Genomic DNA, 69,069 nt, shown 5'->3' with positions numbered 1-69,069 from the left:
CTTTTCTAAAATTCCTTGAGGGGGAGAAGCCAAGAGGTGGAGGTCATTACCTGTCTGATTCAGAAGTGAGACGTCATCATGCACGTGTAAAACCCCATGTATTCTCTGTCTCCCTCTCTGCCCGTGGATGACAGTACGAGGAGCTGCAGGTGACAGCAGGCAGACATGGGGATGACCTGCGCAACACCAAGCAAGAGATTGCTGAGATCAACCGCATGATCCAGAGGCTCCGATCTGAGATCGACCACGTCAAGAAGCAGGTGCAGTGCAGAGGCAGAGGCAGGGCTGGTTTTCCATGCATCCCAGCCTCCTGGGCTCTGCACTGTGAAGGAAGAGCCAGGGAGGAGGCTCTGCGGACGACCAGACCCAAGTCATTTGGTTGCTTTCTCCTTGCAGTGCGCCAGCCTGCAGGCCGCCATCGCGGATGCGGAGCAGCGTGGGGAGATGGCCCTCAAGGATGCCAAGAGCAAACTGGAAGGGCTGGAGGACGCCCTGCAGAAGGCCAAGCAGGACATGGCCAGGCTGCTGAAGGAGTACCAGGAGCTCATGAACGTCAAGCTGGCCCTGGACGTGGAGATCGCCACCTACAGGAAGCTGCTGGAGGGCGAGGAGTGCAGGTGGGTGATGCACCCCTCAGAGCACATGTGGGGGTCCTGGCCCTGAGCAGGGGGTGGTGGAGCAGCAGAGATGGGGACCGTCAGGAGACTCTTGGAATGTGGTGGGGCCCTTCATGCACCTCCAGGAGGAGCCTGCCCTAGGATCAGGTATGGGCTCTGGAGGCTCATCCTGTGCTCCTCTCCTCCTAGGCTGAGTGGCGAGGGCGTTGGACCAGTTAACATCTGTAAGTACTTTTCTTGTCTGCCTCCCAGTCCTTGACCTTGTGACCTGGTTCATGTGACAAGTGAGCTCATGGTGTCTGTGTCCTTGTCCCCTCCCTACAGCTGTGGTGCAGTCCACTGTCTCCAGCGGCTATGGCAGCGCTGGTGGTGCCGGCAGTGGCTTCGGTCTGGGTGGAGGCAGCAGCTACTCCTACAGCAGTGGTCACGGTGTTGGAGGTGGCTTCAGTTCTGGCAGTGGCAGAGGCATTGGGGGTGGCCTCAGCTCCTCTGGCGGCAGCAGCTCCACCATCAAATACTCTTCCACTACCTCCAGCAGGAGCTACAAGCACTGAAGTCTGCACCAGCTCTTGCCCCCACCTTCCTCCGCTCTCTGGTGCACAGCCTTCTACTCTTGTGTTTATCCTCCCCCGCCTTCACCTTTGCTCTCTTTTGGGCCACGGGTCCCACAGCTCCTCTGTCCACCTGCTCCTCTGACTTCCTGGGGCTCATCTCAGAATGTGAACAACCCTTGTCACAGAGACATGCCGACATTCTTGTAACGTTCCTATCTGTGTGAGTTGCCATTATTTGCGGCGACTACGCCATATGCCCCATTTAAGAACTGAAAATCAGTCTATTGCAAACCAGGAGTCCTCCCTCTGATTTCTAAGTGCCCTGCGTTCTGGGTTTCCTCATCTTCCCAATACGATGTCTTGCTTTTCCCCTGGCAATGACTTGAACGCTATGTGACACAACCCCTCTGATGTTCTGAGTCTGTATCCCCTCCCTATTTTCTCTGATCTCTTTTGCTTTATTTGTTCTGTTAAATAAAGTACATTTAAAATATATTGTAAGTGTTTTGTTAGATTTTCCTGCTCCATTTCAACTCTGAAACTTTCTACAAGCTGTTCATCATCTTTGCGGGACCCTCCCTTGCCCAATGACAGTGCACCATGCTCCATTCCTCCCCTATCAGTCAACTTAATATAATGTAGGACTCTTCTAGGTGGAAGATTGCTGAAGCTCTTCAGTCTTCCACACATCGGGATTACCCCACTCCACCATCAAAAGGAGTCTTTTAAAAAGCTGGGTCCTGGAAGTGGATCAGCACTATCTGATAACTGAGGTTCACTTGTGTTTTCTTTTGACCCCATCATTTGGTACCTTGGTCCCATCTCTTATCTCTGAGACTCCCTTAGAGACTCCACCCCCACTCCCCCACCCCTGGAAAACACTACACTGATCCTACAAAAAAGAAACAGTTGGCAAAAGGGTCCAATGCTCACCTCATCACTATGATTATTAATATAACTGCTGCCGAGATTGCTTTGATATAAAAATCCTGGGATGTATCAATCAAACCATATAGTACAGAGAGGGGCATCCTTGACCTCAGGCTGTGGATTTGTAGCCACAGAGTGCTACAGAGTGTTGGGTGGATTTGACATAACTCAGACGTACTTGAGTTCAATGAAGACTCCTCTTGGAAGAGTCTGATTAAACACATAGATTTTTAGGTATACATCTAAAAATGATGTATACCTTATGCCCCAATAACCCTGGGGGAGAAAAGAAAATGCTGTGAAAAATAGTCAAGAAAACAGATCATTAAAACTCAAAATAGTGCTGATTAAAGATTTTGTTTTGAAGCACTGTTGGCAGAGATAAGATTAAAAGATGTTCCATGTTGTTGAATGACTCAGATTAGTGAGCACTTCGTTCTTAGGATCTTTTCCTTTTGGCAATAGGATGTTTAAAAAATATATTAATTACACACATCCATGCAAATTTTGACAAGCAAAACTAAATGTGGGTGATTCATTCAAATCTGCCTAGATGTCAATGTCAGGTTTATAATTTTACCCTTAGGCAGAGAGAGATTCTCCAGATTTTAGGCCATGTTTACGCAAGCTTATTCAAGAGTCTGGCTAATCGAACATTCCACAGAAGGTCTTATCTATAAGAAAAAGAATACACAGCAAAGGAAACTTCCACTAGAACAACAGTATCCATCTCAACTACAATGGTGATTTGTTAATTTCAAGCCACAGCGGAGTCCAGTCAGATTGGGTCTAACATGTTCCCATGTCACAGGTAGGCACGTGTCTTACTGCTGGACAGGTCATAGGCAGAAGCTTGGGAGCTGGGGAGACTTTGGGGATTAGTGGCTCCCCTCCACGTCAACCATTTCAGTCTAGGGTTTGAGGTCAAGACGTGTGGAAGTAGACCTTGAAACTGCCACACTGGACAAAGCCCAGAAGCTGATAGAGAGACTCAGTTCTCGTGGAGAGCTCCAGGACAGCAGGCTACCTGCAGGCCTCCCTTCCACAAAGGCCACGTGAGCACCCAGTTGCAAAGAGGCCAACTAGAGGCCAGCTGATTACTGCTTAGAGCAGGCATTACTATCCCTGTCATCTATGAATAGGGTCATCCAGACAAAATAGAAGATGCCCAGCTAAATTTGAACTTCAGAAAAACAGAAAAATATTTTAGCATGTTGCAAATATGGCATGGAACACACTTACACTAAAAAATTATTTGTTGTTTACCTATAGCACACATCCTGTATTTTTATGCTAGATCTGGTAGTCCTACCTATGTGGTAGATCTGTCCTCATACTGAATCTAATGAGGGCATGGGTGGCTGAACTGTGGCTCTGGATTTCAGCTGAAGAACAGACAATAGGAGAGGACCAATTATAAGACCCTTTCTTCTGAACCTTCCCCTCAGGGCATCTCAGGTCTCCGCTCCACGCACCTGTCCCAATGTACACCAACTCCAGCAGCCTGGGCTCCTTAAGGGCTCTTGGTTTCTGTGGTCCTCTTTGTTACTCTCCCATGTATTCCTGCATTTGCTCAGGACTGATCCTCCAGGAAGGAGAAGTCGTACCAGCTGGTGGCCCATAGGTTGTTTCAAAGGACATCATATTTATTATGTTTGTTATTTATTAAAAGATGCTAACACAGAAAAAAAGGATGAAAGCAAATAGGTCAAAAGATCAAATGATTGATTCTGAGGAGTGAGAACTTGGGGAACTGCTATTTTTCTTTTTGTACTTTTCTGTTATATAAGAATAAAAGTCCTACTGTCTGACGCCACTGAAATACCACCTTTATTACACTCTGAATTCACACATTTTCTATTTAGTCACATTGATCTCTGGGTCTGATTACACCATTTTAGAGCTTTATATTACAGCTTTGTACATATGTTGGTTTCTGATTCAGCAAGTCCTACTCATTGTTTGTTTTCAATGTTTTCTGGTTATTCTCTTGTTTTTTGCATCATTGTCTCTTATTGTCTCAAGGTAGCACATGAAAATGAACTTCTGTACCTTGATACCCATTTTAAAGATGAGAAAGCCAAGCCTCAGAAAAATTAAGTAGGCAGAGCAGGGTCCAAGGGCTGATGGTCCTCATTTCGTAATCTGTGTTCCTCCCCTGCTCTGGAGACATGTGGTCTCACGTGGGACTCAGACTCCCTTGGGTCCCCTTTGGCCTTTAGTCATAGGGAGGGACTGGCCTGCACCTTCTCCTTGGCTCCAGCCCCTTGCATTTCTTGCCCTCTGGTGGAGGCACCGCTACCCTGGGCTGCCAAAACCAGAAGCAGGAGCTCTCTCTTCACCTCAGTGGAGCAATGCTGGCCCATGACCTCAGCTAGTGACATACGCACCTAGGGAAAACACCAAGCAGTGCCTCCCCCCTAGCCTGGGGAATCCAGCCCACTAGGAGGATGATGAATGACTACTTTTTCCCAGGCTGGCTCTGTGGCCACTCTCCCCTCCCTCAACTGTGGACTCTGGCCAAGCTTCATTTTTGTCCTTCCTCTTCCCAAGAGTTCTTACCAAGTGCCTCTGAAAACTTCTTTACTCCACTTTGACTTCTTTCTATTCCTGGGCCATGAGGGAGTAAGGAGCAGATGGTGGCCATTGTTAGAGTCTTACCTTTACCTCTGAAAATATCTTCACGATTCACTCCTATGTGGCCTCTGTCATTTAGCAATCACTTGGCAATGTGGTTAAAGGCCACCTGTGGCATGGCAAGGTTCTGGACACTGCAGAATAATTTAAAAGTAGGTAGGTACATTGTTAAGTGCAGCTGACTTATGAATCTACTGTGAAAAATCCTTCTCTCCTGGCAAAGCCAGAACCGTACCCATAACACACACATACACACCAAGAGGCAAGGCAGTGAATGCAAAGTGTGAAGGCCCATGAGCAATGGCAGGCCAACTTCAGGGATACTCAGTAGGTACCAATTCCTTCAAGGGCAAAATTTTAAAAATGTAGGGAAACCCTGCTTTGGTACTAAATCTATAAAATATCATTATGCCCAAATAGCATTATCAGAGCTGATCTTACGGAAACATTCAGTTCTCAAAACAAACAAGAAACCCTACTTCCATTTATTACCCAATTATGTCTCATAAATTATTCCAGAAAGAATCTACATACATCCCTAGAACTTCCCTACAGAGAGTACTTTTCTGTTTGGCATTAGAAGGTAGAAGTCTTCTGATACTTAACTGGATCCCTCTTGGTGAAGTTTAAATGTACTCCCTAGGAGTATCAGTAATAACAATGACAAAGAAACAGACTGGTCTCTGATCACAATTCCTTTCTCCTTTCCCCTGACTGCCTATTTCCCAATTCATTCTTCATTTGCATGAGTCTCTGGGCTCACTCCAGGTTGGCCAACTCTTGCTTAATAAACTAGTGCTCAGGGGTGAATGAAAGGCACTTGCAAGTATTTCCTTTAAAAGGAATTTGTCTCTCTCATTGACCTCATGGAGCACATCCAGAATACGCACAGGTTAGGAATCACACAGAGGGAAGTGGGGCATCTGCCTATGAGGTCATGTACCATTTATCCCTTTCCTGGGAAGTGGTGGGGAGTGGTGTCCTGGCTGCTCAGATGGAACCTGCATCATGGACACACTGCTCGTCTGCTCCTTGGACACCATTTCTTCCTTCAGATTCCAGTAGAACATCTATCTGATTTTACCCCCTGCAAGACGCATGTTGATCAATTGTGCTTGGATTGCATACCAAAAGAGCTGACTAATGAGAGAGCCCTGCGCCATAGTCTTCTTCAAAGAAACTAATTCCCTTGTAATAATGAGTCATGGGACCTAATGTTCCTTTCCTCTACATCCAGGCTTTTGAATATTTAACCCTCTTAAAGAGGAGCAGGAAGAAGTTCTTGTTCTACAGTTATAGTCAGTCAATCAGTCCCAGTTCAATGGCTCCGTTTACCAACATCATTATCAATGTCATTGTTGCCATCTTGTTATTACTAATTGGTGCCTATGGGTCAGCTGAGCATTGTACTGCCCAAAGTGAGGCAGGAAGTCCTAGACTGGCATGGGTGCCCCATGGGTCTGGCCTTCCTAGTGATCATGGAAAACACAGCCCCACAGCCAGATGGCCTTGTCTTTGGAAACACCCAGGTAAACAGTGTATCACCTAGATGTCTCACGTAGGAGTGCAGCTTTACATAGACAAGGTAGATATATGTCCAGCAGATGAATGCAATCCCATTCCAAGAGTCTGTGGGTGGAGTCACTCTGTGATTTATCCCTGAGAAATGTTTAAGCCAAGCCAGCCTGCTCAACCTCCCCTTCTATGCTTCAGGGCTGCTTCCTGACATCTTTTTTGAGTGCCCAAAATGAGGGATCTGGAGCCAAAGTGAGAGCAAGCCTCATCTGAAGTCATCAAGGCCCATCCAGAGACGGCTCTCACCACACATTGAATTTCACCTTTTCTAATTCCACCATATACCATATTATTATGACTATTGCTTCAGACATGTCAGGTTTTCTTCCTCACAGCTCGGCAAACCCGTAAGAGGTGAGAATTGTGGAGAATGATAACTTTCCATCCTGGCACATCCTGGCATATGGGCATGGGAAGAAAGCATTGTGCTAGGGGACAGGAGATAATGATCCTAGTTCCAGTTTTACTCTCAACTTCTTGTAGGACTCTGGACCTCAGTCGCCTCACCCATAAAATATAGGATCTCTATAATGTGCACTGCATGAATTTTGTTAAACCTGAGGTGAATAGCAAAGTCCTGGGCACTGCCCATGCCCTCACAACTGGTCATTGCCTGGTCATCAAGGAAGGCATCTTCACGGATGTCTCAGCACTCCCAGTGCACTCTGGGTCTACCACTAAGGTGACAGCCTACTAGTATGACCCACTTTCTTGTTACAATGCGAGATACTTTTTTCCCTCCATTGTGATGTGCCCAGCACATCATACTTTCATACTTTCGTTTCCCCAAAATGTATTTCTTGAAAGAATAAATGAAGGAATGAATGCAAAGGACAGCTTATTTGAAGGCTCAAGTCAGAAGTGTTTCTTAGATGTAACTGGACTGAGAGAAGGAAGCAAGGATGCAAGAAGGAGTAGTGAGGTTTCAGGATGTTCAAGTTCATGAAAAGAGAGGCAGTGCCAGGCCTGGCATGGAGGTGAGGTGCTTGCTGCCGGCTCTTACTTCCCAGCAGGTGACACATCCCCCAACCCTCAGCAGCAACCACCAGACCAGTCACAAGCCAATGAGGTGGTGTCAACAGCGTCCCTCAGTGTGCCAGTATCATCCAGCCTACCCAGTCTGTGCCCACAGGCTGTGGCTCTGTGCCAGGGCTCAGCATGCTGGGTTTCTAGGTCTTGCACTCCTTGGTTTGGAGAGGGCCTCTGGGTCCCCTCCTCTGAGGAAGAACTGGAGCAGCATCTCTTTCCCCCCAACCCCCCCACTTTCCTCTCTCACCAGTTTCCATGTCTGGAAGTTCCACTTCAGAAGAACTAGAGACTTAGTAGATGAAGCATCCCCGTCCTGGGAACAAACAAGGCCATGAAAGTGGTCGAGATGAATGGCCGAGGCACACCTGGAAGACCATCTGGTCTAAAACCCTCCAGTGGCTTTCTGCAGGGATGAACTGGGAGGAACCTTGAGAAGCTGACATCTTGTCCACTGTGCCCCACTGGAAGTTGCCAACTGTATGTCACCAGCAGCAGGGAGTTTTCTCTTTGGGTTCTATAAGGTCAGGGAGGTTCAGGGCAAACGTGGAGAGCAGAGAGACTTAGGAACCAGGCCCAGCAAGCACATGACTGGGTGGCTGACCCTGGTTTCCTCATCTGCATAGCTCCTCCAGGCTTTGAAAGATGAATTCTGCTCCTTTGCTTCACTTGTCCTTCCTGATGCACCCAGTCAGCACCACATACATGTGTAGATTGCTGTTTTTTGAATGCTCTTAGTGCCTGTGTTAAACTGTACATCGGTTGGCTGTATCAAGTACTTGATCATGGAGCAAGGGGACAGCTCCAGCTTGCTTCTCTTAAGTGCAAGTTTGAATGATAAGAACACACCAAAAGGGTCTCGAGGGCCGTCTGCAGTCTGCAAAAGAATCTGCTCCTACCCATCCATTTCGGTCCATGTGAAAGGCCTGATCTGTGATCAGTGGAAGGAGCAGATGAGTGACACTGGCTACATGTAGATGACTGTCCCAAGTTCTGAACCTCAAGAGATTACTGAGATCAGGTGGCCCATCAGTGCCCTTTGGAGATGGATAATTATCAGTTAATGCAGGAGCAAGGGGGTTGTGAGGAGGGTCTGAGCCCCTTAGAGGCAGGCTGGGTCATTCCGCACCTACTAGACAATGCCAATATTGAGGAAGTTCAGCCGCCTGGGCATGGACAGTGAAGGTAGGAAAGTGTTTCTGGCCGGGTTGTCTCAGGGTCCACTGCAACAGTCACCGTCTCCACACCCAGCCCAAGGAACGTGCCAATGGGAGACCCCGTTTGCAACTGTACCCAAAAAGGCCTCCGCTCCCCCTCCTCTTCCAGTGTGAGCTCTAGGCAGGAAGGGGCTTTTTTCTGCTTTGTTCGTAGCTATTATCTCCTATGCCTAGAACAGTGAGTCCCCGGCATGTGACAAATGCTAATATATGCTTACTCACTAAAGCCAGGACTCCCTCAGAGGAGGAGAGGTCCAGAAGCAATCTAGCATATTGGGCAATGGAGGGACAGTGGCGGGGCCTGGGTCCTCAGGCCATCCTGCTGTGGAGAGATGAGCTCCTGTCCCATGGCATTCGGCCTAGGCTCTTCCTCTGGCCTTGGGTGGAAGCCAAGGCTCCATAGTGCATCCCCAACTCTTAATCCTGAGAAGGGGTATCTCTCCATCTTCTCTCCACCTCCCCAGCCTGATTGCCGCCTGGCACAGTCTCCTTGGAATCAACCACCTGCCAAAGGCCTTCATGTCCCTCTGAGGCAGATGGGAACACACTGAGCAGGAGGGACAGGCCTCAGGGAATTGGAGAGCTTGGCTCTCCCAGCCTTGGACACCAGGGTGCATACCCTGCCCTTGAACCCATCACTCTCCCAAACCTCAAGAAAACTCCACCCAGACATACCTAATAACACAGAGTTGGAGAGACTCCAGAAACAATATGTATAATCAGAAAAATGAGAAATTATACTCCATTTATGAATGATTTATCAAAATGTATAAATGCACTCTACTGTCATGTACAACTAATTAGAAAAAATTTAAAATTTTTAGCAAAAAAGGAATATTTGGAGAACAGAAAGGAATGTGATCACAAGAACTGCTGCACAGTTCTATTTAGAGAGCTCACGAGGAAAGCTAGGGAGAGAAGCTACCCCAGTCTCAGTGGTAGACTAACCCAGGCAGCAGGAAACCATGCTGAAGAACTAGCCACATACAGGGACCCTGAAGGATAAACTTGGGTCCAGTTTATCTGAGAGGTTTTCTTTGGACAAGGGCAGTTTTGAGCAGAATTACATAAGAAGTTTAAAACAACACCAAAACCCTTCCTATCTGGAAACAAAAAGCAATAACAGTTGAGTTTTGAGCTTTCAAAGAAGCAACGACGCAGGATGTCAAATGGGCTGACTGTCCTAGGCATTTATCATCTACTAGATTAAGGTCACAGTGCAGGGGAAAGGTCATAGAAGAGGGAAGGGGTAAGAGTGGCGAAAGACTCACCTCTCTCAAGGTAACTCACCAATGGCAGCTAGTAAGACGATGTTGTTAGAAAACCACCATCCTGGGGGGACCATTAGAGAGAGGAGGAGAAAGAGCAGCCCAGACCAGAGGCCAGAGCTGCGAGGAACAGGAGTGGAAATGAGATGGCTGTATGCGGAAGTGGGGGTCCCAGGAGGGGGCATGGAAAAGGAAGGAATGGGCAGGAAAGAAGGCAGCCTGAAGTCAGCTTCCCCCTGGCGGCACCCAGGGAGAAAGTGGGACCTCCATTCCTTCCCTTGGGCACCTCACAGAGCCACTTCCGCTCTGAAGCTCTGCAGGGGTTTACTCAGCTCAGCTCAGGAAACAAACAAGTGTTCCTTCTGGGAGACAGATTGTCATGTAATGAGGAGTACAGAAAACAAAGATATTTATTCTTCCCACTGGAGAAGACAGGCATGCACCACCCTGGCTGGGACCTGGGTGCCCTGGCAAGCAGGTGAGAGAATTCCTGAGCTCTTCTTGACCTATGTCAACAAAAGCTGTGATTCAGAGGTTCCCTGTGGAACCTGAGATTGCAGACAATGTCTAACTGGAGCAGAGGCCCACCCCCTGACCAGAGCCTCAGGGAGGAGATTGCTGAAGACAGATCCACCACTCCAGGTGCCAAGCTGCCATTCCAGGCAGGTGAGACCATCTGCCAGCCACTGGCTACCCAAGTGCCTCTCAAAGGACAGCCATGTGGAAGGACCAAGGCACCTGGCTTCGCTTGCCAGCGAGGTCATGATGGCCTGTCTACTGAATTACTCACTCTGCCTCATTTCCTTATCCACACAATGGAGACTGAATACCGATCATTTCCTCTCCACTCTCCCATCCTTCAAAACCACAGCGAGAAATAAGATTGACAAAATCAAAGATGATCTAGTCATTTCTCTGTGTGACTGTCCCTATGATAGAGACAAGGGGAGGAAAAGCAGGAAGAAGGGGAAGGAGGGGCACTATGGACTCCCTGTCAGACTGTCACTAGTGCAGGGGTTGGAGAGAAAAATATACTCCACTAGAAGCAGACTTGAAGCTCTCTTGATGGGGGCATGAAGAGTTGGGTGTCCCCATCCTGGGGAGGAGGGATTGTCTGTGAGACTTCTGGAAGAAGGAAGCCTCAAAGAAGTAGGAAGTAGGGCTTCACAGGATGCCATGAATGCCATCTTGTTCAAATGTTCTTTAGCATCCCAGCAGGACCGTGAGCTTATTACTAAAAAAAAATAGAATGTATGTATGTTGTGTTTCTTTTGAATCTCTGTGGAGCTTGTCATAGGATGGACACACAGCTGCCCCCTCATTAATACTTGTTTGAATATAGCAGGAGGAGAGGACTCAAGAAAAACTTACTAGCCAGGTGTGGTAGCACACACCTATAATCCCAGGGGTTTGGGAGACAGAGGTAGGAGGATCACGAGGTCAAAGCCAGCCTCAGCAATTTAGCAAGGCCCTAGGCAACTCAGTTAGACCCTGCTTCTAAATAAAATATAAAAAAAAAAAAAGGGCTGGGGATATGGCTCAATGGTTAAGTGCCCCTGGATTCAATCCCTGGTACCAGGAAAAAAAAAAAAAAAGAAAAAACATTAACTAAGCACTTACATAGTCAAAGCAAAAGTAGTTTTCACACACGAACACTTTTTATACACATAAACTGAAGCTCAGAAAAGTTGCATGACATGCCCAGCATTCCACGGCTCATCCTTGGCTGGGCTAGGATTCAAACCCAGTTCTTTCTATTCCCACAACTTCTGTCCACAGAAGATGGAGGGCTGGCCTTTAAAGTCACTTAAGCAGGGTGCACACATGTGTTCACACAGGCACACACACAGTCATGCTCCAGAAAATCACACGTGGCCTATAAAACAGAACGGAAAGCTTAAGAGCAAAAGACTAGGACAATTGACACCAGGTGGATGTCTACGGAAGTATGAAGCAGACTTTTCAAGATCTGGAGGGCCAGCCTGATGGGGTGGCAGGAACCAGGCAGTAGCTTCTGAGAAAATCCTCAAGCGCAGGAAGCACGCCCAGAACGGAAAACTGAATCGCAGTCGCTTGTATTGACACAAGGTGTTTGGACAGGAGGGAGTTGGTCCCAGGCCTAAGAAAGCGGTTTAGAAATGAGGCAGTGTTTTTTGAGTCCATTAAAGGAGGCATGATTAGGACATGACTGAAAGCAATTAACTTGCTTCTCACTGGTCTGCTGATCAAGTTGCAACTGGAAAGGAGTTTCCACATGGGGGAGGGAGACAGGGAACCAACCAGTGACTTTTCTGTCATTTCCCAAGGGGTACTGAGTGTGAGCTCAGGGCTGGCGAATGCCTAGGGGATGCCATCAGCAAGGCCCCCTTCATTAGTGATGCCCCGCCCCTCCTGGGTGCCCATAAAAGCCCACGGACCCGCGGCTCCCCAGCTGCTGTCTTCTCCATTCCCTTCTGGCGCCTACATCAGGAGCTCTTGGCCAGCCCTCCTCACGCACCATGTCTCGGCAGTCCACCATCACCTTCCAGACCGGCAGCCGCAGGGGCTTCAGCACTGCTTCGGCCACCACCCCAGCCTTGGGTCGCTCCCGCTTCAGTTCCGTCTCAGTGGCCCGCTCCACGGGGGGCAGTGGAGGACTGGGCAGGATCAGTGGCACTGGGGCTGGCTTTGGAAGCCGCAGCCTCTACAACCTGGGGGGGACCAAGAGGGTCTCCATTGGTGGGTGTGGCAGCAACTTCCGAAGTGGCTTTGGCAGCAGGGCTAGTGGTGGATTTGGTTATGGGGGTGGCATTGGAGGAGGCTTTGGTGGCCCCGGATTCCCCATCTGCCCTTCTGGAGGCATCCAAGAGGTCACTGTCAACCAGAGTCTCTTGACTCCCCTCAACCTGCAAATTGACCCCACCATCCAGAGGGTGCGGAAGGAGGAGCGGGAGCAGATCAAGACCCTCAACAACAAGTTTGCCTCCTTCATCGACAAGGTGGGACAGGCTTCATCTGTCTCGTTGCTTTGGGTGAATAGACTACGGGGAGAGCCTAGTCCAGAGAGAGGGCCCTAACAGCAGGGTCCCCTGAGAAGCACTTCAGTCCAACAGGTACCAGCCATGCAGCCGTGGCATTTTCAAGTCAGGCCAGCTGGTTCACCACGTGGAAATGTCCCCTTGTCCTCTCTGGGAGCCTTGGGTGCTAATTCAGTCAATGTGGAGAACAGGAGAGCTTTCACCGAAACCCTAACCAGAGCAGGTCGTGTTGCAAAACAACCCAGGCATCAAGGTTTCCCCACAGAAACTCTGGGCGCCTGTACCCATTCCATGGAACCCCTATGGGACTCTGAGGTAGCATCATGGACTTTCTCATTTGGGGGTTGGAGTTGTCAATTATATAGTTGCCAGTTGGTCATTGGGTGAAAAAATATCTTTTTCTCCCTCGTGAATTGTAGTGTCTAGTTCTACCTCCCCAAGATTTTCAAGATTTGTTCTCTCTGCTCCCCTCCAGGTGCGCTTCCTGGAGCAGCAGAACAAGGTCCTGGAGACCAAGTGGACCCTCCTGCAGGAGCAGGGCGCCAAGACCGTGAGGCAGAGCCTGGAGCCCCTCTTTGATACCTACATCAGTGACCTCCGTCGACAGCTAGAGGGGATCACCACGGAGAGGGGCAGGCTGGACGCTGAGCTGAGGAACATGCAGGAGGTCGTAGAAGATTTCAAAGTCAGGTAAATGGGAAACAGGCTCCTGGCCACACACGGCCACGCCAGTGCTCCTTTTTCTGAGGACCAGAGGGGTCCAAAGGAGCAAATACCAGTGCCAGTGGAGAGCTTTGGAACTTATAATCATGATCCCAAAAGGTCAAGCAGCATTGTGGGGTCACAAAGGGACCTTCATCTCATGGGTAACTATTAACAAGGAGGTCATTTTATCTGTTGATATGACTGCAAAGGTTTGCCAGCATTGTCTAACTAAAAACACTGCTCCTCCTTCTAGAAGCATGATGCTATTTCCCCTTTGGCATATTATTTAATTCTATTGGGCTCAGTGATAGAGAAACTTGCATTACTAAGGTGGCGTTAGCTCAGGAGTGAGGAGAGGTAGCAAGGAAGAAGTGGGGGCTTCAACCAGCCCCTCTGACCTTCCTCATGGAGGCAAATTTGGTCTGCACAGTAGGGAAGGTAGCCAAAGGGAGGGGACAGTTCAAGCTATCTTAGCTGGCGTACCTTTAGCTTCCGAGTTTGGGCTACACCTATTTATGAAAAGCACACTGCTCAGTGGTCACCCTGAAGTGCAGGGAAAATATATCAAACTCTACCTGGAACAGGGTCCCGAACAAGCGAAGCTTCCTCCATGGTTTTAGCCGATACTTGAGGCAGCAAACTTTTTTGACAATTAGAATTGTGCATCTATAAAGGGATGACATTGCCCAAGCACGCATTTCTACTCCCATTAGTTCCATGCTCACCTTCTAGCCTTATAAAAGTTTTTTTTTAAACACCTAACAGAAGAAATTATCCCCCTTTTATAGAGGAAGAAATAGAGGTTAAGTGAATCACCCGAAGTCAGGCGCAGGTCAGCCACAGAGCTGGAAAGGATCTGAGGTCTCGCAACTCTTGCTCCACCAGCCTGGGAAGAGTTAAATGGAGATCTTGCTCAATAACACACCACCTGGCCCCTGTCCTTACAGGTACGAGGATGAAATTAACAAGCGCACGGCCGCTGAGAATGAGTTCGTTGCCCTGAAAAAGGTGAGTGGCGATGTCTCCCAGAGGAGATTTAGCACTGAAGCCTGAGTGTGGGGTACCCCGACCCTGGGAACACCCAAGAAATGTTGCTCAGTCTTGAGGCTATCAAGAGAGCTCAAACTGCCCGAATGCTTCCTCAGTGTTTAAGGCCCCAGTGAAGCAGGTCCGGTTTCTGTTAAACCAGGGAAATCAAGTCCCCAGTCTCAGTAATGCCTCATTCCCAACCCCGAAAACCCACACTGAGTTCCCTAAAGTTCAAGCTAGAAGAGCCAGGAAGGACTCTGCTCTGCTGCTTTGGGGTTGACTGCTTGGGGCAGGGGTCTCAGAGGAGCCTCTGGTGTTGTTGCTGCAGGATGTGGATGGTGCCTATATGAACAAAGTGGAGCTAGAGGCCAAGGTCGACTCTCTGACGGACCAGATCAACTTCCTCAGGATGATCTTCGAGGCAGTAAGTCTGCAAGTATTTTTGTTCCTCCCAGGTCTGGAGCCTAGAAAGAAAAGGGTGTGACAGAGCATCATTCACATGGTGTCTCTACCCAGCACCTTGCCCAGATGTCCCAAGCTGGGGGCCTGGGGGATAGTGGGGACCAGGGAGAATTGCTTGGAACTTTGTCACACTAAACTAGCCCAGCTCTGAGGCTTCTTCCCCGACTCCACGGCAGGGCAATCCTACCAAGGAGGATGTGCCAATTTCCAAATTTTAGGTCAGTGGGTAGCATTCCCAAGGACCCCAGGCCCTCCCTTCCCCCTCCCAGAAAAGTTCAAAAAGGAAGCTGCCCTTCAGCTCCTTGTCCAGGGGCCTCTTGACCCCTGAAGATGCCTTATTCAAGACCCTGCCCCACTGAAGACTGAGACCCAGGTCTGTCTAGAAAGGGAGAAAGGGGAAGGAAGTGATGGAGTCACACTATGTGACTTCACCTGTTCCTGAAGAAACCTCTCATGCTGGCATATGAACAAAGAGATGTCCTATTCCAGTTTATGCAATGTGGACTCAGAGGGCACTACACACCCTCATTCCCAGGGAAAGCATTCTAACGGGAACCTTGAGAGCAGACACTGGGGAAACATTCCCACCACACAAAGCAGTGGCCCAGAAACTTCCCAGGACAGGATGGAATCCCTCCAGGGACTGGGAGTACCCCACAGATAGCTGAAAGAATCTCTGCTGGGGACAGCAAAAAAGGAATTCCTGGTCTAGACAGTAGTCACGGTGGGGATTCAAGATCCCTTCTTTCTATGCCTGAGTGACTGAGTGGATGCCCTGCAGGAGCTGTCCCAGATGCAGACCCAGGTCAGTGACACATCCGTGGTCCTCTCCATGGACAACAACCGCAGCCTGGACCTGGACAGCATCATTGCTGAGGTCAAGGCCCAGTACGAGGACATCGCCAACCGCAGCCGGGCAGAAGCTGAGTCCTGGTACCAGACCAAGGTGAGTGTGGGCACCTCCGTGATGGGTCCCAGGGTCAGTGTTCCCTGAGATTCACATCATCGCTTCACTCAGGAAGCATTTCCATTTCTTTCAACTTGGCAGGAACATCTTTGGTGCTATGAGCACCTAGCTTGGGATGCATGTGGAAACAGTATGTTGGGAGGGCAAGGCTGGGTGCTCAGAACCCAGAGCAGGGCCCACAGTGCTTACCCTCTGGGGGAGCAGGGGAAACTCTAAAACAACCAAGAAACAGTCACAGGGCAGTTTCTAAAGGGCATGTTAATTTCATTCATATCTACTGAGCTCCCACCATCTGCCAAGCAGGGTTACAGGGTTGAAAATGAATAAACCACAGAGAACCCAGGGTCTGGGAGGCCGTGGAGTAAAATGGGCAGTCATGGTAGAGAAAAGAGGACATTCATAAAAAGCTTCCATTATTAAAAGAGGTGGGTCTTTAGCCCAGTAGGGAAGCAAAAGGAAAAAGTTTGCAAAGAAGCAGGAAAATGTTGAAGACTGATTGAGCAGCTGGAAGGCAGGAGCGTGCACTTTGTGAACAAGAGAGTTTGTATCTGGAAAGGGGAAGCGAGGGTGTCCAAAGGCTCAGCTGGTCTGAAGGAGGTTCGGCTTCAGAGCAGTGTAGTAGATTTGTAAGACCAGCTACCTGCCAAACCTAGGCCCCTTCTGGGAGCAGCTGCTCACCAACACACTGGCTCCAGGCCCTTGCACGGTCTTAGTCCCTTCTGGTGAGCAGCATGGCAGAAAGGAACGAGGGTATCAGGTGCCAGGTGTTTACAGGGCAGTTCCTTGGCAGTGAGCAGAGGCAGGGTGCCCTGCACCCCGAGGTGCAGTGACTGAAGTTTACAGTGAGCAACTCCTTGTGTTGTTGGGAGTTGTTGTTCCTGCTAGTCATGAATACCTAGAAACAGGAAGCTGAGCTATCCTGCACGTTCAAAACTGAACAGATCCTTCTGTCAGGAAAGGTGTGAGTGTCACTCTGGTATGCCAGAGGATGTAGAGTGTAATGATTTCTCCTAAAGGAAAATGTCCCGGATATGCACTATTAGACCAGGAACCACTGAGATGGGAGACTCTTTCACAAAGGTCAAATTGTGTTGCCTGTAGCCTCTGCAGCATCAACCCTGTCTCCCTGCATTTCCTCCCTGTTCCCCAGCACTAGTGTCTGGAAGGTACCAACATTCAAGGGCACACTTGGTCTTGATGCACACCTAAGGCCAGGAACTCCCCAGGGACAGTGACCAAATCCCCTCCTCCCTCCTAGAACTCGCCATGTTCTCCCTTGCCCCACGGTCTTCTTACAGGCTGTTTCATCTTTCTGGAATGTTCTCCTGACGAACTGAACACTTCAACCCTTTCTTCCCATCCTTCAGATTATAGATCAGACATCTCCATCCCTGGAGATACTTTCCTTATCACCCCATCCCCACTTCCAAGTCTAGGTCAGGCTTCTTTATTATATTCTCGAGGACCCTATTTCCTAAAGGACACTTTATACCATTTGAAAGCATAATTTTGGTAACATGCTGATGTGATTCGTGGCTATCTCCCTCAGTGAGCTGTGAGACGTGGGGAGCAGGGTCCTGACTGTGCTGTCACAGTGTTCCCAGAGCCTGCTACCTCCTCGGCAAGCAGAAGTGCTCAAGGAGCACTGGCTGAATAGAGCGAGTGACTGGGGAATGAATGGGCCTGCATGTGGCACTCGAGGAGTGCCGAGGCCAGGTACTTGGCTCTGTGACTGAGTCTGCTCTGGTCTTATCAGTACGAGGAGCTGCAGGTCACAGCGGGAAGGCATGGAGATGACCTCCGCAACACCAAGCAAGAGATCTCCGAGATGAACCGCATGATCCAGAGGCTGAGAGCTGAGATTGACGGCGTCAAGAAGCAGGTAAGATTTCAACAGGGTCAAGAGCGCCTCGAACGCTCATTTCTTCAGGGTCTTCCTGCCACCTGACAGGACTGTACCGTGATGTACCATGCCACCAGGGGCTGGCAAGGCAACAGGACTCAGGCTTCCTCCTTTTCCTCCAGTGTGCCAGCCTGCAAACGGCCATCGCTGACGCAGAGCAGCGTGGGGAGCTGGCCCTCAAGGATGCACGGGCCAAGCTGGTGGACCTTGAGGAGGCCCTGCAGAAGGCCAAGCAGGACATGGCCCGGCTGCTGCGTGAGTACCAGGAGCTGATGAACGTCAAGCTGGCCCTGGATGTGGAGATCGCCACCTACCGCAAGCTGCTGGAGGGCGAGGAGTGCAGGTGAGGGGCAGAGGTCCACCTCCATCCTCCAAGCAAGATGAGCTCCCTCAGCTGCCTGGCCATACCACAGGGCTCAGGGTGCTGCAGCCCCCTCCTCCACTGAAAAGGGGACCACAACACAGGTGGAACTGGGCTGTGACAAGAACTTAAGTGCAGTTTCCTTCCAGGCTGGTAAATCATTTGAGGAACAACTACGTTTAGTACCCCATAGAACTCTAACACTTCAGCAGATCCAAGTAATCACATTCTATCAAAGGAGAAATTTGGTTACATGGCAAATCTCAAAATGTGCCTTAAAAGGCTCTGGACTCAGCATGAACTATCCTAGTATTTGGGGCTTCTAGGTCTACCACTACCCAGCTATGTAACCTTCAGAAAGTCAGTTTCCCCTCTCTGGCCCTCAGTTTCTTCAGTGATGAAACAAAGGGGCCAGATTATATATTCCCAAAGCTCAGAGGGAGCTTGTCGTTCCTTGGTGCTGTGCCAGTTACTAACTGTATAACCACAACTTATTCAAGCTCTCCACATCTGTGTTTGCACCTATAAAAGGGGGATCATGATAGTTCTGACCTCATGTGGTATAAAAAGGGTTAAAATAGGAGACTTTACATGAAATTCTTTGAACAATGTCTGGTATGCTACCAGTGTTCAATAAATGGTAGCTAGCATTTGGTTAAAGGCTGTAGTGTTAGATGAACCTGGCTTCAAATCCAGTCTTCTGACCATTGGCCAGTTAATTAACCTCTAGAGCTTTAATTTTCCCTCTGTAAAATTAAGAGAATAGTACTTACCTAATGGGGTTGTTGAGAGAACTAAGTGGCATAATGTAGGTCCCAGGTATTCAATAAATGTTAGCTCTCATTAAAGTTCTAAAGTATGCATTTATGAGTGCATACCAGTTGCTAAGACAATAAGACTGATTGTTGATATTATTATTTCTATGACTCAGACTCTCTATAATAACCTCGGTGCTGGCCTAGTGTATGACAATAGTCCCTTGTTGAGAGAGAAGTCTTGTTATAAGACAAGCCCTGCCTTTCCAACTGACACCGAACTGTGGTCAGCTTTCATTTCCTTAGGATGTGTGACAAATTTAAATCAAAAATGTGTTCCTGAGATTATAGGTTTTATTTCTATGAACCTCAAACTCCACATTATTCCACTTATCAGATTATTTTAATACTGTATTTACAAAATTTCAACTTGTGTAACTTCTGCAATAAACATAATAAAGGGTTTTTAAGGCATTTAAAGTAATTGCAAAAATGTCACTGCAAATGGCCGCAAGCTGCTGGATACAACAGTAACCTTCCCTCTCCCCTCCTCCCAATCAGGCTGAGCGGAGAAGGAGTCTCTCCAGTTAACATCTGTGAGTATTACATCCTTTTTGTGTCATTTGGAGTGTGTGGACTTGAGGGATGGGGAGGTGGTGGGCTTGCAGGAGGAGAAGACATGAGGTATTAGAAGGAATCCCACTGAAAGGTGCATTCTGAAAAGGTTTAATGTTTTGTTGTCGTTGTTTTTAGCTATACATGACAGTAGAATGGGTTTTGACATATCATACATACGTGGAGTGTAACCTCCCATTCTGGTGGTTGTACATGATGTGCAGTTACACTGGCCGTGTATTCATATATGAACACAGGAAAGTAAGGTGCCATTCATTCTCTCTTTCCCATTCTCATCCCCTCTCCCTTCATTTCCCTTTCCTCTAATCCAATGAGTTTAAGGTTTTAAGTCTGTCAAAAAGAAAGCTGAATTAGGAGAGAGGCTTTAACATCACATTTCTTACCTCTTTGTGAATAACAGTGCCACCAAAAGGTGACCAGGGTTTTGCTGTCAATGTTCTGCATGGGTTTTAGAAAATCTCTGCCATATCTCCCACTTCCCAGGATTCCACACCTGTCTCGCTGGGGCTACGAGTCTAGCTCAAACCTCCAACAGGAGGGTTTGATGTACACAGAACTTAGAAAAATCATTGATTTACCTTGGGTCTCTGGAGGTAGCCTTCATGCTAGGCACCAGGGCCTGGACCATCAGGGGGCCCTGCCTCCAAACAGTTAGGGGAAGAGCGAAGTGCTTTGCTTCACCTTGAAGAGCATAATCACAGGAAGTCACCAAGGGTTAACAAGGCAGCCAGGGCAGCATGGAACACAGTAGTTGGGTATAGTGGTCCCAAAGCAGGAGAGCTGTTCCCAGCATGCCAGTAAAAGCAGAAGTTATCTCTCATAGAGCTCAGTGCTGGCATCGTGAGGTCAACGGAAATAACTTTGGCAACTCACAGTCTACAAGTGAGTTTGGTTTTTTGATGAAAGATTCATAAGAGCAATTGATTATGCGAGCCAGTGATTCTAGAAGTCAGAGCCCTCTGAACCACCCCAGTTTGCTTCTTCCTTCCCTAATTCCTGGTCTAGTGGTTCCAGACACCTTCAAAACTAATTTGGGGGAAAAAAGGGCATAACATTGAGGTTCCTTTCTCTTGCATACACTTGGAGGTCTGTGCTAGTCTCCCAGGGCTGCTGCAACAGACAGGCTGGCTTACAACAACAGGAACGTGTGGTTCACGGTCCTACAGATGACAAGTCCACCACAGGGCACCCGCTGGACCATGCTCCCTCTGAAACTTGTAGGGGAGAATCTGTCTGACTCTTCCTAGGTTCTGGTGGCAACCATCAATCCTCAGTTGTCCTTGGCTTACAGCTGCCAACTCCGATCTCTGCATCTGTGATCATGGGGCTTTGTCCCCATGCTTCTGTCCTCACACAGTTGTCTTCCCTCCTTCAATAAGGACCAGTCATAGTGGATCAGGGCCCACCCTAAAGACTCGATCTTAACTTGATTACAGCCACAAAGATCTTATTTCCAAACAAGTCACATTCACAGATGCTTGGATTTAGGAATTCAACATAGTTTTGGGGAGGATGATTCATCGCTAAGAGTTCGTTTTTCATTTCAGTTTCTCTTCCTGCAAAGCCCAAAGCAGGATTCTAGAGTGTCTAAGGTAATGAGTGGTTATGAGTTAGGAGAACAGGTAGGTAGCAGAAAAGGGACAGAGTTGACTGAACAACAGGTTCATCTTTGGAGTTTCAAGAATATTCCAATTCCTTTCTGGGATTTGAGTGCCAAGGCTGGGAACAGCAAATAAAGATCAGGTGTGCCCCCTATGAGTTGCCAGAAGGAAGGGAGACTCCAGAGCCAGGTCCAGAGAGGGACCCAGTATCAGATGGAGTAGCAGGGAGGCTGTGGCCGAGTCACAGGGAAATAGCTTCCTGGAGAGCGCAAGTCTCCAGTAAGTTCTAGAAGGAGAGGAGAGGTACCAAGTAACAAAAGAGAGATAGAAAGCCATTCTTGGAGAATGGGAGAACACCCAGCACTACAGCTTTGGAAAGGCAGGCTGAGGCAGAGGGCAGAATCTCACTAAGCAGCTGGGAAGACTGCAAGGAGAAATCGCTGCCAGCGAGAACACCCTAGACCCACCCCCAGGACCTCCTCAGGACACAGACCCTGACAGCCCTGGTGTCTTCCCTCCTGTGCTTGATTCTGATCATGTCTCCTCTCTCCTGGCAGCTGTAGTCACCTCCACCGTTTCCAGTGGCCATGGCAGTGGCAGCAGCATTGGAGGCGGAAGTTTGGGTCTCGGTGGGGGCAGCAGCTACTCCTTCACCACCAGTGGTGGGCACAGCCTGGGAGGCTCTGGATTCACTGCCAGTAGCAGCCGGGGCCTGGGGGGCAGTAGCTCTAGCGTCAAGTTTGTCTCCACCACATCCTCCAGCAGGAAGAGCTACAAGCACTGAACACAGCCACACAGCACCCTCCCCCCAGCCTGAAGCCTGTTTGCACTCAAACCTAAACCTGGACATCCGGGTCCTTCTCGTTGTCTCCCCTCTACAAGGTCCATCTATGCTGCTGGGAAGCCTGGAGACCTGGCTGAATCCCACTCCCTGGCAGAAGGCAGTCCCCAGGCTGGTCCTTGCACCTGTTTTGTGCTAGCTATGCAAAAACCAAAGCCCTCTTTCTTCCAAGGTTCACATGAAGCCTATCTTGCAAGGCCTGGTCAGTCTCTCTGAACCTCTTCAGTTCCCCCTTCCTCCCTCCCTCCAGTTGCAGTGATGGGGAGCCTGTGTCTCCAAGGCTGTCTCAACGCCAGGCTGTCCCTGTCTGTCTCAGGGTGCTTATAAGCTGCCTGCTGGTCTGAGTGCTCCTGTTCCCTCCCTGGAATGTGTCTATTAAATGCATGTGTAATGTGTTGGCGTCAGGCCCTCTGTTTGCAAAGCTGACTGGCCCAGGGCAATCCCCCTCCTTCCCAGGCTGACCCAGCACAGGTCTCCTCACAAGCACACTCCCAACACATCAGCCCTTACCCACTTCTCTCAGAGCCAAGAGGGAGGTGTGGGGAGGTCAGGAGAGACCTCCAGGCTTCCTCCCCTAGCTTCTCCCATTTCCTCTTACCTCTATTTGGGACACCTTGTTTGGAAAGCCCAAGCCCCTGGGCAGAGGCCCTGCCCAGCTTCCTGATCAGTATGTCATGCAGTGTGATGCCGTCCCCTCCCAAAACCAGACTGTTCCTAGAACACTGACGTAGGGTGGGTGGCCCAGGATTCTGACAGCAAAGGAGTTGATTGTTCCCTGACAGCTTCAAACTTGTAGACCTGAGCAGAGAAATAACAGGCCAGAGAGGGGAGTTAAAAGTCAGCCCTGGGGCCAAGCAGAGGAGCCATTTAGACCATAATTGCAGGCAGCAGTGAGACATCCAGGAAGGTTCCACATTCCTGAGTTTATGAGTCCCCTGGCCCCTGCCCATCAGCACTAAGCCTGGTGTGGCCTGGTGGGCTCACCCAGAGTGAGCCCAAGGTGGATTTGGAGTGGGTGGGCTCAGTGTTCAGGACCAAGAGTAAAAATGATGAGAGGTACAATCTAGGAATGTGGAAAACACGTGTGCAGGCCAAAACACAAGACATTGAAGGACAGGGGAGGGAGCAGCCATGTGTCAAAAGAGAGACAAGTGTAAATGTGACGTCCGGAGGATGAAGATAAAGGGAAGAGAAGAAACCCTGAGCATAGCTGTTCAATCCCTGGTCCTCTATGTCCCCAGGGAAGGGCAAGTTAAGACCAGGGAAGGGAGCAGTAGAGGGACAGAAATTTTGAGTGAAGCTGCCTCTCGCCCGTGGACCTGACTCCTCTGCACATAACCTGGTCAGATCACCAGGTTCCAGTATTGGCCTAACGTTCACAAGCCAAGTGACTTTTGCAGGTTTCCTCATTACTCAGCTGCAGTTGCTTCAAGAATAAAAATACCTACTCCACAGTGATGTAGAAGGGTAAACAAGAACTCAGGTGTAAGGCAGCCACCCACAGAAGCTGCTAGAAAAGCGTGGGCCATCATCCTTGCCATCCAAGGATGAGTAGGAGAATCAAAGGAAATGATGCTTGTGGCAGACCTGCTACTTGCTATGGCAACAGACTGCATCCTCAATAAACAGAATTCTTTTTTATTAAGTGACCAGAATGGGCATAGTCAGGTTCTTGGATTCAGAGCCTGAGACCTGGGAACAGAGGCAGGAGCTGCAGACGAGAAGCAAGGGGAGTGCTGAAACGGGGTGGCGGGGGAGGGCTAGGAACCCAGGCCTGCCCCGGGCCGGAATCCCCAGGCCTGGTCCTGCCCTGGGTAGGGTGTTCCCCATGGTGATTAGCGGGGCAGGAAAATGGGCTGTGGCCAGACATGCCATTGGGGTGAACTCAACAGAGTGGTCTTTGATCTCCTCTGGCCAAGCCCAGTTCTTGAAAGGGATATAAGTCAAGGAGAGTCTGGGAGAGTCAGACTTTGAAGGCTCCTTGTTCATTTTGACTCCTCTACCCTCTGGCATTAGCTCCCACCATGACCCAACGGTCTTCTATCACCATCAAATCTGGGGGCACCCGGAACTTCAGTGCTTCCTCAGCCAGCCTCCTCCCGGCAGGCTGCCGGCCCAGCTTCAGCTCTGTCTCCATGTCCCAGAGCGGGAAGAGCTTCGGGGGTGGCTTTGGGGGTGGCTTTGGGGGTGGCTTCGGGACAAGGAGCCTCCACAGCTTTGGGGGAAGCAAGAGAATTTCCATCAGCGGGGGCTACCGCTCCAGCCGTAGCAGCTTTGGGGGTAATAGCTGTGGGCTGGGTGTTGGTGGCCTAGGGTACAGAATGGGGGGAGGCTTCGGTGGGTATGGAATGGGAGGTGGGATGATGGCTGGAGCTGGGGGCATCCACGAAGTCACCGTCAACCAGAGTCTTCTGACCCCTCTGCACCTGGAGATCGATCCCTCCCTCCAGCGGGTGCGCAAGGAGGAGCGGGAGCAGATCAAGACCCTCAACAACAAGTTCGCCTCCTTCATCGACAAGGTGAGAGACACGTGGGGTCCCCACCTGGAAAGCACTGCAGCCAGGGGATCTTAGCCTTCTGTTTTTTTCTGAAGTCAACTATGGCTTCTCAGGACCTGCAGTCCTAGGAATGAGCAGCCTGCTGATGGGGTGAGGTAGGGTGGTCTCCCACTTTGTTGAGCTGAGAGCAGAAGAAGGTCCCTCTCCAAACCCAAGAGCTCTCTGACCCACAGTGCTCTTCCGATGTACAGCAATCAAGTATCTGGCTTAAAATGAGCACAAGGGGAATGAATTTTGAGGGAAGTTGGTCAAATTTACAAGTTCATGGAAGTGAGCTGGGTCCCTTTCTCTTACCCAGCTGAGTCAGCACTTGTGTTTGCTGTGGCAGTAGGCATCTACCTGGTGACATTGATGTCTGCAAAGCCAAGTGGTCAGTGAGAGAACACTCAGAACATTTGGCAGGTGTCCTTTGGTAAGAGGAAATTTGTGACTTCAGCCTGAGTCCCACTCTGGGGTTCTAGAGACTTCCCAACTCTGGGAGAGAGCACCTGCATGACACCACCACCATCACACATGAACTGGCTGTTTTTACCTGGGAAAAACCAATTCAAGGATCTAGATCTCTCAGACCCATATCTGGGATCTGGAAGAAAGAATGCTGAGTTAAGAGGCAACCAGGTTCCAATATGGCTCTACGGCTACAAGAGTCACCAAATTCCTCAGGCTCGGGTTGGGTTGGACAGATGGATTCTAAGGTCCCTTTGCAGGTATGAAAAATGATGAGTGTCTCATGGTATGGACCAGACCACTGAGCACATAGACCTCACCAAGAGCATTGCCAAGGCACAGGTTCTTTAGCTTTGTCACCCACCTGTCCTGGGTTGTACTAATGGAGGTGAGAAGATCCTGGGTCTTGCTTTTCCCAGGTTCTTCTGGAGGGGATGTGGGGGACGAGAGCCTGGAACTAGGGAGGGGTTTGGAGCCAGGGTGTCCTCCTTCCTCCAACAACAGAAGAAGCTAGGAAGGATGCATTTGCTAATAACTCTCTATAAGGACACTGCCATCTTCAAAGCCATGGAGATACTGTTCCTTGATTCATTTCCGTTCCTCTCAGTGGAAGGGCTGTGTCAAGGGGAAGGGTGATGACTAGTTCCCAAGGCTGCTTCCCAGCCTAATCTAAGAAACCCAAATTAACAGCACAAGACCACAAAGAACTCAGGAAAGCACAGAGGAAGGGGCTTTCCCAAGGCCACATGGCTAGTGAGGGACATGACAGGAATTATGCTCCATCCCCACAGCACAACTCAAGAGAGACTACCTACTCGGAATTTGTGAAGTGTGCAGGCTAGTGAGCCTATATTCTTTTTTAAAATTTTTTATTCTAATTAGTCATACATGACAGTAGAATACATTTATATATTTTGATAGATCATGCATAAATGAAGAGTATAGATTCTGAGAAATCCTAACAGAAAGAAAATGGACAGATGGAATTTTCTGCCATAAACCTCCTACCTATGTAATAGGAATCAAAATCTCACCAGTGATATGATGATGGAGGGTTCTTTTCTTAAGTTAGCACACATGAGCATGATTTGTTGTGTTCAGGTGGCCTCCAGCCCCTCCCTACTTCTTCCCGCTACTTCTTCCTCCTCCCTATTTCTTCCTTACTTCTTCCCTCTCCAAATCAAACCACTTAGGACTTGCCTCCTAAGTCCACTGCAACAAAATCTTGACAGCCCAGGACCCTTGCAGGCAAGGAGGAAGAAGAGAAGAATGCCACCTGGACTCTGAGATCATGCAGAGACCCCCTGCACTGTTGGGGGTCCTATATCCCAGAGCATTCTGGGAAGCTACTGCATGGAAGCCCTCATGGTCTCTTACCTCTGGCTTCGGCAGGTGCGCTTCCTGGAGCAGCAGAACAAAGTCCTGGAAACCAAATGGAGCCTCCTGCAAGACCACAAGACCACCAGGGCTAATATTGAACCCATGTTTGAAGCCTACATCAACAACCTGAGGCGGCAGCTGGACTGCCTGGGAGGAGAGCGGGGGAGGTTAGAGATGGAGCTGAAGAGCATGCAGGACGTGGTGGAGGACTTCAAGAACAAGTGAGTGGAGGCTCGGCCAGCTCATGGGCCAGAGTCCTGCCCTGGGGCTCCGGCGAGACCAGAGACAGCAGAGAAAGAGACTCTGCTCTCCAGATATGCCCAGTCCAATAGGACGTGAGACACCCAGCTGGGGCATGGGGGTGGAATCAGAAATAGACACAAAAGTAGAATGAAAACTGGGTCAAGAATGTTGAGGTCTTAGGGAGGGGCTAGAGTTAGAGGCGACCTGAGTGACATGGGTAGGAAGGGCTGGACAGACACAACTCTGCCGGTGAGGAAAGTCAGACTCTGAGATGGCCACTGATTAACCCAGTATTATACAAAGTGGCAGCTTGTGAGGTAAGAGTTAAACCCAGAGACTCTCACCCGCACACTTGCTCAACTAAATCCCAGTAAGCTCCTTGACAGCACTCACACATTCATCCAGCCCTGGCCAAAAAGCTGAGGAACAGAGAAGAAAAGTGCATTTGCAGCCTTCTCTCAGGACTATCTGTACACACATGTGCACACACACACATACACACACTCACACATACACGTACCACACCACACACACACTAAGCATCATGGTATACTTATGCCCAGAAACATAAGTTTCTTATTTTTACTGTTTTTACTTCTTATTTTTCTTGCTCTAATTGATTTCTAATTATCTTGACCCAACCAAAATTAGTAACTTGATAATGAGTTTTGATTATTGTTTGTATAATATAGTAAGAGTTTAGGCTTTAGCCTAAGCAACTTGGTAGCCACTACCTGCATGTAACTGTTTTTTTTTTTAATTTATGCAATTTTGTCAATTATACCTCCAGAAAACTGGTCAGTGCTAGGCACATATTGACTGAACTTAATTTGATGTTGTTCATTTGGCAAAAGATCAAGTTCATATGCCAGACTTAAAATTTTTTAATGATCTGGCTCTACATTACTTCTATAAACAAAAACACAAAATAGCTATGTTAGGGTCAGAAACTTTGAACTTCAAATTTAAAATTCAAGTACGATCTTGTTTTTCCTCCTTATTTTAGTTTTTAAATCAGTGCTATTAATCTTATTGCCTGGATAAGAATCTTTCTGAGACTTCCCATGTCACATGTAACTATTTAGATTTATTAAATAAAATTTCGAATCCAATTCCTCATCACACTAGTGCGTTTTAAATGTCCCATCACCACACATTAATGGTTCCTACAAAGAACAAAGGCATACAGCATTTCCCTCATTGCAAAAGTTCTATACAACAGTGCTACAGAATCTAATCATTGGCACTTAAGTTGAATGATCTCAAGAAAACTGTTTAACCTCTCCAAGCCCCAGTTCATCTGTTACAGGGGTGGCAATAGTGCTCCACTTATAAGGGAGTTGATAGTATTAAATCAAAACTTGCATGGAAAGTACTTGGTAGGTGACCCAGTGCCTGCCACATAGTAAGTCGTTAAATGTTATCCATTTTGATTGTCTTTATGATTACGCATATGTGTGTGGTGATACAGACCCAGGTGAGAGAAGCAGGTGCAAGTGGATAATTTATAAGGCATGGGCAAACATGGGGTAGAGTGTTTTCATTCAAGAAGGCTTCCTGGAGGAGGAGGAGGAGGAGGAGGAGGAGGAGGAAGAGAAGGAGGAGGAGGAGGAGGAAGAGGAAACTGAAGCCGAAGGCACAGGAGGGATGTTGTGGGAGCTTTTGAAGAGCATGTTCCTGGTTAATAGCCAGGCAGTGTTCCTGTGGGATCCAGGTGGCCGGTGCAGCACAGGACTATGAGCTGGGAGACAATGAGGATGACAGTTGTATGGAGTCAGGCAGGTGAAGAAAAAAAATGTTCAGGTTTCAGAAAAAGGGCAACTCAAGGAAACAATAAGAAACACCAAATTGGTTTTCCCAGAGAACGTGGAAGAAGCACAGCACCAAAGTCTCAGTGGCAGGAAAGTGTGTGTTGCTCAGACCCTACTGAGCACCAGAGGCCATCTGAAAGCAGAGATTCTGGTAATGCACCTAGTATGTGTTCAGACTTTGTAGTTGCCAAAGATCAGAGACGTGCCAATCCATAGATGGGAAAGGATCTAGTAGTACAGCTGTCCAAGGTGACTCAGTGGCAGGCAGGGCAGCCAAGGGTCGAGCCCCAGCTGTCTAATGCAATTGATGCTTAGGAGGCTCAGGTGGGGAGTGGGTCACCTGGGGCAGAGGTGAAACTCCATTCTCAGAGATAGGTGAGCAGAAAAGCACCTCCACAGTCCCTGGGGGCAGGACAAGGTAGGTTGCTGCCTATGGGTAAACTCAAGACTGAGACAACTAGCAGAGGAGGGGGCTCAGTTAATCTGAAGATTCTGCGTCTGAGGTGTGGTTCAGGTGGCTGAGGATAGTGAGGGGACAGGAGAGCATGGTGGGATATGGAAACCAGGTCAGAGCCCAGGAGTTACAGGCCTCTTGCTGCTCTCTCCAATCTTCCCCTCACTGCCTCTGTTCGTGTTAGGGTGAACCCACTAAAAAATAAAATAAGAAAGCTTTCCTGCTCCACTGAGAACCCAAGTACTCTAAGGAACAAAGCTATGGGAATGAGGGATGGTTCTATTCTATTGTCATTTTGATTTGGGTCTTATCATGCGTTGGGAGCAGTGTTTGACTGGGGACTTAGGGGCATATGTGTCCTGGAGAGCTATGCCGCAGTAGAACATTGTCCATGTCTTCCCTGGGGACCCGTCCCCAGAGCCCTCCTCCACCCACTGCCCCTTTTCTACCCTTCCCACAGGTATGAGGAGGAAATCAACAGGCGAACGGCAGCAGAGAATGAGTTTGTGGTGCTCAAGAAGGTGAGGGCACAGACAGCCAGGTTGGGAGACAGGGCAGTACAGGGGTCAGGTCACAGAGGTCTGGGCCTTTCTGCTTGATGGGACTGTCAGAAGGAGAAGAGAAACTGCCAGCGGCTGAGTTGGAGGGGGAACAGAGCAGCAGCTAGAAGGTGGGAACAGGCAGAAATGTGGGGAGGTGGGAAGCTGGGTGGGCTTTGGTGGGAAGCTTGGGGAACCCAGAGTCAGTGGGAGCCCAAGGACCCAGGATGGGCACCATAGAAGACCTTCCCCATGGTATTCGCGAACGATCAGAAAGATATCCCTGAGGACTCTGGTCCTCCTATGGTACGGATCTTCCTCCTCCTCCAAACTCTACTCCACCGCTAGGAATAGAGACAGGCTTCCCCTCAGGAGCTGAGGCTACCCTTCTAGCTCATGGCCAGAGGCAGCTGGCTGACCCAAGAAGGGTGGGCCCAAGGTGATAGCATGTTCTGTGCCCAGGATGTGGACGCTGCCTACATGAACAAGGTGGAGCTAGAGGCCAAGGTGGATGCCCTGATGGATGAGATCAACTTCCTGAGGGCTTTCTTTGAGGCGGTAAGAGGATCCAGTGTTCCCCCAACCTCTGGAAGGGCTGGTGACTGGGGGCCTCAGATGGGACAGGGGCTGCTGACTCTTTTCCTGACCTTCTGCCATAGTCCCTCTCTCCATCTATGGGGTGTAATTAATGAGGCCAAATGCAGCTTCCCCTACAAGGGAGAAAATGAGGTTCCCCAGAGCAGCTAGAAGGTGAGGAGAGGCGGAAAATTCAGCCTTGACCACTTGGACCAACCATGTTCCATTGGGCAAACAAAAGAATGGACTTCCTGTCATTGAAATGCCCATAGTTCCCACAGAACCACTCAAGCAACCTGGTTCCCCAGCCCAGCCCAGCCCAGCCCAGCCCAGCCCAGCCCAATCCTACCCAACCCTACCTGCTGCTCTTCCTAGAGCTACTACTGCAGGATGGTGCAATTATGCAAATCAAGCAGCAATTAGCAAGCCTGCAGGTGCTTCTGGAAGCCTGCAACACAATTGCCTGCTTCTCCTGAAGACATGTTTTTGTTGAGCACCTCTATTCAAGGATACTCTTCTCAGATACTTACCACAAGGAGGGTACTGAGCAAACACATGGAGCCCCTAGGTCCTTAGGTCTTACCTTACAGTTAGGGAGTCAGGCAATGAAGATATAATGAAATAACTACCATTTCAGACATGATGGGGACAATGAAGAAAAATGGCAATAGGAAGCCATAGAAGGTAGGGAGTGTGTGAGATTTAACAAGAAATCTGAAGGAACTGAAGATGTGAGCCAGAAAGACACGGGAAGGTGGATGGTGTCCCAGCCACAGGGATCTGGAAGGACAAATTCCCCCAGGCAGGGTCCAGCATAGCTAGAGCAGAGTGAAGAGGTGGGACAGCAGTGTCAAGGTGGGGGCGTGAGGTGAATTGTGTACCCCAGGTGGGTCTCCATGTGGGACAGTTGATTGATATCCATAGGGTCAGCTGTTTGGCACCCACCAGCAGCCTGACAAGTTGTTCCAGGACCAGAAGTGTCAACTCCAAGGCTAGGTGCTTTCAGTGACCATCTCACAGCTTGTATGAGACAAAAAGGTGTCCTTTGCTCTGCTTATTCTCTTCATTGTGGCAACCGGTGTAGTGCTGGCTCCTACTTCTGAGCTGGCTCCTTGCCCAGCAAGCCCATGGGCTGAAATCCCCAGTGAGGTCAGGGAGCAAGAGAAACTATACAGAAAAAAAAATTACAGCATTAGAACAGCAAAACAGCACTTTGCTGAAACAGAAAATTATGAACCAACTGATAATAAAGAGAATAAAGGAGTATTTTGGCTTAGATTTATACTTTGTACCAGCAATTCTTAGATTCCAAAGCATCAGAATCTTCTAGAGCCTTGTTAACATACCAGCTTGGACTGAGGATGTCTGGGAAATGGAACAAGGCACTCCCATCCTGTTCCCAGGTGGGTGAAGCTGATGCTGTCCACTTGAAGTCTCATGTGGAGAACCACTGCTTTGGGTGATTCTGAAAAGAGAACACTAGCAAATTAATTGTGGGCTTACTGCTCAAAAAATATCTTCTATGGATATTACTGAGCCCTCACAGAAGTCTTGCAGGGCCAGTATTGTGATGAGCTTCTCTGAGATCCAGAGATGCTATCTAAACCTGCTCTGCAGAGCCAGACTTGGATTTCTCAGTCTGGTGCTCTTCCTACTAATCCAAGCTAATTTCCATTTCCCATCCCTTAGGAGCAAAATTGGGAAACAGAATGAGGACATAGCAGAGTTATCTGGCTCCTTCTGACTCAGTGTTCTTTCCCAAGATGATGTCTTTATGTGGTATGAAGGGCTGTGCTTTCTCAGAACACTGACACTCATAACAAGGTGTGCTCCCTCCGCAATGGGAGTGGTTTCTGGAGATTTCTGGCTAGAGTTACCTGTGCTGCTGCTCCCCTGTCCAGATGAGCTGATGATAAAGATGTAAACTCCCTAATGTCCTTCCCAAGTTTTGAAACCTTCCAGAGCTAAGCAGGGAACATGACCCCAAAATACAAAACCCTCCATGCCAGGGTCTGCCTCCAGACATACAAACACGCATGTGAATGCCCTGCCTCAGCTCTCCCCTTTGAACCCAATCACAGGAGCTGGCTCAGCTTCAGGCTCAGATCTCTGAGACCTCTGTGGTCTTGTCCATGGACAACAACCGCAGCCTGAACCTGGACAGCATCATCGCCGAGGTCAAGGCCCAGTATGAGGACATTGCTAATCGCAGTCGGGCAGAGGCGGAATCCTGGTACCAAACCAAGGTGAGCTATCAAGAGCAAGTCAATCAAACAAGCACAGAGAGCCACGGTTTCAAACACAAGTAAGATGAAAGTCTTGTCCTCTTAGATGTCCCAGTCTGGGTCAAAGGCATCTGAGTTCAGCTTGAGGCTCACCTTCTAATCTAACACCATTCTAGCACCCTCAGGAGCTGAGGAGTAGCCAGATGCAGGAAAAGAGGCAAAAGTCTCTCTGCTAGGACAGATGGACACACACCTCCAACACCTTGTATCAGAAAGCAGGCACAACTGGACAGTTTCAGCCATCAGTGCCAACAGGAGGATGAGGGGACAGGGTCTAACACCTCTCAGAAGAGGCTGGAGTATCCAGAGAAGAGAGGTGGAACTGCCTGGGTGGAGACACCGGGAGGTCACAGAGTGAGAATTTTCAGGGTGGACTGGACACTCTGAGCTGGGGGATCTTGAAGGACTATGGGCTGTGGTGTCAGGACAAACACCTGTGGAGGAGCTCTGGAAATAGAAAGGGCTGGGCATGTGGTGCTGCGTGTGGTAGGGAGTGGTGTGGAGTGGAGGGAGAAGGGAGAGCCTGGGCACACAGTCAGTGGTGGGGTGAAGCCTGTGGACACGGACAGTGAAGGGCTGGGAAGGGCGGGATTGGGGCAAAGCCAGGAGTCTCCAAGCAGCACAAAGAAAGCCTGTGGAGCCTGGGAGCCTCCAGCTTCTCTCCTGGACAGTCCTTCCTGTCCGCTGCACACATCCATTACTCAGGGCCGATTTCTCTTTCTGCCAGTATGAGGAGCTGCAGCGGTCAGCGGGCCGGCACGGGGATGACCTCCGCACCACCAAGATGGAGATCTCTGAGCTGAACCGGGCCATGCAGCGACTGCGCTCAGAGATTGATAACTTGAAGAAACAGGTCAGGCTTAGCTCCCAAACGTCATCCCATCCATGCCCCGCCTTAGGGTAGAGCTGCACCTGGGCCTAACTCAACCCATGCAGAGAAAATCTTCCTGGACCTGTGGCCTCCAGGAATAGAAATGTGTATCCACCTAGGACCTGTCCTTTCCTGTAGAATCTCAGATGGCCGCAGCTTGGCTTGCTTTACTAACCTCTTTCTGGGGAAATGGAACACTGAAAGGGGCTTCAGAAACCCATTTTCTCCATCCTGATGAGGTTCAAATTATCCGAGGAGGGCAGAGAGCAATCCAGTTCCAGCCTCCCTTACATTAAATCCATTTCAGGGGATCCTTCCATACTTTTAAAATTTTTTTTTAGTCATCAATGGACCTTTATTTTATATAGTTATATGTGGTACTAAGGATGAAACCCAGTGCCTCACACATGCTAGACAAGTCCTCTACCACTGAGCCACAACTGCAGCCCCCATATTTTTATCCTGAAGTCCACCTCTGACTACATTCTCTGTAAATAGTGTCATAATCTCCTACCTCCCGCTGGCAGTGCGCCACACTCCAGGCCGCCATTGCGGATGCGGAGCAGCGTGGGGAGCTGGCCCTCAAGGATGCCAAGAGCAAGCTGGCAGAGCTGGAGGACGCCCTGCAGAAGGCCAAGCAGGACATGGCCAGGCAGCTCCGAGAATACCAGGAGCTCATGAATGTCAAGTTGGCCCTGGACATCGAGATTGCCACCTACCGCAAGCTGCTGGAGGGCGAGGAGTGCAGGTGGGCCACTTTCTGCTCCCTCCATGGCCACCAGAGCATGATCATTATGCCACAGAAGCTGCATGAACCCCACAATGTCAGGCTCCCAGAGAGAAATTCCACGCAACTGCTCCTTTAAAGGCACCCTGCAGCTACAGCCAGTGCCACAGCTCCTGCTGGACCCAGGGCAGCGGTCAGAGCCAAAGGTGTCAGAAAGAGGTGCTCATGACCATCTGGAAGTCCCTAAGCAGGCCATTTCCACCCAGAGCCTATAGCAAACACAGCCGCACTCAGGACCAGCCTCAAGGGTCCCCTGTCTCCCCAGAGATGGCCTACAAGGTCATCATCCTACTCCACCTTTGGCAGGAGTCCCTGCCCACTCTAGATGTCCCCTTATATTTCCTTTAGCTTTCTAAAGTTAGAGTTGAGTAGAAATCTTTCTAAGACTCAAAATACAAAGAGTCCAGGGCTCTGTAACTTCTCAGCAATGAAATGTCCCTTTCTCTCCCCGCCTGCCACAGACTCACTGGAGAAGGCGTCGGATCTGTGAACATCTGTGAGTAATTGTCTTGGGATGACAGAAAAGGGGGCGGGGGGCAAAATGGGTGCTACCTGCATCACTAATTAGGATTTGGTGCCTGGAAAATGAACACCCTGGGGCATGGATGTCTTTAAGACCCTCTTAGGGGCTCTGTAGAGACCTCTCTCTTCTTTGGCCCTTCCTCCCAGTGAGGTCAAGAGAACTCAGAACTGGAACATTCCATGTCCCTAAGGAAGTTATTAGAGTGATGCTCAGACTTTCTCCTCACTCTGGGATAATCTCCCTAGGAACAGTAGGTGACCCTGCACTCCCTGAGCTGGTTGCAGTGGGTCACAAGTCCGCAGGAATATGACCCCAGCCCGGCCCCAGAGGATCCCATTATGGGACTGAACTGCTCAAGTAGTGATGGGTCCCTCGTTCAAAGGCCTGATTTCTCAGCTACTCCAAAACTAACACAATAAGTGACTGTGAAGCAGGTTCAAGGAAAAGACTTTTATTTAGATCTAAGCACTTTAATTGGACAAGTCGAACAGTGACTGGCCTGGTTTGGCCTGGACTCACAGGAGGGAGACGGGAGGAATCACTTCACAGAGTGACATCCCCCACCCCAGGGCTAAGGGGACAAGGAAAAGTTCGGCATCCTGTGTGGTGAGTCCTGGTCATGGAAGTAAAGGGCCCTCAGGCCCCCATGAGTCAGAACACCTGGGAACCTAGGAGAGAGCCTGTAACCAACTGGAGGTGGAGCGCTTCACAGGGAGAAGTCAGCTCTGAAAGGGACGGTGGGAGCAAAGGCTCGGGATGCTCAATAAAGGCAGGAGGCTGCCTCCCGAGGGAGCGAGTCCCTGTCACCATATGCATTGGCATAGGCACAGAAGGGCTGTCTCTCAGTCATGCAGTCAAGGGGACTCCAATTCCAGAGGGGCTTGTGGAGGTGGCCCGTCCCACAACATGGGAGTCTGCGGTTCTCGCCTTGACAGCCTCTTGGTAGAGAAGAGGAACACAGGGCAGGAGCCTAAAGTCTTTTTCTGGCAGTCATGACCTTGGTCAAGGCATTTGATCTCTCTGCCCCTCACCTCACCTGTTCTCTATAAAAGGGGGTCATTGTAACGATGCCCTTTCAGGCCTGTTGAGATTAGCAAGGTCACAATCATGAAAATGCTTTGAAAAATGTGAAGCCTGGTAGGTGCTCATACTGAGGCAGCCAGTGATAGGACAGAGCGTCCATGCCCACCCTGCCTCACTCTGAGTACTGTTCCTGAGGCTCCCAGGGGGAGAGTGTTGCCTGGAGCAAGGCACTGTGGGAGGAGCAGGCCTGGGCATGAAACCTGATCCCAGAGGGCCATCTTGGGAAGATGGAAGAACCTGCCAGTATGCCTGTCTTTCCTCCACAGCTGTGGTCTCTTCCTCTGGAGGCTCAGGCTACAGTGGGGGTGGCGGCCTGTGCATGGGCGGGGGCGGCTACAGCAGCAGCCTTAGCTACGGTGGCAGTGGCGGGAGCAGCGGCTTCAGCTCCACCAGCGGCCGCAGCGTCAGTGGCAGCAGCTCCAGCATGCGCATCATCTCCAAGACATCATCTTCGTCATCCACCAAGAAGAGCTACAGGAGCTAAGGCGCCCACCTGTGCTGGCCACCAGCCCCAAGGCCCCAGCTCCAGCCCTCAGGCCTGATGCTTTGCCCACACCCCATGCTCACATCCACAGCAGCAGGCAGGGGAGTGGCAAGTGGCTGACCAATTTAAAGGTCACCTTGTCCATCCCTCTGCCTCTGACAGGCCCTACAGAGCCATCCCATCCATCCTGGTCTCAGAGCCCTCCAGGGTCCATTCCAGCCCCCACTGACTCAACTGCTCTGGGCCAACACCTGGGCTGGGATTTTGCTCTTAAGCAATTTCCAGAATAGGGGGTGTCATAGGATCTTCTTCCTCCTGTCTGACCAGCTCCACTACAATCACAAGATGATTCCTCTTGCTCTGTCCTTCATGGGGACCTTAGAACTGACCCAAAGAAATCAAGGGCTATATAGGCCAGAGTTTACACATAGGTTGTTTCTCCCTGCAGATGATACTTGTCCTGTTGGGCCCTCAGACCAGGAATATATTTGCAAACCCTGCCACACATATTGCCTCTTCTCTTCCTTTTATTCTGTCTCTGTCCGGGCCCTCAATCAAGTCCCCCAGCAACTTCCGCCAGTAGAATATTTGAATGAGGAATCAATACCCCTCAAAATAGTACCAACTAGTTATTATTCATACTAGAATGGGAAAAAAAATTGTATCAAGAACCTGAGTCCTCCTTGGCCTGCAGCTGCACTGAATGAGTGTATAGCCACATTCCTTCCATATCTGCCTCATGGCAGCTGATATTAGAAGGCTGTCCCTGAACAGAAAGGTCCTGGTGATGAGAGAGTGGGAGGCAGGCACTCAGCCCAAAATGCCTGCAGAATACACCAGAAAAAGGAATCAATTTGGCTGTATGGAGAAATCGCACAGTGAGAGTCCTGCAAAGCAATGTTCCAGCCTTTCCGCCTTTCCCTTATGCTAACCAGCTATTTCTTCTGGAAACTTCTCTCTCCTTTTTACCTTGCCTTTCCACCTACTTGTTTGCCCTTGTCTTCATGGCCCCTGTGTGTTCTAGCTTGCTGCTCAACCTCCCCTCCCCTCCCCTCTCTCAATTTCTCCCCTTTTATCCTTTCCCACCCTTCCCATTTGGCAACATATTTTCTGCTCTTTCCCCACCCACCTTTCTTTTCCTGCATCCCAACCTCTGAAAGGTCTCTGTGCTGTGTGGATTCCCCCGCCCCCAGCCCTGGCAAGAACAAAGCTCTCTAAGACAGTACCCCAAACTCTCTGCCCTGCAGGGAAGAACCGAGGTTGTAAACTTGGAGGAGAGACAAATCCTGACTTTGGAGTCTCCCCTCCCTCTGAGGAGACATGATTCCAGACCCTCCAAGGAAGCAGAGGGAAGATGCAGGGGAGCAGGGTGAGGGGCTGAACTGAGGTCTTTTTGAAATTGGCCTTCATAGGCAATTTCCCTGTTTTGTCGGAAGAGTTGTAAACCCTCAAACACCCACCATGAATTCAAAACCAGAACCAATCGAAAGGCAAGGAGGTTGCCTGCCACTCTGCCACCACACAGACCAAATTCATAGCTCCAGAAAACAAGTTAAAACTTCTGAGCTCCCTGCTCCCCTACCGCTTGCCATTTTCCTAAAATTGCTTCAATAAAATGTCACTGAGCACTCTAGGTCTTGACTGAGTCCATGTTATGTGTCATACCTGGAGGGCAGCCTCAGACCAGTGGGCTCTGGAGCACATGCCTTCTGCCCACCATGATTGCAATGAACCATCCTACCCTCTGCCCCTGAGCTCTGGTCCTGGGCTTCTGGAGCCCGGCACTGTCACTGAGACTACCATTGGGTCTGGGTACCGTGGGGGAGCTCCACTGTGTTCACATCATCCCAGTGAGTTCCGTCCTCGCCTCCTACAACGTGAGTCTTCCAGAACTCTTAGCAGCCCCAGCTCCATGAACACCATCTCCTGGGCCCACCAGGGCAGTGAGACTCTCCTTCCCAGCCCATCCCACTCTCCACCTCCCACCATTACCCAGGCCTCCCATGACACACCTCACTCCAAGACCCGAAGTCAAGACTACTGAAAAAGGGACAGTATGAAATGCACGATCAGACTGACAATTTTCAAGACACCGAAATGTTTAAGTTCTAGGCTCCTAATCTACAGGCGAGGAAGCTGAAGCATGCAGGTTCCCCATTCCTAACCCAGGCCTCTGTTCTTCAGAGCAGCTGAGCCTGGTGAGGTCAGGAGGAACAGGGTCCAACCCAGCCTTCCCACCGCCAAGATGGGTGACAGGGACACAACCCTTCACTCTGCTCCTCACTGTCCTTGTCCGTAAGGTGGTTGCTGCAGCAAGGTGTTGTCCTGGAAGTAATGAGATAAAGGATGGGAAGAGCTCAGAGTGACCCAGCACATAGTAAACCCATTCAATGTCACTATTATTATCAATGACTTGATTGTGACCTGGAAAAAAAAGTCTCAGCATGGAAGGGCAAGACCAGGTGGCCGAAGCAGAGTTTGCACTGCTGAGATGGATGAAAGAAGAGGAAAGAAAATGGAGTGGCCACAGGCCTCTCCAAGAAACTGCGGCCGTGCCCTGGTGCTGAGAAGACAGCCTGACCCACATCCACCTGGAACATTCTTTAGGGCAGGCACTGTCTGAAGAGAGGTGCTCAAGCCACAGCAGGCTTTATCTACCTCCAGGTGGCAACACAGAACCCCAGACCAATGCTGAAACCATGCTTGGGGACCCACAGTGTTGGAGAAATCATCCCTTCCTGTCTCCTCCTCAAACTCCTCTTGAGTTCCCTACAGCAGTTTTTGACAAACGGGCTCTGGAGAGAAGTGACCCAGGGCTGGGGCAGGGATAGCCGCAACAGAGCCAGAGCCCTGCCTGTCCTGAGGAGGGGGAAGGTCCGGCAAGGCTCCCCCTACCCCAAAAGCCTACCTTCCTAGTAACTCCTGGGGTTGCCTCAAGCCCATGGAGGGCACTGGGATCTGCAGGCTCCATGGGAGACAGAGATATCCCTGGGCAAATAGAGCATCCCCAATGTGTTGGATCCGCCCTCGAATCCCAGGGAAGTCAGGGTGTACCTTTCATGGCCGTCCCCTGCCCGCCTATGAAATGATGTGGCTGAGCCACTGATTACAGCAGGCATATCTGACTGTACGGACCCTTTCATCACCCCCATAAACAAGGAAGTCTAGGATTTTTATAGACCCCACCAGCAATGGGCCACCGGCTCCTTCTCTTTGCTTTCTGCTACCCTAATTATCCACCTTGCTCCCCAGTAGCTGCCAATATCCCAAGCTCATAAACCCAATTTAATGGTGATTTGGGGTTTGACCCAGCTCAGCCCTCCGTCCCTCTACGAGATAAAAGGGGGGAAGCTGAACCATGACTTGGTCACTCCTGCCCTCTTCTCCACTCCAGGGCTCTGTCTCTCTGCCTCTCTCTCCTGTCATGTCGTGCCGCTCCTTCCAGGTGGGCTCCAGGTGTGGTGCTCAGAATTTCAGCTCATGCTCGGCCATCATGCCCCGTATGGTCACCCACTATGAGGTGAGCAAGGGGCCATGCCGGCCTGGGACTGGGGGGGGCCTCCGTGCCCTAGGCTGCCTCGGGTCCCGGAGCCTGTGCAATGTGGGCTTCGGGAGGCCTCGGGTGGCCTCCAGGTGTGGCCTGCCTGGTTTTGGGTATCGAGCAGGGGCCGCCTGTGGGTCTTCTGCCTGCATCACCCCCGTCACCATCAATGAGAGCCTACTGGTCCCGCTGGAGCTGGAGATCGACCCGACAGTGCAGAGGGTGAAGAGGGATGAGAAGGAGCAGATCAAGTGCCTCAATAACCGCTTTGCATCCTTCATCAACAAGGTGAGAGGTGGGCCGAAGGTGCCAGGGTGGGGGACAAGACCCTCTGCAGAGTGCACCTGGTGGTCGGTCAGGGACAAGGAAAAGGCTGAAAATCACAAGCCACCCTTGCCCATCAGTCTCTCCAGCATTCATTGTTGAAAGCTGACCAAGCTCAGCACTGAATGTTTCTGCTCCCCACCCAGTTTTTTAGTTATGTCTCTTAGGACATTATTTGAGAAAATCACTAAGGTTGTCTGCAGTCAGACTATAAGAGGAACTTTCAGAGCAGTTTTTAACCAAAGAAATGCCCTTCCTGGTGAGGCTTTCACAATCCAACCGCTGCCTGTGTGCCTGAGCTGTGTTGAGACTTTGAAAGACTCTGAAGTTGAGGATGGGTACGGTGACCCCCAGAATTTGTCATTGGTTTAGGCCTGGGATGAGGGAAAAGAAGACCAGTCAGAGGTGGGAGCACAAGGCGGCCATCAGCCAAATCTTATATCTGTTAAGCCCAGAGCCAGCTCTGAAAGGCTGCAGGGAAGGGGACACTGCATCTGAATGCTGCTGAACTGGCTTCATCGTCCCTCAGCTGCCCTGGGTCTATACCCATCCCCAGGGAGCCTCCTGGGGTCAGGACCATGCCACAGGCTGAGCTGGTGTTTCTCTACAGTTTAGGACCAAGGCTCATGGACCAGAAGCCAGAAGTCCTGGCCCCTAGTGTGGGTCCATTCCTGTTGCCCAAATCCCTGTGCAAGCCACTCACTGCTCAGACTCAGGGACACTGCTGCCTCCTGGGGAAGGAAGGGAGAGAAAGTGGGAGAATTAAAGGAGGTAATGCACACAAGAGTGCTGCAAAGAGGACCTTGTTCGGGCACGCTCCGTTTTATTTTTTAAGCTTTTTTAAGTTCTGGTTATAAACTCATCCAACAATGTGGACAAGGGTCATCAACCTTCTGTGAGGCCAGGAGCCTCCTGCTGATGTCATCATTGGCCACAATGGGGGCAACTTTCCTTCTTCAATATTCTTGAGAAGCAAAGCATGATAAGGGAAAAAAGTCCCAGGACAAAGCCTGGAGACCTTGCTCCTGTGGCCCATGACTAGCTGGGAGACCAGGGTCCACCCACTTAGCTGCTTCTAACCTCAGCTCCAGTCCACAAAAATGGAGGAGGTAGGACAGCAACTGTCCCTATTTCTGTGACCTGGACTTCTTTCCGACACAGCCATGTAGGAAGGGTGGGAAGAGCCCGGAGTCCTAAAACATCACCTTTGAGCTGATCTTCTTCCCTGAGTGCCCAGAAGCCTGGACTATAAGCATCACAGTGGGACCTTAGGATGCAGGTTTGCAGGGTGCTTCCCCATACAAAATCCCAGTAGAAGTTCTGGCAAGCAAAGTAAAGTTCGAAGGGGTAAGTTTTAGTCTAGGCCACAGGGGCAGTGAGAGGCCGGTAGAGAAGGCTGGAATATGGACCTGCCCCAGGCCTCTTGGGGCAATATTCTTTCAACTACAGCACACAACTCCTGTATGGAAGATAGGGATCCTCTAACTGCCCCCAAAGTTGAGGAGACACAAAGACACATCAGGAGCATTGATGCAGAGACCTTAACTTGTACAAATTCCCATGCATTGGTAGTGGTATGTCAGGAAAGGACACAGAACCATTCCACTGTCTTCTCCCAGGCCTGGTTCCCAGGGTCCCCACTACCTGGCAACATCCCATTTTCGGCTGCAGGTCCGGTTCCTGGAACAGAAGAACAAGCTCCTGGAAACCAAGTGGAACTTCATGCAGCAGCAGAGGTGCTGCCAGAGCAACATAGAGCCCCTGTTTGAGGGCTACATCTGCACCCTGCGGAGGCAGCTGGACTGCGTGTCAGGGGACCACACGAAACTGGAGTCGGAGCTCTGCAGCCTCCAGGAAGCACTGGAGGGCTACAAGAAAAAGTGAGTTGGCTCAGCTTTCATCCCATGAGGGTACCTAGAGCGAGTTACAGAAACAACCTGGGCCTCGATTGCCCCATCCATAAAATGGGAAATTTAAACTCAGTTCATAAGGCAGTACAACAATCAAGTGGGATATTAGAGGCAGAGCATCCTACAGGATCACATATTTGGCACGTGGTGGAAGCTCTAATATGTGCACTTGTCTTCATCTCCCTTCCTACCACTCTGCCTAAATAAGGCCCTCATGCTGTTTCTCGCCAAGCATGCTTCACCTGCCACACCTCTACTCTGAGCTACCTACCTGTCCTGGCTCTTTAGTCCCTTCGTAGGTCCAGAACTTCTTCCTAGTCCCAATAGATCCACAGGGCTCTTCTCTCCAAGATTATGCACCTCCTGTTCCCTCCACCTGATAAGCCCCTCAGCCATCCAGCCAGCCCACACTTCCCCTCACCCTTGACTTCCGGCTTCCTCATCCCTCCCCATCACAGCTGGAAATGATCCAGAAAAATCACATGCACTATCAGAAGCTCAAACTTCTTCTTTCTCAGTGCTTTGGGGTTCATGCTTTCTCTCCTGCCCCATGTACCCACCTCAGAACAAGCTCTAGGTCTGATTCCCAGCCTGGAGGAGGTGACTGGTTCATGAAGAGCTGGCAGGAAAGCAGCTCAGGGCTTGCAAGAGTCTGAGGCCAGATAAGTTGTCTCCTGATGAGTCCTGAGTGGGTCTTCCCTGGGAGCAGGGCCTCATGGGAGCACATGCTGGTGGGGGAGAGTCAAGGGAGACACCTTTTCATTGAGGAGAAACAGTGCACATAGACCAAGAGTAACAGTTCCTAAGAGAAATGAGCCAGTGGAGTGGAGCCATGTTGGAGACACTCATGGTGTAGGTGCCAACCATGGGCTCTCTCAGTGGCAGGCAATGTGCTGGGAAGTATAGATGCTCTAGAAAGGAAAAAGGTGGTCCTTGCCTCAAGGTGGCCCAGTCTAGTACACACAGACCACCTGCACCTACACTGGGCAGCTGCAACATAAAACCGAGCAGAAGGGGAACAGATCCCAGGAGGATGCAGGAAGACTTCCTGGAAGAGGCACCATTTGCTTTGGACCTTGAAGCATAAGGTCCCTTTCAATGGCTTCTTCCAAAGGGAGAGCCCAGAATAGACCTCAGAAATGGGTAAGAATAGGAGCAGGCAACAAGGAAGGTCCAGAATGTATCCAGACAGGGAAACCACTCTAACAGACTATGGCAGGCTGTGGGAAGGTGGAGGCTAGCCCCTCGGCAGGAGCAATGTCCTTCTGGAGAAGACAGTAGCAAGGTTGCAGTAGGAGATGTGCAGTTCCAGAAGAGAACTTAGGATTTTAAAAATGGCTAAAAGGAGAGGATGAGATGACATCATTAGTTTCACCACACTTACCCCAGGCTTGGCACTGTCCTATGTGTGGCAGACATCACCTCTCCCTCAAAAGCACTACATGGGAGGGCCAGGGCTACCCTCATTCTACAAGAGATGAAGCTGCAGATGATGAGGAGCAGAAAGGCCAAGTCACCTACCCATCTTGGCCATGACTAGCATGTGACAGAACCAGGATTCAAACCCAGGTGATAGGCCCCAGAGCCCAGGGCCAGGGGCTCTGCAGGAAAGGGGGAAATGGGCGTCAGGAAGCATAGAGAAGCTACTAATAGATCGATGCTGCCCACCAAACTGAGTCACCATGGCCAGGCTGAATCCTGACTGATTCCCTGTGCCTCAGAGGAGCCATGCGTGGGCTGAGGCACTCACAAGTAGCTTGCAGGAAATACTCCAGCTACCCCCGTGTGTCTGGTAAAGTGGGTAATTGCTACCTCTGCCACCAGACTGCAGGTAGAGGTCAGGTTCAGCACCCTTGCAGCAAGGAAGAAGCCCCAGGTCAGCTGGGCATTTCAGGGACGGCAGCCAGTCTCAGGTCAGGAATGACAGCCATGTCAGCGGAGGATTCCCAGAGGAATCAACTAGATGAAGGAACTTTTTCTGCAGCCAGAGAAAATGAAGGTAGCTTTAAAGAGGACTTCCCAAAGGATGACTCATCACAGAAACAGGCTACTGGGAAGTGGGAGGGGATCTGCTTGGGAAGTGGCTGTGAGAAGCTTTGGTAATAACTATCTAGCGATATCCAGAGAAAGGCTCCCTAGGGCCATCAGACAGTGACAAACCTGATGCCAAGACCCCTTCCAGACTCCACATGCCAACTAAAGGCTCTCCTGCCCATTCTATCAGGTATGAAGAGGAGCTCTCCCTGCGCCCCTGTGCCGAGAACGAGTTTGTTGCCCTGAAGAAGGTGAGGGGGAGCCCAGGGAGGCAGAGGCCATTGAGCTGGCCTGGCCAGCCTCCGACACACAGCCTCTGGACTGTGTCCAGACATGTCCATAGCTATCCCTTCCCCCAGCCAAAGCATCCCTCCCACCCTCCCATGCCAGCCCCACTGATCCTGGAAAAGAGGAAGGCCAGAGTCTTCTCCTGCCCCCCTTGCAAAGGGGCAAGGACTGACTTGTTCCCCAGCCTGACTCTGTAGGCCAAAGCCAGATAGGGTCATGTCTGCACCTGCCCGAGCATTTGAAGATGCAGCTAGGCCAAATCAAGAATGAAACAAAACTCTGACTCAAACCCCCAAAGATGAAACTGATTGCCATGACTTCTCAGAGATCATGGGACTTTCTAGGCTGAGTTCTGCAAACAGATCAGAGAACATGGTAGGCCAACATGATAGCTCCTCTAAACCCCTGCGACCTTCAGATCCTTCCCCTTCAGGGGGTTGGGTCCAGGCATGGGGGTCCCAGGGCTGGGGACCCTCCCTTCCACTTTGGCTCTACCCTTCATTTACACATGGCCTCCTTGAGGGAAGGTGGGCCCCCACACCTGCCACCTGTGGCCAGCTAGCCTGGGAGGTATCTGGCTGGTGGAGGTCATGGTTCCCTTACGCCCCCAGCTTCGGGTCATGATTCTGTCACTGTTCTGCTGTAGGATGTGGACACGGCCTTCCTGATGAAAGCCGACCTGGAGACCAACGTGGAAGCTCTAGAACAGGAGATCAACTTCATGAAAGGCCTGTTTGAGGAGGTACTTGCAGATATGCTGCTTTCTAGGTGGCTGGTCAGGGACGAGCTGGGTAAGAAGGCTACTGCCCAGTGGGACCCTGGAAGTGATCCCCAGGGGATAGTTGGCACTCAGGGAGTGAGACTCTCAGAAGCTGGATCATCTAGATCCGAGGCTCTCAGGCCCCTTGGGAAAACTTTGGGTCACTGCAGGACAGGGGCAAGGAGGATAATGATGGCTGAAGGCCTGGAACAGCTATAGCAGAGTCCTGTTCAGCTCTGCCATGGGAGGTCAGAGCAGGCTCTCCCCTTCCTGCCCCTGATCCTCAGAGCTCACTCCTCTGCCCCGCACTCCCCAGGAGATCCTCCTGCTGCAGTCTCAGATCTCAGAGACCTCAGTCATTGTGAAGATGGACAACAGCCGGGACCTGGACGTGGATGGCATCATTGCTGAGATCAAGGCCCAGTATGATGACATCGCCAGCCGCAGCAAAGCTGAAGCAGAGGCTTGGTACCAGTGCCGGGTGAGCTGGGGGTACAGAAAACAGGGCTGGGGAGTAGGGAAGAACAGAAGCGAGGGAGAAGGGAAAAGAGAGAGAAGATAAGGAGGGTCAGGGGATGACCCCCAGGAGGAAGGAGCATATAGGGCTGGACCATGCCACAGTGCCAGGAAACCCCATAAATCCCCCCATATTGTTCCTGCCAGGCCTCAGGCCAGGTCCTTGCAGAGCATGTAGGAGGGACCCCACAGACAGGTCAGGCCTGTCACCAGAGCGCCCGGCTTTATTTACCTTCAGACACACTAGAAGTGCTCCTTTAAGCAGCCTTCAATAAATCTAATTGGCAATGATGGCAAAGAGGACTCTGGGCTTGGAGACGTGGGAGGAGGCTGGTGGCATGGGATGGTTACTAATGTAGAGCAGAAACAGTGATTAAGGTGGCCCAGACTTAGTAATTAGGGGATTGCTGGGAGAGCAGGGGAGCCCCTGAGGGCAATTTGATTTAACAAATACTATCATCTCAGTGTCACTGCCCTGTCCATGAAGGGCACCGTGCATGCGTCCACTCACTGATTCATGCCACTGTTCGTTGAGCATTCATGGTGTGCTAGGAGCTTGAGATTCAGCAGCAAACAGAACAGACAGCAGCAGCCCTGGCCTGCATGTCCCTTTCCTTCTTAGAGGCAGAGGTGAGGGACAGACAGTGAACAAAACAATGAAATGCAGAGGTTGTATTTTGGTGGTGTATGGAGAAAATAAGGTCAGGGTAGAGGGTAGGGAGCATTGTGGAGGGTGGCTTAGACAGAGGGCCAAGGAAAGATGACCTGAAGGAGCTGGGTGACACCAGGATACCAAGAGTGAGACCAGCCCAGTTCTCAAGGAGATTACAGCTCTAGGGGCAGGGGAGTGTATAACTAACCACCATGAAAGACAAAGAGCTTGCGGTGATTGCCAAGGTCAAGCAGCAGATGCAAGGGGTTGGAGACAGAAGCAACACATTGTGCCTGAAAAGGCAGAGGCATTGTCAGTAAGTGAAGATGCCAACAAGCAGAGAACTGGAGAAGAGGAACAGAAGGAAGGAGACATGGAGCAAGAGAGCGAGGTTCTGGTGTGCTGTGAGGGACCTGGGTCCAGGCGGGCAGCTTGGGGACTGAGTTGCCACACATATGCAGGGCTGTGCCAAGCACTTTGAAGTGCTTACTGAAGGTAGTGGGGGACTGCCACCCAGCTAGTGCCTCAAGTACTACTCTGCCTATTTTCTGAAGATCTGTGGTAACCATAAATAACCAACCCTGGCCTGGAGCCAGTCCTGGCAACTAGTCTGTGGCCCATCCATGGCCAGCTTCACCCTGCTGGCTCCTCCTCTGGTGGTTCCTGGGCCACCCATCAGGTGGGCTCAGGGGACACATGCTCATTTTCCCATCCTCTTGTCAGAACCATAAAGACAATCCTATGAGTTAGAGATTGTATTTAGAGAATCAAATTTTTAAAATATATAGTTAAATTCAGTTTTTACTCTTTTCTCACATGACAGAGTACAAAAATAGACTGTCCAGTATCACATCGCTAGGGACTCAAGTTCCTTCTAGCTTTCCGTTCTACCATTTTAACACATATTTATGTTCCCTCATGTCCCAGGATAGCTATACATCCATGCTCCCCAGGAAGGAGAACAATAGAGGGTAATAAACATGGCGGTTAAGTCATTCCCCACACAAAGAGCTCTCCACAAATCCCTACCCAGCAATGGCCGTAGACCTCATTGCACAGAAGCTGAGAAATATTCTAGGTTCACAGGGTTCTGGTTTTGGGTTTTTGTTTTTTTCAGGGATACCAGAGATTAAACTCAGGGGCACTTGACCACTGAGTCCTATTTTGTATTTTACTTAGAGACAGGATCTCACTGAGTTACTTAGGGCCTCATTAAGTCGCTGAGGCTGGCTTTGAACTCATGATCCTCCTGCCTCAGTCTCCCGAGCCACTGGGATTACAGGTGTGTGCCACCATGCCCAGCAGGCTTCTGTTTTAAGGAGAGAAGAGTGGCTATTTATTAGGCATCTGCAGATTTTTTCCCACAGTAGCCAAATAACCAAAAAGCCAACTTGACTGTGCTTATCTCTTGTTTTTCTTTGCCTTATTTGTCTTTATGGTGCTGGGATCAAAGCCAGGGCTTCACACGTCAAGCCCTCTACCACTGAGCTAGAACCCCAACCCTTGTTTTTTGCTTTTTATGAAAGCTGTTCCCATCCACCATCAGAAAATCTAAAGTTGGCTAATTTTTTTAAACAATATATAAATGTGATCTGTATACAGTTACTCTTCAGAAATGGAATGCAAAGTGACAAGTTTTTAAAAAGTGTTTAGCCTAGGTAAGACATAACTTTGCATTTTGGTTTTGATTGTTTTGAGTCATTGATCTGTCAGTATTCCAGGCTAAGCACAGAAACCCCTTCCAAGTTCCGGTGGAACATCTAAAAGGGAAAGTCCTCAGATGGCTAGGGCTCTGGGGCAGAGACAAAGGGATCTGATAGGAGAGGTGAGGATCTTGGCGCTTGGAGGGTAAGTTAGCAAGCCTGAAGGCCCAGGGCTGAGGGGTGAGATGGAAATAAGGAGCAGCCCATGGAAGGACATCAAAATGGGTCAGAAACGAAAAAAGGGATTGAAAGCAGGACAAGTCTCAGAAACCAGAGAGCACCCAAGCTAGGAAGTCACTGGAGAAAAGACGAACAGTGAGAAAGGGACCAGGAGATGTCACAGTGCAGAGCCCAGAGTTCTGACATCTCTGTCCTGGCAGTATGAGGAGCTGAGGCTGACAGCCGGCAACCACTGTGACAACCTTCGCAACCGCAAGAACGAGATCCTGGAAATGAACAAGCTGATCCAGCGGCTGCAGCAAGATATTGAGACTGTCAAAGCTCAGGTGAGGCTGGGGAAGGCCTCGGCTGTGGGAGCCCAGCGCAGGCTGACTTCCCTGTGGGTTCTGAGGCAGGCCCAACCCCCCTGGAGCACCACAGAGGAGGAACCAAACTGGCCGCCTCGCTGGTGATGAAGCAAGTTCTTTCCATAAGAGCTTACCTCCGCCCTCGCCCCCAGATGCTAAGCATATCTAAGAGGAAATCTCAGGTCTCCCTGGGGTGTCTTCCAGAGAAAACAATTCCCCATTCCCAGGAGAGCCAGGTGTCACAATCCCAGGTAAAGCCCACAGCAAATTCAAACCTGGAAGGTGCCACCACATGTTCTCTGTCCTTCTGAGCACCCAGCTCAGGGATCCAGGGGCCCCCAGTGACGCCATCCCATGCCCTCTCCCCCCAGCGCTGCAAGCTCGAGGGCGCCATAGCCGAGGCAGAGCAGCAGGGTGAGGCGGCCCTGAGCGACGCCAAGTGCAAGCTGACCGGGCTGGAGGAGGCCCTGCAGAAGGCCAAGCAGGACATGGCCTGCCTGCTCAAGGAGTACCAGGAGGTGATGAACTCCAAGCTGGGCCTGGACATCGAGATCGCCACCTACCGGCGCCTGCTGGAGGGCGAGGAGCACAGGTGAGCTCTGGAAGGCCCGGTGGGAATCAGTATCACCCAGCCCTCCGGGAAGTGCTGCCATTACCCACCCAAGATCATGGAAAACCCAGAACAGTACACAGTCCTGGAGCCCTCCTGCTCCGCATGATGAGGACAAGAGAAGGGGAGGTCCCACCGAGAGTGCCTTGCTCTGGTTCTTCCTTTGTTTTTTAATTTGCGTTACTAGGGGTGCAACCCAGGGCATCACATATGGTAGGCAAGCTCCCTCCCACTGCATTCTTTCTGAGGCAGTCACCTTGTCTTTTTCTCCCTCCTCTCTCCAGGCTGTGTGAAGGCATCGGGCCTGTGAATATCTGTAAGTACATGAGACATGGCCCCAGGGCTCCTGGTCTTGGGAGTTGATAACACAACCTACAAGTGGGCGACACTTTACCCAGTCCTCTCGGGCATCCCCCACCTGACAAAGAGACCTGGCTGAATGGAGAAGGTCTCTGGCAGGCCTATCCATAGTTTGGGTGTCACAACTAGGAACAGATGCACAGCATGGTCTCAAAGTCCCCAAGAAGCCACACAGACAAGAGGTTGCTTTGCTAGAGGGCCAGGGTTTAAAGTGGACACAAAATGGAGGGAGAAGACAAGCAGAGACTGAGAGGGGGTGAAACATACATCGGGCCTGGCTTTGTCAAGGCTCTGAGGACGAGGGATAACCCCATGGGGACCTCCAAGCACTGGATGTTCCTAGGGTGGGGGACACAGAAGTTGGTAGCTGGAATGGGGTGCTCTTGGAGGCGAGTGGCAGCAGGTGGGAGGTGTGGCCTGGCTGAGAGGTTTCAGGGAAGCTCCCTCAGAGGCACGCAGGGTGAGGCCTGAGCATCACTTCCTGTTCCCACAGCGGTAAGCAGTTCCAAAGGCGCCGTCCTGTACGAGCCCTGTGTGGTCAGCACACCCATGCTGAGGACAGAGTACTGCACGGGAAGCACAGGCGTCCTCAGGAGCAGCGGGGGCTGCAGCGTGGTGGGCACCGGGGAACTCTACATCCCCTGCGAGTCCCAGGGGCTCCTGGGCTGCGGGAGTGGGCGGAGCTCCAACATGAAACTGGCAGCTGGGGCTAGCTCCTGCGGCCACTAGTGGTAGCACTGCCCCCAACACTGGACACCCAGGGGACAGGGCTCCTCCGGCTGTTGAACCCCCACAGGGCCAAAGGCTATTCCAAAACTCTGCCTTTCCTGTACTGACTCCAGAGACACCCTGGGATTTCCACTTGGGGCTGAGCTGACCCTCAAGTCCATCTTTATTTTCAAGAGCCATCTTTCTTGTAGCTGGGTGCAAAATCTGAGCTGGGACTTGGGGTGAGGTGGGTTGCAGAGAAAGAGGATGCATTTCTCCTGTCCCCCTGGAACTAGCAACAGTAAGCCCAGGAATGGCAGTAGCCCTAACCATTTCATTTCCAGATGAAACCAAATGGGCACATCACAGTTCTGCTTTGCAGAAGACCCCACACAAGCCTCCCCACCTCCCTTCCCTCTGGCTCTCATACACCTATGAAAAGTAAACTTCTTTTAGCGCCCTCCTGAAACATGCAAAAGGTGTCAAAAGGAGACACCCCCAAATCCCATTCCGAATTCCAAAGCCAAGTGCCAAGAGTCCAAATCATTCAGGATCTGCCAATGTCCTGCCAGCATAGAGACTAAGAAACAAGTCTTTGGGCAGTAACTTAACTTGCACAAGTGTGTTGAATTCAAACTACGCAAATGAGTCTGTTGCCTGAGCTCACATTGGCAGGAGATGGTGGGAAATGCCTAAAACCAAGGGTAAGAAGACCTGAAATAGTTACTGGACAGATGGACGATCAAGAACTGACATTATTTACTCAATGGGATCAAGCCCTTCCCCACACCCCGCCTTCTGTACATAACCTCCAGCTCCTGCTTCCTCCTTTAGCTCCTCTAGCCTTGGGCTTTGGGTCTATGTGAACTGTCCCCATGACAGTTCTGTGGGGCTGCCCCAACCACTTGCAGGCTCTAGTGTAGAGACTGGGAGAGGGAGGAGGAGGTGCCTGACTGACCCACCTTCTAGGAGCCCTGCCCACCTGGGATCCAAGTTCTCTGCCCCAAGCTTCTGGGCTCTCTGTCCCCAATAAACTGACTTTGTTCACACTTTGAGAATCAGGATTGCTCACTGTGTTCTGTGAGGGGTATGAGATAAGGCTGAAGGGAGTCAAAAGCTGTCTTTGGGGACTGGTAATGGAAATGAAGGCTTTTCTACCAATGGGAAAACAACATACTTGATTTGCAAATGGCCTTTGGAATAAATATGGCTCCGTGCAATTCGTACCTAATACCCGCACATCACACCCCACTAGTTTGCATGTGACTTGCCTGTGTTAAAACAGCAACTGTGTTGCACAGAGGCCTCCTCACCACCTGGGACCCTGCATACAATCTGTAGAAAACCCATGGGGCTCCCTATCATGTCTAGACTTAGCAGCACCCAAATCCTGGGCTCTATTCCCTGTTCTGGACCATTCCCAGGGCCTGCACAGCCATGGCCTGGGGAAAGCAGTGGAGATGGGCAGCAGCCCAGCAAGGAAGGAAGCCAAGGACTCTCCAATCTCCTCTTCCCATTTAGAAAACCCTGAGACCTGGAGACAAGATTCAATGGCAGCGGTTCTGCCCTCTGCGAGGCCCCAGTGCCCTTCCCTGTTGCTTCAGTGACCCCTGAGACAGCCTCTCCTCTGGGGCTCCCTCTCCCTCCTGAGAGCTGGGAAGAAGCCCTCCCTCCACAGCCACAGAGCACCCACCCAGTGCCAAGCCCTGCTTTAGAGGCCATGATACAGAGATGACAAAAACACCCTCTCACCCCTGGAGGGACTCTCAGCCTCATTGAGGAGTCATAAATAATGATGCTAAAAAGTATGAGAGCAGCAAGAAGCAACGAATGATTATGCAGAAAAGAGGGTCAGAGAGAGGCTCACAGGGAAGATTGCAAGGCCAGAATTTGACAGGAAGCCTGAAGGTGTGGATTCAAGGGCTGCATGTTCAGTCACACAATGTATATTTATCAAGCACACGCTTGGCTCGGGCCATTCAGTGGCTGGCAACACAATGGTGAACGAGACAGCCCCGTAGGAACAGCAGACCCAGCCCCGAGGGCCCACCATAGGGAATGTAAAATGGTGGGACCACTGTGGAGAACAGACTAGTAGTGCCTCTAAATCTCGAACATGGAGTTACCATATGACCCAGCGATTCATTTCCTAGGTAAATGGCAAAAGAAATGAAAATACACACCTGCACAAACTTGCAACATGATTCAAAGTAGCCAAGAGGTGGAAACAACCGAAGTACCCATCAACAGATGAATGAAAGGGATGAACAATATGTGATTTGTATCCATACAATGGAATATTATCTTGGTCGTAAAAAAGAATGGAATACTTATATCTGCCACAACATAGGTGAACTCTGAAACATTTTACAAAGTGATAGACACTAGACACGAAAGACCACCTATTATTTGATTCCATCCACATAATAAATGCAGTAGAAGTCCAGAACAGGGAAATCTAGAGAAAGAGCTGAGTGGCGGCTGCTTAGAGCTGGTGGAACAGGGCGATGGCAGCTGGGGGGATAGCTAAAATTTACTTTTTATGGTTTTTTTGGTGATGAAAATGTTCTAAATCAACTGTAGTGATGGTTGCACATATCTGTGGATAGACTAAGCCCATGGAATTGTACACTATAAATGAGCATAGCAGCTCCATGAGGCTGTTTTATTTAAAAGGCAACTGACCCAAGACCATGGAATGTACAGCTCAGCAGGAATACACACTGGAACGTGAAATTCCAGCTGCAAGGAATGTTGTGAAGGTGGCAGAGCAGAGGGGCACGGGAGGCACAACTGAGGGTCCCCTCTTGAGTCCCAGGACTCCAGAAGCTGCCCAGGAAAAGCAGCAAGAAGCAGGTAAGCCTGGATCCTGAAGGCCAGCAGAACCGTGAGGGGAAGGAAGCCAGTGGGAGCTTCCGGTGGAAGGACACCTGCCCAGGGCCCAGCAGAGCCTGTGATTCCAGAGGTGTATTCCTTGTATGAGGAAAGGATGGGGGGATGGTGGGCCTTGGGAGCTTCAGTTTCACTTGTATCCTTGTCACTCTGGACCTGGCCCTGAAGCCAGCTGAGCTCCCAGCCAATAAAAATTCAGCCCTAAAAACAGAAGTACTCTGGAAGAGTCACCCCAAGATTCCAAGGAGACTAGGCACCTCTATCTCACAGATGACTCTCTGAGGCTCAGGGGATGCCCCCTTTAGATGTTCGAGCTGAGTAAAAATTAAAATGATCCCTTGCCCTCCCAGAGGGGCCTCTGGCCTGGCTGCCATCCCTTTGAGACTTTGGTTCCAGAGGACCTGGGCCTTTAGCAGAGTTCTGCCGGGAAGGTAAGGCCATCTGGAACCATGTACTAAGCACTACTCATCCCGGCAGTGGGCGCCCAAGCTCAGCGTCCTGGGCAGCCCCCTGTAGGATATTCCAAGGACTCCCCCACTCCTGGTGTCTGGCTGCAACCCATTCTCCCTTCCTCACCCAGGGAGGAGGTGACTCAAAGCAGGCGGGACAAAAGCGCCTCCTGGTGGTGCCCCAGTGTTCTCATTCCATTCAACTCAGTAAACACCTCCTGAGCTTCCTTGCACTCTGGGCCAGCTCCCTGGGTGCTGGAACACAAAAGGAACCCGCCTCGGTGGGAGCAGACTAAGAACTGTCTACAGCAAACCAGAGCTTCACTACATTTGACTTTGCCTGGAGAATCCAAATTTCAACCCCAGGCAGAGAGCCTGAGAGGACAGCCTGGGGAAAAGCCAGGTCGCGGGTGGTGGAAGGACCAAGATGGATCTCCTTGTTTCTGACTGTCTTCCCAGAATGTCTCCATTTTCTTGTCCCTCATCCTCCTCTGGCTCTCTAGTACTCACCTGGAACCTCTCCTGTCCCACAGTCCCTGACCTGATCCGATGGCATATCCCCAGGTGCCCACTGCCTCTGCCCCAAATGGTCCCTTCCTCACTGTGGTCCCAAGCTCCCTAACTGCTGCCTTTCTCCAGTGGGGTTACTGAATACACAGAAAGAATCTTGGCAGGAGCTTTGATCGGGGACAATGACTTCCTAAATGGCACAGTGACCCAGGGTCACTGGATCTGATAGCAGAAAGAAGGTTTCCCCCGCCATTCCAGCACCTAGCTACAATGCTGGGCATGCAGGAGCACTCAGTGAAGGTTTGTTGAAACAACTACACCTACCAGGAACATTTTCCCTCTGACCAGGTGGCACTTAATGTGAGGAATGTCCTGAAAACCTCATCCTTCCTGCAGGAGGGGGCACCCAATAAGAGGGGGCACTTTATCTCCCCCAGGGAGATGTTTGCCTTCCAGGCAAGTGGTCATCAGTCTGAGCGGGCAGAGGTGGAGGTATAGGCAAGGGTGAACTCAGCCTCCCCGCCCACCTCAGCTCCTTCTGCAGGGGACTCCCAATGTGCTTTCCCAGCAGGGACAGGTCTCAGCGTGAGAAAGAAGCTCCCCAACCAGTGCCTCTCTCCAGCACAAACTCATCCCGGGGCTAAACGGAAGCACTCAGAAGGCGGCACTTCCAAAGCCTGCTCAGCACCTGGACTTCCCTTCTCATCCCCCCACCCAGCACACACGCCCTGCCATTCCGCTGGCCCAGGGTTCCCAGACCCTGCTTAGCCAACCAGCAGTGGGTCCCCTCCCCTGCCACTCAGTCCGCCTCCCTCCTCCACAGATAGCATCATGATGACCCAGCAGTCGGCCAGTGACACAGCTGAGGAGCTGCAGCTGGGCGCAGCCAGATCTCCTGGATTACATTTGGGTGGACTGACGACAGCAAGAAGAAACTGTCACAGCAGCCAAAGCTCCAGCCCGGAGTTGCCAGGACAACTCCTCCCCACTCTCTACCTGCCACCCCCTTGAAATGTCTGAGTGTTGTGTTATGCATCATCTGGTGAAATGATACCTCAGGACTATAAAGTGCTGATGGTGACAGGGTTATGCTTGGCTGGTCCCAGTCACCCCCACCCCACCCGGCCTGCTCAGGGCTCAAGGAAGCTGAGGCTCGGGACAGCCCAGGAATGCCTAATGGGATAATGAGCCACAGGAGGGGTGTGGGTCACAGGACAGGAATAGGGAGGATTGCTGGGATGTGGAGGGAAGTTTGGGCCAAAGGGAGAGGAAAGGACAGAGAGGATAATGGAGGAGGGAAAGGAGGAGGGAGAGCAAGGGAAAGCAATGGATCTCGGGAAGAGTCGCCAGGCCTTGACCAATGCGCATCCCAGATGTGTTCAAGTGAAATCTCTGGAATGTTGGGAAGTGGGTCTAACTCCATATCACACATGAGGAAACTGAGGCTCAGAAAAGTCAAATACTGTCCCCCAAGATCACTGATATGCCATGGAGGCATTATTTCGAATAGCCAGGGCATGATGACAATAAAAAGCAGACAGACTTTTAGTTGCTCGCATTACTATTTTAAGTTCTCTACAGACAAGCAGCCCTTACTGCCTCCCACCTGAAGTGGGATGCTGCCACCACCTTCCCCTCAGCCCATTGCTGTCCCAGATCAGCAGGTGGCAAAACTGGAATGAACCTAGATCCATCTGACCCCAACGACTCTATCAAGTTCTCTATCCTTGCCAGTGTCCCCTATGCCATCCATCTCCTCCCCTCCCCATTTCACCTCCAGTGGTGGGGGGGGGGGGTCCTCTGGCTCCCTTCCCAATCTCCTGGAACCCTTGCCTATTCTTGGAGGAGTGAGGTATCATTTCTTCCAAGCAGACTCAAACCCCAAAAAAGCAGGGTCTGGAGAGCAAGCTGGACTCGTCCTTCTGTGAGCTCTTGAGTTTTTGCACCACCAGTATCTCCAGGGTCATTCCTGTTCACTTTGAAGTCTGGAGACTCCTCTTTTGAAATATCTGCAAAACCAAATGCCCAAATTCCTCTTCTTTATGCTCCCTGCTCTCCTCTCTCCTTTTTCCTCCTGATTTTAACCTCTGCAGTGTGTTTATTCATTCAGCAAAACTAGATAGCATGCCTGTCACGTGCCCCCACTCTACCGAGCACTGGGGACACCCAAGAGAACAAAACCCATGACAGTCCCCCTTCTTAGAATTTATGCTCCATCCAGAGCAGATAGATAGAAGGTGGAAGGCAATTCTGTGGCGGAGACAATCTCAGATGGTGAGAAGTGCTCAGGAAAGAAGAACCAGGAGCTTGGATGGAAGGAAGAAGGTAAATTTGATCAATGACCTGGAAGAGTTGAGGGACATGACTGAGGAGCTATTTGAGGAAATGTCGCAGCAGTGAAACCAGCAAGTGGGTAAATGTCTAAGGTAGGCATGTTTCTGCCTGATTGGTGGAGAAGCCAGAGGACAGAGAGGCTGGAGCAGAGTGAGCAGTAGGAAGGTCAAGAATGGGAGGTGCACTGGAGAATCTTCCGTGACTTTGGCTCTGAGCACAGAAATGATATGGTCTAACATGTTTTTGAAGGATCCCCCTGACCATGGTATTGAGAAAAGTCTGAAGGAGCAGACAAGGAAGCAGGGAGACTAGCTGGGAGGGTAAAGGGATGGAGCCAGTGAGGAGCGACAGTCTTGAGCCCAGCAGTGGGCGTGGCAAGAAATAGTCAGAGTCCAGATATATTTTGAAGTTAGATTTGCCAAAGGATGGAAGGAGGGTTATGGCAAAAAAAGGGGGAAAGGACGACCCCAAGATGTTTGGTCTGAGCTGCTGCAGAGTGAGGATGGAAGTAGACAGTATTTAGTAGAAATGATTTGGGGACATCTTGGGACACACTAGGTTTGATTTTCCTGTCTGATATCCAAGAGGAGATATCCATTAAGACATGTGTGTGGGGAGGTCCAGAGCAGAGTCCTGCCTTGGCAGTCGCTGATGCACAAAATACTTAAAGTCATGAGTCTGTCTGATGTCACCAAGGTGTAGGCAAAGATGAGAAAAGGCATGGGACTGAGCCCAAGCACACTGTGATGTGTAGAGGTTGGGGACATGAGGAAGACCTGGCTAAGAAAACTAAAACAGAAATTGGGAGGAGGTGGTGCTTAGACATGAAAAGAAGAACGAACAGCAAGGGAACGGAGGAGCTGAGTAGGTCAAATATGGCTGAGTCGAGGGAGAAGGAGGCCCAGAACAGCACTGAACTCAGTGACACAGAGGCCACTGGGAACTTGACTTACTGTTTATTTTCCTGCTTTTTCTTCCTCCTGGATACAAAGCTGATACCTGAATCTACAAAACATAGTGCACACCTGAGCTGGATGCCTCCAGTCCAGAGCACATATCCCCTTCTTAGTAGAATCCCAAGCTTCTCAAAGAATCTCAAGCATCCAAACACAAGTTCTCCCAGGCACAGGACAACAAGGAGGAACCATGTCACAATAGAGAATGTAAAAGCTGAACATCAACCTGCTTCAGGGCCCAACATTGTGGGCAATCACCATATCCAGCTGCTTAGAACTTTTCATTTTCTACCTGGATGATTACTGTTTTGCATCTCTGTACCCTAGCCAAACATTCATCAATAATAAGGGACCTGCGTGGACAGGACTGTACATCAGCCCTATGTTGAGGAGCTCCAAACCTTGGGGTTCACTTTACATGCAGACCCACACTGCCTGGCACAGGGTAGGCTCTCAATTGTTGAATGAACAAATCTCCTTCGAGCATCTCAAGTCAGGTCAGTGTCCACATGACCCAAATGAACTTAACTGTAGATTTAACTTTTACATAAACAGCCAACCCTAATCATGGAGAAGAGATAATGCAAAAGTTTTTTTGTTTATTCAACATATCCACAGAGATGCAAAAAACTATGTTCTCTTGCTATCATTTCTTATTTGGAGCTACACAGACCTCGTCTCCCTCCTTTGCACACCAGCTCGCCTGTCTAGAGGGCTATGTCTGCACAGATGCAGCCCTCGTGGGCCTCCGGCCGTGACTGTTAGCATCCTAACCTTCTGGTGGTTAGCCACAGTGGCAGTGGAAAAACCTCTGAATTTATAACCAAAGCAAATTAATGTCCCCATCATGGCAATTGTGGTGGACTTATGGAGAAAAATAGGACTATAATGTTTATGTGTTTATGTGTTTTTAATATTTATAGGTCTGATGTTACAGTCCTCATCCTGATGAGAATAGGTGTGTCTGAGTTAGCTCATTGTTAAGAGGTTATAGGCATGAAGAGTTTCTGGTAACAACCCAAGCTCATAAATGCCTTCAAATGGCTTTTTGCGTTTTTATGGGGCCCATTCTCAGATCCCCACACACATAAAAGGGGTGAGAGGGACCCACTAGCCTCAAAGGGACTCCCCACTCCATTCGCCCCACTCTGCAATCGTTCCTTGGCTCTCACCCAGGCAGCCACCATGTCTTGTCGCTCCTACAGAGTCAGCTCTGGGTACAGGATGGGCAGCTTCAGCTCTTGCTCAGCGGTGACCCCCCAGAACCTGAGCCACTTTCGGGCCAGCTCCGTCTCCTGCAGGAATGGGCCTGGTCTCCGGGGCCTTGGCACCTTTGGTAGCCGGAGTGTCATCAACTTTGGATCTTGCGCACCCCGGATAGCAACTGCAGGCCCTCATTCCACCCGCTTTGGAGTCGCCTTTGGTGACAGGAATGGTGTTGGTCTGGGGTTTAGGGCCTGCAGTGGTGTTGGTCTGGGTTTTGGATTTGGCGGTGGCCTTGGCTATGGTTTCAGCGGCCCTGGCTTTGGCTACAGAGTTGGAGGAATTGGAGGCCCAGTAGCCCCATCTATCACAGCTGTGACTGTTAACCAGAGCCTGCTGACGCCCCTCAACCTGGAGATTGACCCCAATGCCCAGAGGGTGAAGAAGGATGAGAAGGAGCAGATCAAGACCCTCAACAACAAGTTCGCCTCCTTCATCGACAAGGTAGCTAAGATGGCCGAATCTCTGGGTCTGGGATGGTGAAAGCTGAAGTGCCTTGGGGAGCTCTTCCTCTTGAAAAGAACTAGTCCAGCTCTGGACATCACCTTTGACTCCAGAGCCTTTGGGTGTCTACCAAAACATTGAAGTATGACTTGTGAGAGGTTCTGTTGAGGAACCAGAGAAACTGCTACATGGTGACACAGGCTAAGGCCTGATAATGTCTTCTGTAGGAAGGAGGGACAGCTGAGGGAAGCTGAGGGCATCTGGGAAAAATGAGACCTACTATGTGGTCACTTAGAAATGTCTCCCCACAGGCTGGAAGCACTAGGACCTCAGCCAGGTGTTGGGTGTTGTAAGTTCAAAAGGTTTGATCCTTTGAGATCGTTATATCCTTCATGAGATTTTAGTTTCTGAAGCTGGGTGGCCTCATCTGTACAGGTTTAGAAAAGTTGAGAACGAATTGAACAATTTTCACATATAAAGAAAAAAATGCTTCTTCCCATAAACATATGGCCAGGTTGTCTATGTTGAGGGAAATACAGGTTGCAACACTGGTAGTCACTGACCTTAAGCTGATGCAGAGGAACAGTGATGTGGACCAAATATCTGACCTACTACATGCAGGAGGAAGCTTGAGCTGTGTCTGAAAATGGAAGGGAACCCCCATCTCTAACATCGGGGTGGGAGCTGTGCGTTCTCCTCCAGCTCTGCAAATCTTAGTGGATGGAATAGCTGAGGTGGTAGGTGTGGCTTACAGTCCCAGAATCCCACCTCCTAGTACCATGTCCACCCCAAATGTACTTTCCTCTGCAACACATGCTCTGCCAGGAATGGCTGGCATCTGTTTTCAGATACAGACAAATCCCAGCTGAAGCAGAATCAGTCTTTCTGCCTTCCTGTGAATTGGCTTACATCTTTCTTAGGGGGTAGAAGAGAGGATGGTACTGAAACACCTCTATTTGTAGCCAAGACTAGCTGAGCATGACAAGGGGATCGAAGACATGCCCTTCCAGTGTCACTTGCATTGGAGGAAGAATAAAAGTCAACTCAGGAGACAACGCTGTTAACGTGGAATGGAGTGTCATTGCCAGCCATCTAAAGAACTGGCCAACACGTGGGGACCCGATCAAACACTTCATTTCTTTGCCCCTGTGTATCTAGGTACGGTTCCTGGAGCAACAGAACAAGCTCCTAGAAACCAAGTGGAGCTTCCTCCAAGAGCAGAAATGCGCCAGGAGCAACCTAGACCCTCTCTTCGAGAACTACATCTCCAACCTTCGGAGGCAGCTAGAGACACTGGTTAATGACCAGGCCCGGCTGCAGGCTGAGAGGAACCACATGCAGGATGTCCTCGAGGGTTTCAAGAAGAAGTGAGTGGAGTCTGGACTGCACACGCCAATGCCAGGCACAGGCTGCTCCCCAAAGCAGCAGCCCAGCTAAGGAGGGTAGCTGGGAGGGTGGGAGTTGTCTGACTGCAATACACAGCCTGGGAACAGCACTGGGGACAGTATGGGGTGAAGGGAGAGGAAGAGATAGAAGTGAGATCTAAACCCCTTCGTCTTTATCACCCCAGGTATGAAGAGGAGGTGGGATTCCGAGCCAATGCTGAGAATGAGTTCGTGGCTCTGAAGAAGGTAAAGAGCAGCAAACCCAGACAAACTTCTCCTCCAGAGGGCCAATATTCTGGAGAACCCCCAGAAACAGCCCAGTCAGTCCATGGAGTCAGGGACACGCATACAAAGACAGCAGAACCCAGAATCCCAAAGATCGCATCAGGTTCCCTTTAGAATTTTGATTTGACCTCAAATCACTTCATTGGGTTACTTGGATCTGAGGTATAAAAGGATGACCTCTTAATTATCTAGATTTTCCTGACTGTCAAATGAGCGCTGGAGAATTTGTAGCAGCCGCTTTGGACATCTCACATCACAATGAGGAGAAAAGCCATAGTCACTCCCACTCAGTGACATTCCACCCATTCCAAAAGGCTGTGGAACTTGGTCCTGTGGGAACTGACCACATCTTCCACCCATCTGAAGATATGCCTAGGAGGGAAGGGTAAGCAGCACACAGGTAACGAGTACCTTATCCTTCTCTCTCCTATGCAGGATGTGGACACAGCTTTCTTGAATAAATCTGATCTAGAAGCCAACGTGGACACCCTAACTCAAGAAATTGACTTCCTTAAAACCCTGTATATGGAGGTGAGACTCATCTCTAAGGCATCCACGAGCATCAGTCCTCGACTCCCTAATGGCTTAGCCTAAGCTGACATGTTTTCAAACATTGGTATCATACATCTTTGCTACCACCAAAATCTATGTGCTATGTCAATGGATCTGCAAGTGGAGCAGGCCGAGAAAGCAGGCTTCCCAGCAGCCTGGTTCTGGCCTATGAATGGCCTCCTAGCATGTACAATCCAAATCTCCATCAGCCAAGTTAAGGACAGGGATATAGGAATGTCACTTCCTATCTACCAACCAGATGACTCTGGAAAACTGATTTTCCAGGAGATGTAAGAAAAATTGTTTGTGACCCAGTTAGCCAAACTAACTAGCTATCTTTTGCTTCACGAGTGATCTGTCTGGTCCGGAGCAGACCCAGATAGAGCTGAGTTTCTAGCTCTGAGTGAATACTCCCCAGGAGTCCTGGCCTTGCTTGCCAGCTCCAGCCTCCTGGTTCTGAGACTTGGGATGCCATGTGTCAAAATATGGGCAGCTCTCAATGGACTGTGACCAGCACAGTCACTTTCTGGATGAAAGAAAAGTTTAAACCCTAGCGTGGCTCCTGCTGCTCCTACCAAGTCCCTGGACAACATGACTTAAATATCTAAAACCTAAGCAAGGGAGATTGTTGAAGGGCTATCTCCAAGCAGGTGGCAAGGGTTCTAGAGTCAAACTGAAATGGTTCTCAGACATGTCTTTTCCCTTGCCCCCAGTTTGATGTGTCCTAAACCAATTAGCATTTTTTTTTTTTACCCCTGATGCCACATCCTGGGGACTCTGTGGCAGAGTTTGAGCCACTGATGGGACTCTGAGCCCATCTGTCTGCTGCTCCTCCAACACAGGAAATCCAGTTGCTACAGTCTCACATCTCAGAGACATCAGTCATCGTGAAGATGGACAATAGCCGCGACCTGAACCTCGATGGGATCATCGCCGAAGTCAAGGCCCAATATGAGGAGGTGGCCAGGCGCAGCCGCGCTGATGCCGAGGCCTGGTACCAGACTAAGGTGGGCAAGGAGCAACTGGGGAAGTGGTGGGGCTAGCCCTGTGAGTGGTGGGGGGCTCCTTACAATGGAGTAGAGCCAGGGAAGGTCTGAAGCTCCTAACTTAGTGAGGACTGTGGTCTTAATCTGACCTTCGAAACTTCGAAACATTCCCTTCTGCTCCCAGTATGAGGAGATGCGCCTGACAGCTGGCCAACACTGTGACAACCTACGCCACACCAGGGAAGAGATCAATGAACTGACCCGGCTGATCCAGAGGTTGAAAGCAGAGATCGAGCATGCCAAGGCTCAGGTGGGCAAAAGAAACGAGAGAAAGCCACAGAGAGTGGAGAGGTAGGGCCCCTGGCTTTGGGGAGCCCCAAATCTGATGAAGTCAGGAACCCACCAAGACCCAGAAACACAGGAATGGAGGCTTGGTGCTGGAAGACTTCCTGGAGGAGGAAAATAGGGAAGAAGGGGAGAGCCTCTCATGTAGGAGAAAAAACCTGGGACAGTCTCAGAGAGGGGGAGAGGGTAGAAAGAACAGGCGGATTCTCTGGATCCCATGGACAGCAAAAATCAGGAAGGGTAAATAAAGTCAGTGTGGATGGAAAGGGAGGGAAAACAGTGCTCCACCCCCTGGTGACAGCAAACTACAGGGTCAACATCCCTAGGAAAGCAGCAACCCGAGGTTCCATCCCTGGCTTGGCCCCGGGCTACATCCCCATCAGCAGTGGGCAGTGTTTCTAACCCTGCTTGGGGACCTCTGGGCCCCTGTCAAAGCCCAACTGCAAACTACCCTCCCTGTAGCGTGTCAAGCTGGAGGAAGCGGTGGCTGAGGCAGAGCAGCAGGGCGAGGCGGCCCTCAATGACGCCAAATGCAAGCTGGCAGATCTGGAGGGCGCCCTGCAGCAGGCCAAGCAGGACATGGCGCGGCAGCTGCGTGAGTACCAGGAGCTCATGAACGCCAAGCTGGGCCTGGACATCGAGATCGCCACCTACAGGAGGCTGCTGGAGGGCGAGGAGATCCGGTGAGTGCTCTGGGAAGCGGAGGAGGTCAGACATAGGCATCTAGAAAGGTTACCCACGTAAGGGGTGGTGGCCAGGGGAAGGACTGCTGAAGTAAGCAGCTCCTAGAGGTGACAACACATTTCCTGCAAACATTAGTCTGTTGTCCTCATCTAGGGATTAGAAGGTAGCTCTCCATCTGAGATCTCAAATGTGAAGTTTATAAAGCTGCACAGTGTCTGATGAGTTTGCTGGGCTGGTTGGTTAAAAATAATAACATTTCCTCAGATATTTTTAATTCAATAATTTGGGGATAAGGTAGGAGCAGTGGCGCATGCCCGTAATCCCAGTAGCTCGGGAGGCTGAGGCAGGAGGATCACAAGTTCAAAGCCAGCCTCAGCAACTTTGCAAGGTCCTAAGCCACTCAGCGAGATTCTGTCTCTGAATAAAATACTAAAAGGTGTTGCGGGGAAGCTGGGGATGTGGCTCAGTGGTTAAGAGCACCTGTATTCAATCCCTGGTACCAAAAAAATAGTCTGGGGCTAGACTCCAGGTTTTTCAAAGCTCGCCAGATGCAAGTATAGCCGGGAGTGAGAGCCAAGTGTCCCCTGGTCCACTCAGACAAGAAGAAAGCACTTTTCACAGCAAATAGCTTTCAGTGCCTGTGAACTGATTCATTCCTTTCTCTCTCCAGCATCTGTGAAGGTGTTGGCCCAGTAAACATATGTAAGTAAATTCAGCCTTTCCCTCTTCACGTTTCTCTCTCCAAATTTCCTTTAAACTTGGGCTCACAGGGAGGACTCCCTAGAAGCTCCTTGGCTATGACCAAGACAATCAGGGGAGCAGGAGCCATCTGACCCTTAGACAGGGAGCATGCCTTCAGCTGAGGTCCAAAATCTCTTGGAGTCTGCCTTCCCCAGAGCACAGCATTGACAAAGGCTTGCATGGTCGTCAAGGTGGGAAAGAGTTCCAGAAGAGACTTAGCCCTTTTGCCTTGAGTGGCCTTGTCCTTCAAGGGAACCATCGCAGAGACAGAAGGAATGGAAAGGCCTGTGGCATAGAGGTCTGTCATTCTCTGATGGCAGGGATGGGACAAGCTGAGTGGAAGTTCTCCCTCCTGCCAAATAAACCAAAGTACTGGTTGTGCCCACGGTGTGCAGGACACTGAGCAGGGCACTAAAGGGTAGCTCCAGGCCAGTCCCTGATCTCTAGAGTTTCAATCTTCTTGAAAAGGTGAGTCCTAACCACTGCCACCCTACTTGTGAAAGGACGCCCGGGAGGAGGAACAGGCATTGATATACCAGGTGTGATTTGCTGGAAGTTACAAGACTAGGCAGAATCCAAACCCAGATTTCTGACTTCAAAACATGAGTGTACACAGAGGCGTGGTGGGACCAAGTGCTAATCTGGGTAGGTCAGACAGATGGTCAGAGCTACCCCTCCAGGAGGAGAGTGCCCCTGAAGCAGGGAAGGGGCAGCAAGCAACAGCCCTCTGCAGGAAGTCAAGTTCCAATGGAGATCAGGTGGTAGCAAAGACTCTGGTGAGAGGAGAGGACAGAAAAGACTGTTCAGTGACAGGCCGGGGCTGGTCTACGCAGGAGTTAGCTGGGTTCAAGTCCAGGGGCATGGAGGTGTGTCCAGAGCTGACAAGGAACTCATGTTGGCAGGGTTTCTTGTGTGATGGTGGGAAATGTGGGGATGCACCCGGGGCCCAGACTAATGGAAGAGAAAAGGTCACAGCTTCGTGGAGGCTACTGCTCCAGGGCCTGGATATCCAGCCCACCCCACCCCCACCCCCACCTCCCACCTCCCTTCATCCCTCCACCCCACCAACTTGGACTGGATGATAGTCAGCAGATGGGCCCATGCAAACATCCAGAAGAATTGCCAGAATTCTCCCACTTCGACCTGGACGTTTGATTTTAGTGCATCAGCCTTTGGGTCACCCAGACAAGAGAGGGGAAATGGACCCTGACTCCTCGAGTCAGCCTCACTAAGGGTTTATTCTCCACAGCCGTCAGCAGCACCCGGGGTGGCGTGGTGTGCGGACCTGAGCCCTTGGTCGCCGGCTCCACCCTCTCCCGCAGCGGGGTCGCCTTCTCTGGCAGCAGCAGCATCCACACCGCGGGAGGGGTCCTGACTTCCTGCAGCTCCAGCCTGGGTGGGGCTCGGGGCAGCCTGGCAGGCGGGGACCTGCTGAGTGCCGGCACCAGGGGCGGATCCGTGCTGGTGGGTGAGACCTGTGCCCCCAGCGTCCCCTGCCCTCTGCCCACTGAGGGTGGCTTCAGCAGCTGCAGTGGTAGCCGCAGTAACCGCAGCTCCAGCGTGCGCTTCTCGTCCACTACCACCTCTCGCAGGACCATGTACTAAGCCGAGCCCCAGACCACGGCCACTGCCCAGAGAACCAACTCGACATCCTCTGCTTCTCCAGCCACCTCTCCTGCCCAGTCGCCACCCTGAGCTGTCCCCTGGGGCAGCTGTGCCTTGTCAGGCCCCTCCTGAAGGGTTTTTTCGCTGTATAGACACCCTATCCACAGCCACAGCCAGACTGGCTTCTCTCTGATTTCCAATTTCCTTCCCTGGTTCGTGCCTCACCCTCCATTTCCCAGGGAAATGCAGATCCAGCACAATTCCAGAAGCAGTGCCCCTGGATAGAAAAGGACCTTCAAAGTCAGAAGCAGGTGTTTGGGCCCCAGAGCCACCTGCGGCTTTGGTAGAGCTGGAGCGCAGTGTGGACTGCACAGTGCACGAGTCCCAACTCTTGCTTCCTGCCTCTTGCCTGGGGACACTTCTCTCCTTCTCTTCCTGGCCCAGAAAGACCCACAGTCTTTGGCTGCCCAGGGACCCATAAGGCACCCAGAGTGGTTCTTCTTCCCGTGGTTTATGTCCTGGTGTTTCTCTTCCTGGACTGTTGGTGAGTCCATGAGCTGGGTGGCTGCGGGTGGAGAGGTGGGCTCGGCAGTACTCCAGGCATCCTGCCCTGTGTGGGGTGAGGCCCCGCACTGGCCGCCACAGGGCTTGTGTCTGTGAGCTCCAGGGAGACCTGGGGGTGGGGCGCTGCCTGTTTGTGCTGCTCTTTGTGTTCCTGGGCTTTCAATAAACTTGCCAAGCTAACTTCATCAGGACTCTGGCCTCTCTCTCTGGATCACACTGGGGATAGAAAGGCTGCCTCCTAGAGCCCCTGAGTCCACCCTCCTGAGCACTTGCCAAGGGCTGGTGTCCTGGGCCCAAGGGAGGCATGGGGAAAGAAAGTCTCAGAACCTTCCAAAGAGGGGCTCAGTTCTGCAAGTCAAAGAGTATGGAGGAAAGGCTCTCAGAACAAGACCAAGTAGCCCACTTCTCCCAGGCTCAACTTACACTTCAGAGGTGCCCTCTTCCTGACCAAACTGAACACTTCCACCTGTTCCCCAGGGCCCACCCACTGCCAGGTCCTCTGGGATCATTGCGGGGACCTCCGGGTGTTTGCATCTCTGCTCTTGTTCCCATCCAACTCATTCATCACCAAACTGCGGGAGAGATCTTTCCACATAGAACACCCATCAGGGCTCTCCCCTACTTATAGTCCTCAATGGCTCCCATTGCCTTCCAAAAGCAGCCCAAGCTCCTTACCATGGCTTTTAAGGCCTTCATGATCTGCCCACACCCTTCCTACTGCCATCCTTCCCATGCGCCTCACTTGCAGTCTGTCATCTTCCACTCACATTCAACAATTTGATAAGTGCCTACTACTCATAGCTGGGAACAAGATTCGAATCTTGTCCCTAAAGGAGTTTCCAGTCCAGTCTGATACAACAGGTGCATAAGTAAATAAGGCTTGATGTGCTAAACGCTTTGTTAAGAGTAGAGCTGTTCTGTGGGGCAGAGAAGAGGCCTAATGCAGACTTGGGCATCATGAAAAGCTTCCTGAAGAATGTGAGGTTCCATCAGAGCAAAGGATGATGCTTTAGCCACATGCAAAGGAAGAAGTGTCCCTGGAAGAGGCCACAGTGTGTGCAAAAACCAAGAGGTGATAGCATAACAAGTTTGAGACTTGCTTGGAGTTGAATATGGCTAGATCATAGAGGCCAAGACACAGCATCAAACAGGAACCAGCCAACGAGGGTCATGACCAGGAACCCATTAGGGCACATCTCTCACAGTAGGAAGAGTTTGCGGATCACTGGTCCCCCAAGACATCCCTTCTTAGAGATCAGGAAGCACATCTTTTATCTTTATATATTTGGCCTTACCCAGACCCTGGTCAGCAATCAAGAACATACAGAATGCCCTGCTCACAGCCTCAGGCCTGCCTGACCCTGGCCTCACCAGCCACCCACACTCCTGCTTCCAGGAGTTCCTGACTTTCAGCTCCTCTCCAGGTGCAGAGTCGCACGCACCTCCTGGACAGCAACATCAGCCAGACCTACATTCACCCTGTGCCAGCGCTCAATTTATTGCTTCAGTTCCAAGGTCACCCTTGTCTGCCAACACTGTGGAAAGGGATCTGATCCCCTTAAACATTTTCCCTCACCAGCTGCACAACAGTAAGCTTCGTCAGCAGGCATTTCACGCAAGAGACTTCCCTTCTGTGGGCCTCCTCGCAGGCCCTGTTCAGGTTCTCCAGTGCCAGATTTCCACCACACAGATGGCGTCTGTAGCGCCATGCTCCCGCAGCACACGGCAGCAGCCAGTGCACCCAGAGGCCAACCACTGCCCCCAGTACCCTCTTGGCAGTTTCAAAGCCAAGTGCTTCCAGCAAGCTCCCTCTTTGTAAAATGCCTTCCCCAGCACCCAAGAAGATGGATTTATGGCACGCTCTGAAGATTTCCAGCAAGTTCCACTGATGTGACCCCACCATGACTTCTCTAGCATCCAGTGAGCGATGGCTCTGCTCTTTCCGGTGAGGTCTGGCTCCCAACCTCAGGCCCTCCACCGTGGCCCTTGGGGTAGTAACTGTCTCTCACATTGTTGCTACCATATTTTTTAGAGTTCTCTTTACTTCTCACTAGCCAGTCTCTCATCACTCCAACCTCCAGTGTTCTTCGTATCAAACATTTCCTATTCAAGTTACTGAGGGGTACTGTCTCCTGATTGGGCCCTGACTGACTGATGCAAGCCGACTGAATGGCATTGATTCCAATTCTTGAGCCAGATGACAAGGCAATGTTGGGACTCGCAGGCTCTAGTCATCATGTTCCCTCTCATCTCTCTGCCCTACCCCTTGGGTGACCTCACCATCAGTCTCAGCTTGAAGTGGTGAGGATAAGCCAGTGACTCCTGAGTTGGTCTCAGCAGCCCAGACCTCCCATTAGCTACGAGCCTGTATGTGCAATTTACCCATCAACGTCTCCACCTGTACATCTAATGCGCTTCTCACACTAAACATGTCCCACACCAAACTCATCAAACTCATCTTCCTGCTTCCCTCTCCAGACTTCTTCCACATTAATGGCAACTCCTCTCAGCTGCTTAAGTCAAAAGTCCTTGGAGTTATCTTCCTCTCAAGTTCCCACATTTAATCCATCCACTAATTTAGCCAGCTTAGCTTCCAAATAATATCCAGAACCCAGCTGCCTCTCACCACTGAGGCCCACACTGCCCTCACTCTTGCCTGGACTAGTGCAGTCGCCCCTAACTGGTCTCTGCTTCTCCAACCAGAGTGATCCTGCTAAATCCAAGCGGAGCGCCTGTGGATGTAGCTCAGTGGTAGAGCACAGTCTTTGCATGCTTGAGGTCCTGGATTCGATCCCAAGCACTGAAAACAAACAAACAAACAAACAAACCAAACCACCCAGTGAACTTCAAGTCCCATGCATGATGGGGTAAGCCTATTGTGATCTCTTTCTTCCGCTGATTAAAAATAAAAACTCTAGACAAAATTCAAAAGTAACAATTTGAAGATTCTAAAAAGTAAATAAAAGCAGGCAGATCAAGGCAGGAAGACAAGACTGGGA

General features: G+C 50.6%; 5 protein-coding genes across 5 annotated transcripts in view; all 5 read left to right on the top strand.

Annotated features, from left to right (window-relative positions):
- The window catches only part of LOC306661730 (keratin, type II cytoskeletal 6A-like), a 4,440-nt gene extending 2,995 nt beyond the window's left edge, over positions 1-1,445 (top strand). The window contains exons 6-9 of the mRNA XM_079140878.1: positions 135-260; positions 397-617; positions 807-841; positions 942-1,445. Coding sequence (XP_078997004.1) covers positions 135-260; positions 397-617; positions 807-841; positions 942-1,171 — 612 coding nt within the window. The 3' untranslated portion in view covers positions 1,172-1,445. The remainder of the gene's footprint in view (positions 1-134; positions 261-396; positions 618-806; positions 842-941) is intronic.
- A 10,800-nt stretch (positions 1,446-12,245) lies between these two features.
- LOC306661734 (keratin, type II cytoskeletal 75) lies at positions 12,246-22,494 on the top strand. Its single transcript, XM_079140885.1, has 9 exons — positions 12,246-12,802; positions 13,317-13,531; positions 14,494-14,554; positions 14,904-14,999; positions 15,819-15,983; positions 17,761-17,886; positions 18,030-18,250; positions 19,585-19,619; positions 21,818-22,494. Exons 1-9 carry the CDS (start codon positions 12,323-12,325, stop codon positions 22,042-22,044), a joined length of 1,626 nt encoding a protein of 541 aa, XP_078997011.1. The 5' UTR covers positions 12,246-12,322; the 3' UTR covers positions 22,045-22,494.
- A 1,631-nt stretch (positions 22,495-24,125) lies between these two features.
- LOC306661741 (keratin, type II cytoskeletal 5-like) lies at positions 24,126-37,218 on the top strand (the record flags this gene model as incomplete). Its single annotated transcript, XM_079140897.1, has 9 exons — positions 24,126-24,620; positions 26,499-26,707; positions 29,455-29,515; positions 29,996-30,091; positions 32,191-32,355; positions 33,122-33,247; positions 33,793-34,013; positions 34,514-34,548; positions 35,925-37,218. The coding sequence occupies 9 exons, from the start codon at positions 24,126-24,128 to the stop codon at positions 36,140-36,142; spliced, it is 1,626 nt and encodes a 541-aa protein (XP_078997023.1). The 3' UTR covers positions 36,143-37,218.
- Positions 37,219-39,552: 2,334 nt separating this feature from the next.
- Positions 39,553-51,108, top strand: KRT82 (keratin 82). The gene is made up of 9 exons (XM_079140898.1): positions 39,553-39,971; positions 41,679-41,887; positions 44,142-44,202; positions 44,886-44,981; positions 45,316-45,480; positions 48,251-48,376; positions 48,769-48,989; positions 49,292-49,323; positions 49,861-51,108. Exons 1-9 carry the CDS (start codon positions 39,567-39,569, stop codon positions 50,094-50,096), a joined length of 1,551 nt encoding a protein of 516 aa, XP_078997024.1. The 5' UTR covers positions 39,553-39,566; the 3' UTR covers positions 50,097-51,108.
- Positions 51,109-58,401: 7,293 nt separating this feature from the next.
- KRT84 (keratin 84) lies at positions 58,402-66,242 on the top strand (the record flags this gene model as incomplete). Its single annotated transcript, XM_079140876.1, has 9 exons — positions 58,402-58,923; positions 60,082-60,290; positions 60,494-60,554; positions 61,029-61,124; positions 61,988-62,152; positions 62,316-62,441; positions 62,939-63,159; positions 63,831-63,862; positions 65,151-66,242. 9 exons carry the CDS (start codon positions 58,402-58,404, stop codon positions 65,504-65,506), a joined length of 1,788 nt encoding a protein of 595 aa, XP_078997002.1. The 3' UTR covers positions 65,507-66,242.
- Between the last annotated feature and the right edge of the window lie 2,827 nt (positions 66,243-69,069).

The sequence above is a fragment of the Sciurus vulgaris genome (genome assembly GCF_902686455.1).
Source record: "Sciurus vulgaris genome assembly, chromosome: 5".
In the NCBI taxonomy this organism is placed as follows: domain Eukaryota; kingdom Metazoa; phylum Chordata; class Mammalia; order Rodentia; family Sciuridae; genus Sciurus; species Sciurus vulgaris.
Note: the sequence above shows the minus strand (reverse complement) of the source record. Positions and strands in the feature narration are given on the sequence as shown.

Bases quoted from the DNA above. Each gene is read 5' to 3' on its own strand.
- LOC306661734 (XM_079140885.1), top strand. From the start codon at position 12,323: ATGTCTCGGCAGTCCACCATCACCTTCCAGACCGGCAGCCGCAGGGGC. The intron at 13,532-14,493 runs GTAAATGGGAAA...CTGTCCTTACAG, and splicing joins GTAGAAGATTTCAAAGTCAG to GTACGAGGATGAAATTAACA. The intron at 17,887-18,029 runs GTAAGATTTCAA...CTTTTCCTCCAG, and splicing joins TTGACGGCGTCAAGAAGCAG to TGTGCCAGCCTGCAAACGGC.
- KRT82 (XM_079140898.1), top strand. From the start codon at position 39,567: ATGTCGTGCCGCTCCTTCCAGGTGGGCTCCAGGTGTGGTGCTCAGAAT. The intron at 44,982-45,315 runs GTACTTGCAGAT...CGCACTCCCCAG, and splicing joins TGAAAGGCCTGTTTGAGGAG to GAGATCCTCCTGCTGCAGTC. The intron at 49,324-49,860 runs GTAAGTACATGA...CTGTTCCCACAG, and splicing joins CATCGGGCCTGTGAATATCT to CGGTAAGCAGTTCCAAAGGC.